A 72089-nucleotide genomic window follows, 5' to 3' on the forward strand; every position below is an offset into this window, starting at 1 on the left:
GACCCAGAAATGACAGAAGAATAAAACTAGGGTTTCTCATGCGAGGAGTACGGTAAGGGATCTTCGCTTGTCTTATTTGTTCCACCCTAAAATCCTGTCCGAATTTTTGTCTGAGGCCGCTGCGATGCAGAAGACGCACAACATTTGTACTAGGCAGTACGACCGAGCAATCAATGCGCTGGTTTCGGAGACCACCGTGCCAGTGATTTAAACTTCGATACATCATATGAGGCAAACCGCGCAGTCGTCAGGAAAGAGTTGCAGAAACTTTACAAAGCGCCGCAACCCCAGGTCGCCTCCCTCAGCGAAGCGTTCCGAGAAAAAGTTCACCACGCTTTGGAGACTTCTATGTCGTCGGAACCACCCCACGAGAAACAAAAAAGGACCTATTCCGCAACTTTCTGTCGACCCCCGAAGCACTAACTCGCCGTCAAAAGGCCCCGCTGCACTGTGCCCTCTGTCGCTGCCCCGACCTCCTGTTGTCCGAAACCAGACGCCGAAGAAGATGGAAGCATGGCGAACCCTTGATCATCGGCCGCTCTGTTACCACTGCGTAGAGTCAAGCTACATCTCCCGTTGCTGCCTGTAAGGTCCACTTATGAGATTAGCGGCCAGGCGCCTGGGCTGCGCGTGAGAACCCGCCACCCTGTCTGGTGGCCCAGCACTGTAAACTCTACGCTTCAGCCGTCGCCACTTCGTCACGGCGCGCACGGAAGACGGATTGTCTGGCCACCGCATGCCATAGGGATAATCCCCCATTGAGAAAGCAGACAGCGCCGCGGGATTCCGGGAACCGTCTGCGTGACGCGCGGAGGTGGTGGGATTACCGGCGTCGAAGCGCGCGCCGCGCAAGACACCATTGTAAGCGCGCCCCGGCCGACGCAGTGCACTGTCGCCGCCTTTCGCTCTCACCGCGCGGGATCACACAACCTGCTCGTCTGCGAACGTGCCGTTGACCCACAGATGGCGGCGCCTCATTCAATATTCCGTGGCGTGCTGAGTGACAGCTGTCTACGTGAATTTGGGCACTCCCTTACGCGTGTACGAATGCTACAGGGGCGTTCCCGAGAGAGGGTGATCTCGAGGTTTTATAAGGCTGAACTTGGCCGTTGGCAATCGTTCTCGTCTGAGCACCGAGCTGGGCAGTTCCCGGAGGGACAAGGAGTCTCGACCGATTAAGCTAGGTTGGGATTTGTGAGCACCCTAGGCAAGAGGTTTAGATCGCATCGGAGGTTTAGGGCACAGCACCGTACCGCGCAATTAGGGATCTTGCGGCGAGACAGAGTCTCGGCCGTCGTTTCTCGAGCGGTTTATGTACGCTCCGAGGATATGAGAGTTAGACGAAGTTGAGGAGCTCAAGTGATTTGTGCGCAGTTGGAGCTAGCGTCTAGCTGAAGTTTGAAGTTTTCCTTTTATTACTCATGTACCCAGTTTTCTACTGTAAATAGCTGTATATAAACTCTTCGCTGCACTTAATCAACCTCAATGCCTCGAGTTCGTCAATTCGACCGCCATCTCCAAGAACTTCAACACCATCGCCCTGCCAGCCTCCTGCCAGATCAACCGGAGGCCGGGCGATTGGGTTCCTGATCGACTCCGGACTTCGGGGAATAGAACTACAGGACCATCTTAACTCTGCCCCTACAAACATATCAGCCCTCCAGATTTTCTTCTCGAAGCACCGCATTCTCGCCCGGCCACCACGTGAGATCGGCGAGTTTCTATCTGAAACCAGTCTCGGCCCAGCCCGTTTCAACCCTTCGCCGTCACCCTACCTATACCTATCGCCAGGCCGCCGTAGCAACGAAGACTTCGAACGTCAAGGTCTCCCAGCCAACAAAGGGGAAACTAAAGCAGCAACGTCTGTAAGTGAGGTTATACAACGGTTCGAAAAAGGAAAACCCTCTATCAACGCAGTGACGAACCGGGGAACAAGATTCACAATGAACCCATAGCCAGACGCTCCGCTGTATTACTAACTTCGCCCCCCCCCCGCACAACGACAGACTCAAGACGCGATTCCTACCCGACAACCGTACTTACAATTTTAAGGCGACGAACATGACGACGCCTTGCCTAAACACGAACCGACTATGATACAGCGCTCCACCGTAACGTTCGTGTTACACAAAAGCATAAAGGCATCCACGTACCTAAATATCGAGCTCACACTCTCTTCAGCGAGTGTAGACTCGGCATGCCTTCGGCGAGCACCCGAAAATTGTCTAAAACTGCGCAAATTGGCTAAAATTCTCAAGCTTACGCGCACGTCATTTTCGTAGAGCACCTCAACCTGCAGCCTACACGACGGAGCTTATGTGCACCCAGTGGTTCCTCCCAACACCGAAGCTACTTCTCGGCCGAGGCGAACATCCAGCTATGAAGAAAGTTCAGTGCCATGTCGTCGAAGATGTAGAAATCTTCTCCCAAAACGTGGAAAGTTTTATATCTGGGACCAAAGTTTGCAGTACAGGAAAATCTTGGTCGTGTTGACAAAATATCGGCCGTTCGCATAATAGCAGCAATAGCGGATTCCGAACAAGCCCAATTGATTTTATTGGATGGGATTCAGCAGGTATCCCGCGAAATTTAACAGCCACACACGCACGCACCCTTCGGCCCCGTGGTGCAAGAGTTGCGGGAAACGCAGTTGAAACTGAGCATCCCTGCAAAGCCTCGGTCCTCGGGCTACTCGATTTGGCCACTTTTGACGAGAAAGTGCTGAGAGACATTGATACCAATTTCCGGCGCCAAAATTCTTCCTAGATAAAAGAGGCATAACGAAAGCTGTTGCCAAGCTTGACGCGGCCAAGGTGAAGTCCTCTCCAAGAACTCTTCTCCAAGGTGAAAGGCCCAAACAAAGGAATTCAGCGCGTTTTCTATACGCCAAAGACCAACGAACAAAATATGCCATTTAGGGCCATTGTCTTAGAAGCACCTATTTTGCAAGCTTGTCTATCGGCCTACCAGGCCACGCACCTAGCCCAGGAGCGTGTCTACAACCCAAAAAAAGGTACCAAATTTCGAGTCTGTAACAGCGTTTTCGGTGAGAAATGGAGCACCGACTGTCTCTGCCGCCTCTTCGAAGCTGAGAACTTGTATTTTTCTATTCCTCACGACCAAATAATACTTGAACTACTTCCAGCAATAGATAAACAGGGAGAAAGTTCCAAAATTTCACTGGAATAACGTTGTATAGCTTTCTATTACTAGTTAAAACATATTTACGTCCGGCGTAGTAGAGAACGACGATGCGCACAATGTCCAAAAACACAGCATTTTTATAAGTTTCCGAGTGGCACCAAACCTGCCTACACTTTTTCGCGGGTTCTGGAAGCCAGATTGAGTCTACACTCGCTAAAGAGAGTGTGATCTTGGTCTTCAGGTACGTGGATGACTTTCTGGTTCTGTTCAGCACGAACGCTTACCTCCCACATGGCGGATGGCTTGAGGCCGTACTCAAGGTCTTCGCGGATTCCTGCTAAGGTCTGTCCTTCCCTCACGAGCTGCCTAAACACTCGTTCATCAGGTTTTTCTACATCGCAGATGATTTTCTTGAAGCCTATGCATCGTAGAGATATGAACCCTGTTCTTCCAAGGCATCTCTCCCGCCCTAGCCCGGGAACTGCATGATGGTCAAGAGAACGGGGGCGGCATCGGACCTCCTATCAGCTCTCACGATATCTTGCCCATTTGTGATTATCACCGGCTTCTAAAAGCAGGCGGAGTGCCTAAGCAATTCCGTGTTCCCAAAGAGCCTTCTGAGGCCTGTGTGCGTAACACTGTTGCAGAAAATCAAAGAAAAGAGGCAAAGAATGCCTCGCGAACACGCCGCACGAGGCCGCAAACGCTTACCATTGTTACCGTACGTACATGGGATATCCCAACCTTTGAAAAAAAGTAGTGGAAAAGGAAGGCGTCACGGTTTTGTTTTCAGTGTCCAACAAGGCCTACGCCCTGTGCCGACGAGTTATAAATCGTGCTCAACTTCGCGCTTGCAACGAAAAACCTCGCACCAGGTAGGCAATTGTTGCAAGCATGTCGTTTATCAAATTACTTTGAAGTGCGAGCGTATTTAAACTCGGCCAAGCCACCCAATGCCTAAATGACAGAGCTCGTGAGCACGCGGCGTCTCTGCAAATCACCACTCCTCCCTCTTTACGCCTGCCTACACACTACCATAATGTCGGGCGTGAATGCCATGAATGGCCGGATTGCACTGGCGAATCTAGCTTGCATGACGTTGCTGTCATCGACAAGAACAACAAACTCAGGAGTGCGATTGCCGAAGCCTTCGCGACCTACCTTGCGCGGGGATCTTGCGTCCGGGTACCATCCGTGGCCTTATACGATCATGAAAAACAGTACCGGCGCATAAACATCTTATAATCCGTATCAGTGACATTACACCACAAGACAATTGTTTCAGTATATATCTGTGTTCTCGTTTTGTAAGAATTCAGTTGTTCATCAGCGGTGTGCCCTGTGTTTTGTTGTCGTTCCTTTTGTTTCAAGTCCAAGCTGCTTTTCACCAAGGAACGTTTGACTGCGACGATAGAGCGTTGACTACGACGGCTCAACAAAATCACGCAAAATGATGTGTACCCCCTGCCAAGATTCGCCGTCACCAAAGACCACCTCCGTAATGCGCTATACATTTCCTCGATGCACTTGAAAACCGGGACTGGCAAATTGAAGTTTATGAAACATACCGCGAGGTGAGTGCCTTTGTAACGCTTGATGGACTGTAGGAGTGTACGGTGATGCCGTTTGAGCTGTGTACGGCACCAGCAACATTCCAAAGAGTTACGTACACTGTGCTAGCCGGCCTAAAATGGCGCACCTGACTTGTATATCTCGACGGCGTTGTCGTTTTGCCCGGAGCATCGACAAGCACATCAACAGGTTAGAGTGGGAACTTCAGGCAATCCGAACATCATGTTCCAAACTGAAACATGGAAAGTACCGGTTCGGATACGAGGAACTTAAGTTTTTGGGCCACCTCGTCTGCGCCGAGGGAGTCCAGCCCGATCTGCGTAAACGTCATCCATAGCAACTTTCTAGTCCAGAAGGTCAAGAAAGGCATGCGAAGATTCACCCGCCTTTCTGCGTACTATCGGCGCTTCGTCAAGAACTCTGCGAGAATCCCCTAACCCCTCACACGCCTGACCAATGACATCGCTCAGTTCTGCTGGGGGGAAGAGTAACGGAACGCTTTTTGAGAGCTTTAAAATCACCTCCAAACCCGCCGCGGTGGCTCAGTGGCTAAGGCGTTGCGCTGCTGAGCATGAGGTCGCGGGTTCGATTCCCGGCCGTGGCGGCCGCTTTTCTGATGGAGGCGAAAAGCAAAAACGCCCGTGTGTACGAGATTTCGGCGCACGATCAAGATCCCCAGGTGGTCAAAATTAATCCGGAGCCCTCCACTACGGTGCGCCTCATCGCCTGCGTTGCGTCGGCGCGTTAAACCCCACAATCAATCAATCAATCAAAATCACCTCCAACATCCGCCTGTACTTGCCCATTCGAGCGCGTATGCCGAGCCACAAATGTACGCCGACAGTGACGTAGGCGTGGGAGCTATCCTCGTCGAAAAGCAGAATGACTGCGAAAAAGTTATCGATTACACCAGGCGCGACCCATGAAAGGAAGATAGAAACTATTCAGCCCCTGAAGAGTGCCGGGCCATAATATGGGCCATGCCTACGTTTCGCTATAGGTTAACCTCAGGGCATTTAAGTAGGAATCGACCACAATGCGCTGTGTTAGCTCGCCAACTCTGAAGGACCGTTCTGCCTGCCTTGGAAGATGGAGCCTGTGCCTGCATGAGTTTAATGTGACCATTGTGTACGAATCCAGCAGGAAACATTCAGAGGCTGACTGCCTATCACGCGCCTCAGTCGACCCGCTACCGCAGGACGCCAAAAAAGACGCAGCGCTTTTCGGCATCCTCACGGAACGCTATCTAGCCACCAAAGAGCGTGCCTTCCTCGAGCTGTGCGTCATGATCGAACCCCTCCGAGGACGCAACGTCGCTATGCCAAGGGCTTTCAAGCGCAACTCTCTTGCATTCTGCTTGAAGGATTCAGTGCTACTGAAGAAATACTTTAATCCTACAACGATAGTTAAGTACCATCTCGTAATACCCACTGCCCCCCCCCCCCCCAACGAACCTTTGGAAGCGCGCAGCGACGAACCATCATCTGGCAATCTGGGCATGGCCCGTACGGTCGGAAAGATCAAGAGGAAATATTAATGGCAACGACTTACGTCCGATGTAACCCACTACGTCCGGATCTGCCATTAGTGCTAGCGACGCAAAACGACATCGACAAGACCCGCTCGACTTCAGCAGCCGATCGCTCTCCCATCAAGGCCGTTTGAATTGGTCGGAATGGACCTTCTGTGCCCGTTCCTAAGTCACAAGCTGAGAACAATTGATTGTGGTAGTGACCGACTACATGACACCCTTTGCAGGGACCCCAGCTCTTCCGGTGGGTCTGCACAAGTACTAGTCTAGAGGTTTTTCATATACCAAGTTGTTTTGCGACATGAAGCCTCCCAAGCCCTAATCACAGAGCCGTGGAGCGGCCTTTACTGTGAAGCACGTGCGTAGAATCTTATGCTTCAGCAACGCGGATCACGGAAGAACGACGCCGCACCTCTCAACGAATGGACAAACGGAACGCCTGAACAAGACGATCGCGGATATTCTCTTTACACGCGTATACGTTGAACATAAGACGTGGATTGAAGACCTCCCCTGTGCCACGTTTGAGTTCAACGCGGCTATCCAGGAAACTACGAAGATGACACCTCCCTACCGAATTCTACGACGTCTTCGCCGACATACCTAGGAGGTGACCCCCGACGTTGATTTTGGGACATCCTGATGACGCTCGCGTCCCGAAGTCATACACATCGTTCGCCTCAAGCCCTACTACCCAACATGACGGACTTCGTTGTTTTGTTTGTCATGGACAATCGTTTTATTTTAGCATAAGGTCGATGCACTCTTGGAAGGGGGTAATGCACCGAGCTACGAGTTGGGTTTGTTTTAGGAGTGAAGCCCCTTCGGGTCTGTGGCTGTTGACATCTCCTGTCGTCGTTATCGTTGTAATCGTCGTCTAAATCGTCGTGTCATGCAGTCACGATACTAAAACATGCGGGAAACGCGTTTACGCCTAGCGCTAGAACGTAACGCGTACTATAGAACATCGGGACACTCGCTAGCCCCTCCCGCTAGAGAGCTTCGTGCTTCCAAGACAAGAGACTTTTCCAGCAAAGCTGTATACCTGCACCCTACAAGGGTTTTATCTCCGTTGGCAAAAACGCCAAGGCGACAAGAATACACTTATGTTCCCCAGGTTTCCCCTCCTGTTCCCCTCCCCAGGTTTCCCCTCCCCAGGTTTCACGTTAGTGGAGATGGCCCGGGAATTTATTTTTTTGCTTTTACCGCCAGGCCGCGCACGACTTGGCTGTGTGCACCAAGCGAAGAGGGTGTTCCTTTTTTTTTATACCGCGCGGGTTATCTTAGTTGATAGGGGTAGTGTCTTGCCTTGGCATCACTAGACTAGAATAATCATTCTTTATTTTCAATGTTCTCGATGTAATTACACGTTTCGAAGACCAATCACTCCGAAAAAAATTTTCTTGCAGTGCAGACGCAGGAACATTCGATTCGCCGACATTCGCCTTTTCACGTCAATTTTTTAACTGCTGCTACGGTGTTTGTGTATTCATTTAGTTGTTAGGGGAGCAGATAGTCGCTCCCATAAACATGGTTTTCCTTCAATAGAGCTCCGTCGTCTTTGGCTATGTGACAATATTACGGACCATGTTTGCCTGCCGCTGAAAGGTCATCCAAAATAAAATATGTGCTTAACCTCTTTTAGACCATAGAAGTTGGAAACAAAATATGGACACAGCAAACTTCGCGCTCACATATTCCTGCCATATTCACGGCAGCCAAAAGAAAAGTATTGTGAGGTTGCGCTATGGGAAATAAAACATCACTTAAACAACCGTTGCCCAATACATTGTGCACGTAGAAACTTCGGTACACTGTCGTTAAGACGAACTGGGTTAGAATCAATTTTATGCTTAAGAGGAACATTTTCGTTGCGGTATAAGCTGAGCAAAAAACGAGTAATCAAAACGACTTTCTTATGGCACAAGTAAATTTTCACGGTACCTTCGCGTTCATCTTAGCAAGAGTATACTAAATAAAAACCCTTAGAATGTAAACGTAATTCCTGTAAACAACGAAATTCTCTTGGTTAGGTGTATCTTATAAATTGTGTCTGTGTTGCTTACCTTGTTTTTCAAAGATTCCTCTGTTTCGAAGGTCATGATCTTGTCGGCAGTCTTAAAGTACGGGGACATGTGGGTGGTACTATAATTGTATGTCCCGTTGATGTTCTTTGTGCAGACCTTGATCATAGAGCAAAAAAGTTGTTCTTGAACCGCGATTAAAACGAAAAATATTGCTTATGGTTAGAAGGTTGCATCGAAGCTTCCTAGATCAGTGATTTTATATCATTTCTGACATTAACCAGTAAGGCATATTAGGAACCGTAGGTGTACTTGTTTCAATGAATACAAACGTTAGTAGCAAGAAACCTTTACACCCACAAACTTTCCAATATTCTTACATATTTATGCAGGGGCAGCATCAAAATATACGTAAGAAAAGTAAAGCCAGCAAATGTAATTTTAAAGCCAAATAAAATAAAAAGAAAGAATAAGAAATTATACAACTACGTTCATATGTTGCGTCAACCTTAGGTGACACACACTAAAAGAAGTTTATGTACAAAGTAGGCTGTCAAAAGGGACGAGCCGCTGGGACTCGATTGGATGAGTGTATTAATAAACCATGCTCATGCTGATGATGATGATGTGCACGATGGAGGCGAGGAGTCATTTTCTTCAACATAATGCCCCGCGCGAAAATGGCTACAAGTTTAAGTGCGTGTTTACAGTCAATGGCCGGAAAGCAGACCAGATCGCAGGCAACCTCCTTAATGTCCGTGGAAGCATACAGTGTCGGAATACTCGCTGCTTCTACTTCCACCGATGGAAACGGTGCCTGTTAGCCTGCGGAAGCATGGAACTGTCAACTCGTTGAGCATCCGCTGAACCTTTTGCTTAGATAAAAGTTCTTGATCCGACGAATTCATCAATGCTTGTAGATCCAAGGCACTATTCTTAGCAGACCTTTTCGTTTTTCTTAGAGTGTGCGTTGCTTTTAGCCCCTTCAAAAGCCTCAGGGACTTTTAAATGAAATAAATTGTTTAGTTTTGACTTCTTTTCGCTGCACTCCCCTGTCTTCCTGGGACATTGGCGACTTGGTGTATTCTCTGTATCTTGACACACCGGTGCCGCTTGCGTCTTACATGTGCCACGTTGCAAAGCAAGCCACACCTAAATTTCTTCTCTGTCGGCGTAGTTGTTCGTTTTCTGCCTTTTAGTTGACAAAAATGTTCCCAATTTCTTCGTAATTTACAGTTCTCCCATCTAACGCAACTCGTACATGCCCCGATACGCGGCAACCCTACTTTGGATTCCATTTTCACCAATCAACATAACAGTTCGATACCCTGTGCTCTAGGGGAAGTCAGTGACCACTTTTTCGTGCACTTCTTGCTCTTGATGCCTCTTCCGTCTAAAGAAAAAACCGCAAAATACATCTGAAACTATCATAAGGCCCATACTCAAAATTGACACGCATGCTGTCCACATTTTCATTAGATTTTGAAGTGAATTTTCCAACCGTACTGCCGACCAAATCGGGTAATCTTCCGAGATAATCCTACAGCGATGGAAGCGGCATGCATTCCAAAAATAAAGTTAGAACATGAACCGATTCCCCGTGGTTCACCGTAAGCACAACGAGATTGTTAACTCTAAAGAAAAGTGCATATAGGAAGGAAAGGAAAAGTAGCAATACTGAGGACTGGCAGCCTTACAGAAACATCGCCACTTCGATGCAACCTTAAAAGCAGATAAAAGCAAACATTTCAATGACACTCCCTTTAGTTTAATAAAGACCACCGCAAAAATATTCTGGCAAACTTTATACCCGGAAGACACGGAAACGACACATGGGGTTCAGCACAGTAGCGGAACTGCTCTCCCTTCGTTTGAATGCACCAATGTATTTAATGACCAATCCTGCAATGTGATGAATCCTTTAAGCTGACCCACCCAGCGATCATCCACCTGGCGCAGCCTATCACGATTACTGTAAACGGTATTGCTCGCGCAATCGACAGATACCGCTAAGCTCATGTCCAGGCCCCAATGATGCCAGCACAAAGCTACTAAAGATTACTTCCTCCTGCTCAGCCTTTCTACTATCCCTAATTTTTCAGCGATTTCTGGACACTGGATGCTTTCCCGCTGATGGGAAGCTCGCCTATGTGAAGCCACCAATTAAATCTGGGGATAGCAATTCTCCCTCCAACTATAGGCCAATTTCTTTAACCATGATATCTTGAAAATTGCTATAACACGTCGTTTACACGCACATAAGGTCACATTTAAAAGCAAATAACCTGCTTTTGAATGTTTGAATATTTGAATGTTTGAAGTGTTTGGAATTAGTAACAGATCTTCACGAAGCCCTACGTACCAAGTATTCCATAGATGCAGTTTTTATTGACCTGTCAAAGCCTTTTCATCGTGTGCCTCATAAGTGTCACTTCTGAAATTAAAAGTTCATTAGGGCTTGATCGGAGTATAACGTGCTGGTTAGAGAATTTTTTATCTGGACGGTCGCAATCAGTCATTATAAACAACTATGTGTCCAAACGAAAGAGTGTTAATAGGGTGTTTCACAAGGCTCGGTCTTGGGCCCTTTGCTTTTCTTCGTTTATATGATTGATATAGTGTCTTATATTATTTCAACCACACGGCCTTTTTCTGATGACTGTGTTTTGTACGCGCAGATTAATTCGCAGATGATGTCACTAATCTTCAGGACAACATAACCAAGCTCACTGAGTGGTGCGATGTATGTCAAATACAGGTAAACACCGAAATGACCAGACACTTGATGTTTTCAATGATTTCCGCGACACATAAAAACGCGTATGTAGTAAACAGGACTGTTATCGAAAAGTATCAACATTCGAATATTTGGGTGTATTTTTGTCGTCACACCTGTGATGGACAGCTTATATAGAATACATCACAAGCAAGGCTTTAAAAAAATTAGGTTTTCTAAAACGCAGTTTATTTCTAGCTAACTCTGACACCACATATCGTGCTTACACCTCTTTAAAAAGGCCTTCACAAGAGTATGCGTCAATCTGGGTTGCGTCAAATTTGATTAACTTATTCCAGGCAGTCCAGAACAAGGCTGAACGGTTTATGTTCCGTTCATAGTCCCGAAACCATATCCTTCCTCAAAATATCTCAATCTACACAGTCTCAATCTCCGTTGCAAATTGCTTCGCCTTGTTTATATCCACTCACTATATTAAAACAACTCGCTGTTTTTCTTGGACAATATTTTTCCAGCACATTACATCTCCTTCCCTAGCGACGATGCGCACAAGTTATCTCCAATTTTCGCCCGTACACAAGAAATCATATCATCTCCCCTTGTCTTGTCAATGAATGATTGGAACCAGTTACGAGGCGCTATTCTATTTGCAAGAGATCAATCTTTATTTGAGGCCGCTTTACTCAGATACATTCACGCAGAAAGTGCTGCATAATTTCTCCTTTTTTTGAGATGGTTCTTTCCGAAAAGTTTCGTGGTACTGTGTTGTTCGCCTCGTTCCCTGCTTTTGTACTCTGACTTGCACATATTTATATCTACATTTTTTCTACTTTTTTATACCTCGCAATTGGTTTGTATGACCGCGTCACCCCTTAGTTATTCCCTTAAGGCCGTTGGGGGTACTGAAATAAAAAAAATAAATAAATAAATAGATAAATAAATAAATAAATAAATAAATAAATAAATAAATAAATGAATAAAAAGTAAATAAAATAAATAAATAAATAAAAAGTAAATTTAAATGAATAAATATTTGAGGGTTTTAGGCGATCTCTTACTTTAGGGAACATAAATGTGCGGACGCTCCAGAAACGTGGCAGGTTTTTTCTTTCACCCTTTTAATGACCCTCTCCTGTCTATTTCATGCAATATATTGTGGTCGGATAATTGAACGGCCGTATTTTTCATTCTTGGTGTCTGATAACCAATGGTAAATTCGTCAACGCTGATTTCTGCTTGCTGTGGCCTCTATATTTAGAGAAATTGCAGTTTGCTCTGAGCCGTTAATGACCATTAGATGGCACGGGTGTTTTCTGCACAGAAATCAAGACAGCAGTTGTCTTTTGGCGGTATCACTTGCAAGTGCATTTTTGGTTTGCATTGGTCGACTTTATGTTGTTCGGTTTCGATAATCGGAACGGGTCTCCGCGGCTCGTACATTTTTCCGCAGAGGCAGTTGTCCCAGATTCAGACTTCCCTCTAGCAATGTTCAATTAACTGCCCGTAGTTTGGGAGAGCAGAGTAGGAAAATAAACAAAGAAAACAATTTACGCGGTATGGAAAGCCACTCAATTAAGTAACAAAAAATGGTACAAACACGTCTTGGCACCCGGGATTGCGAAACCTGCAATCTGATTTGATGAACACAATTTCAACATTGGGCGACAAACCGCACGTCTGTGTCGAGAGCATGCAACACAACCTAGTGGGAGAAATGTCTAACCAACTTTTTCCGCGCGCAAACGGTCAAGGTCATACTGATTCTTCTAATAAAAGAGAAAAGAGACGCTTCGGCACCTAACTCCAAACCGCAATGGATAAAGCAGATGCTCTAAGTCTTGTCGGTATACCAAAAGAGAAATTACCCTGAACGCCGTCTACTCCGCTGCATGGAAAAGAAGTTTTTCGCGCCTTCGTGTAACAGTTCCTCTACGTCAGCTCCTAGCACACTTTTATGGACACCAGCGTCAATACGTGGACGCTTCTCCAGAACTTACGGTATACGGTGGGACGTCTTCGTAATCGCTGCTGTTGTCGCATTTTTTAAATAAGTCCAAATTATCCGCCACAGGTTTAGATGGGTTGTACCAGCGGCCCTTTAGAGAAACGGATATAGCCTTTGGAAAATTACCCCTGGTGTTTTGAATTATTTCCATGTATTTGAAAGCTTCTAGCTGTATTCAAGAAAAAAGCTCTCATTAGGGTCAAGGGCAACCGATATCCAACGTCCGGAAGTTACTACAACGCCGTTATTTCAATTACGAGTACCAAATAAAGATTAGATATATTGCACAATTTATGCATTACCCGCTTCGCTACAAATACTTCACTGACGCACTTTTATATAAACACTGGGACGCAATCGTGACCGTTCGGCGCCTAAGCGAGCAATGACAACCTATTTGCGGGAACGTGTGCACGAATACTTCTAAGGTTCATATCGGAGTTTCGTTTGCGTTGTGAAAGGAACATTGAGTAAAATGATACAAAAAAATGCACACAAATGTCCTGCTGTATTTTGTTTAAACACGATTATTTCGATTAAAATAACCAAGCGTGTATCAGCAAACACAACAGTAGGTAAATTCAAACCCCATTGACGACAATGTATATCTCGCTGATGTAAGGACTACAACTCAACCTTATATAGCAATTTCACCCAAGAATAAACAGTTCCTTGGGCTTCATATTCTATACACAAACATTTTTTGTCGAGACATGCGTGGATTTGTAAAATAAAAGGCAACTCATTCTCCATTCATCAACGAGGTCGCAATTTCTCACCATTTCGACACAACTGTGTGTACGCAGCAGCAGCAATTTTTGGCAACCTCAGGTGAGCACTCGTGACCCTCCTGAAGCTGCTTATAGGAGAAACGCTACACAGGCAAAATGAAACTTAAGAGCAGAACACTGAACGTTTGTGCTATCGTCAGATGTCTTTCTTGAGCATGTTCTTGTGAAGCGTGCAGCGAACACGAAAAGGAGAAGCTCGTGCAACACAGAACACCGGCGACCTGCAACTCATTTTTGTTAGAACCTACTGGCATAGCTAAAACTCCATTGTCCGGCAACTGCATGACCACGCCTCAAAAGGCCGGCAAAAGTATCCGTTGTTAAAGACGAAAAACTTCCACCTCACCTCGCGGGAACCCCTGTGTAGGTGCGACGCATAGGGGGTTCACGTTGCAGCGTTGGACAGCGGAGGAACCGCGCTAGAACGATTAAGCGGAGCGGCGCAGGCACCGCATTTTATAGCGCGCATAACGGTGAGGGGACGCGCCGGCGCCAGTGGGTCTGCCGCGGCTATGACGCAACACAATCCAACACAATCCACTTTAGTCCAATCCAAATCCAATCCAATCTAAGCCAAGCCAAGCCAAGCCAAGCCAAGCCAATCCAATCGAATCCAATCCAATGCCCCTCGCGAGAGAGTGTTCGCTACGGAGATGAGAGGGGGTGAGCGGCGGAGAGCGCAGCTGATGCGGCGAGGAGAATGGGGGAGGGGCGGACGCCGACGACGACAACGCCGGATGCAGGGACAAGGCGGTTGAATGAGATGCGTTGCATCTAAAACAATTTATTCAGACTCTTACCACTACGTACGTGTAGGGCTGAGGAAGCCATATAAATATTTCAGGGGTTGTAATTTAGTTTGTGTAATGGTAAATAAGTCGTACCTATGGCCTTAAGTGTTGCGACAATGTCGTGGTTGCATACTTCCAACATCGCTAAAACGAAGGCGACAAAAAAAATCTCCTACCTCCCCTCGCGGGAACCCCTGTGTAGATGCGACGCATAGGGGGTCCACGTTGCAGCATTTGACAGTGGAGGAACGGCGCTGGCACGATGGAGCGGAGCGGCGCACGCACCGCGTTTTATAACGCGCAAAACTGTGAGGGGACGCGCCGGCGCCAGTGCGTCTGCCGCGGCTATGACGCAACACAATACACTTTAATCCAATCCAATCCAAATCAAATCGAATCCAATCCAAGCCAACCCAAGCCAAGCCAAGCCAAGCCAAGCCAATCCATTCGAATCCAATCCAATGCCCCTCGCGAGAGAGGGTTCGCTATCAGAAAGGAGAGGGGGTGAGCGGCGGAGAGCGCAGCTCGCGCGGCAAGGTGAATGGGGGAGGCGCGGACGCCGACGACGACGACGCCGGATGCAGGGACAAGGCGAGTGAATGAGATGCAGTCACGTCTAAAAAAGGAACACAGCGCTGTTTGAAGCATGCCACCATACAAACTAGGCCGCCTTTTATAACGACAATGTCTTCATCACGAAAGGGATAAAGTGGAACATGGTTTTTAGATGCAACGCATCTCATTCACCCGCCTTGTCCCTGCATCCGGCGTTGTCGTCGTCGGCGTCCGCCCCTCCCCCATTCTCCTCGCAGCGCGAGCTGCGCTCTCCGCCGCTCACCCCCTCTCCTCTCCGATAGCAAACACTCTCTCGCGAGGGGTATTGGATTGGATTCGATTGGATTGGCTTGGCTTGGCTTGGCTTGGATTGGATTTGGATTGGATTGGATTAAAGTGGATTGTGTTGGATTGTGTTGCGTCATAGCCACGGCAGACAGACGCACTGGCGCCGGCGCGTCCCCTCACCGTTATGCGCGCTATACAACGCGGTCGGTGCCTGCGCCGCTCCGCCCCATCGTTCCAGCGCCGTTCCACCGCTGTCCAACTCTGCAATGTGAACCCCCTATGCGTCGCATCTACACAGGGGTTCCCTCGAGGTGAGGTGGGAGTTTTTTTTAGATGCGACTGCATCTCATTCACTCGCCTTGTCCATGCAGCGTCGTCGGCGTTGTTGTCGGCGTCCGCCCCTCCCCCATTCTCCTCGCCGCGCGATCTGCGCTCTCCGCTGCTCACCCCCTCTCCTCTCCGATGCCCCTCTCTTGCGAGGAGCATTGATGGATTCGAATGTATTGGCTTGGCTTGGCTTGGCTTGGCTTAGATTGGATTGGATTTGATTGGGTTGGATTGGATTAAAGTGGATTGTGTTGCGTCATAGCCGCGGCAGACGCACTGGCGCCGGCGCATGTGCAGTACTCTCTCTTCCGCGGTCTCCCCTCCTTCGGGCGCGCTGCGCATATAACCGGTGTGCCGCTCTTCAGCGGCCTTTCGGTCGACCGTTGCTCTCCGCTTGCGCTTGAACCCCCCTCAGCGTCGCATCCCACCAGGGTTCCTGCGAGGGGAGGTGGGCGTAATTTTTTTGCAAAAACTGGACAATACGATCGCAAAAGTGGGTCTTCAAGGACATTTCTCGATATCTTACCTTTATTCTTCGCTGTACCAGCTCCAACCTTATTCCAACAAGCCACTATATGCACGTAGCAGAACCGCTGAGGCCGCGGTGAAAACAATGCTGACAGGCGTGACCGGTTCATCCAATGATAATCATACGATAACGATGATGTTTAGTTAACCTTCCTTTGAATCAGGATGTCGGTTCTCAGCAACCTACTTGCCTTTTTTATTCTCTTGATTGTTGTTTCCCCCCATGTTGCAATGTAACGACATGTCTTCTTACCACAGGAATGAATATATCCATGTTTTAAACTCTTTTATTTGTCGCGCTGATTACTTTTTTCTGTTGTAGCTGGTACCAGTCCAAGGCCATTATTCTCTGTCCGTTTTTCGTCCACCAAAATTCTAATCTTCTTTTAGTCATCTCGACAGATTTGAAGTTAACTCCCTTTGCGCTTCTCTTAAATCATGGAGCTTCTGGAAGCCGAATGTTTCCCTCATGTAGAATCGGATTGATACACTCATATTGCAACACTACACGCAGCATAGTTTTTGTTTCTTTTATGAACACTACGCATACTCCATCATTCTGTGTATAGTTGCTCTCATAGCTCTTAGTTTTTAAGCATCCTGTTCCAGTCTTATTAAGCAATACTCTGCCCTTCGAAACATCTTAGAAATTATCTTTTCTGATGTCCACACCTCAGCCCTCTTCATCTCAACCGACATTTTATCTTCCATTTTTTCCTGTCAATTTATCCGTTTTTGTCAGCCTGGCTTCTTTTTTGGTTACTTTGGCTGCGTTCGATTCCCCACTGTTCATGTATAGGTACCTACACACTTCAGCTGTTCACCTACGTTGATCCATTGCTCTGAAACTTCCCTCGAAAGATATTTTACTGTGAGCTTCTCTCACTTCAAGCGACCACCAGCCCATATCTCCATACCTCCCTGCACTGCTTCATTAGTTGTTTCACTATGCGCTGATAAGACCAAACGGCCTACGGTTCTCTGGTTCCCTTCAAGGCATGATAGCGCGTCTCATTTTTAGCAGAATATTGCATTCGCCAAGGTAAGTCCAGGAGCAATTGCTCCTTTCCAGATTCCCCTCACTACGTCATACCCCCCCCCCTAGAGCTCTATGCTTCATTATACCTGCGTTTCGCTTTCCTTTGTTCCTAATTTGCTCCTCTTGACTTCTTGAGTAGTAGTCCCCTTTTTTTATCTACACTGCCAAATATTTATATTCCTTGACTGTGGGTAATTCGCAATGCTGCATTGACACTGCGTCAGTGCTAGTGTCAATGGAAACCATTCTTCCCAATTTTTCAGTGCTAAAATTTAACCCCAGGTGTGTGGCTTCTTGGCCACTATATTTATGCGCTGTTGCATGTCGCTCTCATAATACGTGAAAAGAAGAACATCGTCTGGGTAGAGCATTCCCGGAATACGCTGTTGTACCACTCCGCCTTGCAACATAAGTGCTAAGTTGAACCCTATATGACTTGCTTAGAGTTTCTTTTGTAACCCTAACATATAACGCATAAACAATATTGCGCACAAAGAGAATCCCTGTTTCAGTCCTCGATGGTAAGTGTCGACGTGTTGTACGCATTTCTGCCTTCCCGTGTAAAGTACACTGTTATCTTTGTAGAATGCTATAAGGAACTGTATTAAGTCGTCATCTAGGCCATGGAGTTTTAGCATTAATCACTGCAGTTTTTTGTTCACCTTGTCATATGCCCGTTTAATTTCGAAGAACGTAATCAATGCTGTTCTATTGTGAGCTTTCGTAATCTCAATGCACCCTCTTATCACAAACAAATTATCATTCAAGCACCTGCCTTTTCTTAATTCATTATGCAGTTTCCCAAGCATTTCATTTCCTTGCGTCCATGCTGTAATTTCTGATTTTATCACCTGCAATACGAATCCATACACCCCTTGCGTTAGTATGAATGGTCTGTATGAGTCAATGCGGCTTTTGTTGCCTCAGCCTTCATATATTATATTCATCCTACTATCGAGCCAATTCGCCGGTATTTGCTTGGTTTTTATCCCCTTATCTACTGCCCTCATAAAATATGACTTACTTTTTGGCCCAAGCCGGTATATCAGCTGCATTTGTATTTCGTCCGGGCCCACCGCTGTTTGGGGGAAACATTTTTCTCTGCGTTTTCCAATCAAGGTTGCTCAAATTTATTTCCTTTTTCGCAGTCTTCTGGGGCGCTATTGTTATCGGTGTAGTCTTCACTTCCTCTATTTCCCTAAACCTTTCACTAATCACTCGATGAATAGGCGCCAACGCCTGCGGGCCTTCAAAATGTTTCTCCTCATCATCAATGAAGAATTCCTTATACACATCGTTTCTCGAGCTTAGTCAATTTACATGGTTCCAAAACTTCTTCGACGTGCTTCTGTCCTTCTTCCGATATTGCTGCCATTCATTGTTCCCTTTTTGCTTGATCTTTACTTTCGCCATTTTCTGCACTTCTAGTTTCTCCCACTAGCTATCACATTTTACCTCACTAGCTCCGGTTCCATACCACTTCTTTTTGCCTGTCTATGTTCTCTCGACGCCTTCTTCAGCCGGGCAATTGTCTTTTTATTTATTTATTTATTTATTTATTTATTTATTTATTTATTGATTTATTTATTATTTATTTATTTATTTATTTATTTATTTATTTATTTATTTATTTATTTATTTATTTATTTGTTTGGTAATACTGTTGACCCTCTAGTGAGGGTCGTTACAGGGTGGGAAAACTGAAATAACACACACTCATGAACAAAACACTTATTACCTGATTTCACCAGCTTCTTGGCTTTATCTTCCCTTTCCGTCAGTTTCCTTGCTTGACTTCATTCATCGTATGCTTTATGAACGCGGTCACTTCGTAGTAATCCCAATTTCTGTTTGGGTATACTTATAGATGTTATCTTCCATCATATCATCGATGATCTTTAACTGTTCATTGTTCGGATTAGTTTCGCCGGCTTTACTGATTTCTAAAGTTGTCCGGCTTGTGCATCCAAAGTGCAAGGTAAGCCGCTTTTGGTCGCTGCCTAAGTTGTCTGTACTATTTTCATCTATCTTCATTTCTAGCAACCTTTCCTACACCGTCTGAGAGACTAGACTGTAGTCTATGCTGGACCGTCTGTTTCCGCTTTCTCACGACATTTGTTTGTCACACTTAATTTCTGTGTTCCCTAGCCTTTTTTTTTGGCAGAGCTGTCACTAGAGCAGCCTTCTGATCGGTGTATCTATCCAAATCTTCTTGGCGGAAATTTTATTGTAATCTTTGAGCTCCTTTATATCTTTTAACAGATAGTTCTCCTCCTCCATTTTCATGTCACCTTTGCTGCCTGTGCAAACTGTTCACAGTTCGAATTAGGTCCTGCGGCTTTAAAAATTTATAAACTTCTCCGCGTTTTTCCTCCAAAGTGCAAGGGAAGCTGTTTGTGGTGTCATCCTAAGCAGTCTATATCATTTTCATCTATCCTTGTTTCTCGCAACCTTTCGTACACTGTCTTGGAGAATAGGCTATAGTCTATTCAAGACTGTCTTTTGCCGCTTTACCGCGTTATTTGTCCGTTACATTTGCTTTCTATATTTATATAACTAGCAGGTATTCCTGGCATAGAGCCATTCCTTGATAACCATTGGGACCCGTGTATAGATAGAAATCTGTGTGGGCATTCATATCTCCAAGTAAGCCTATTTCGCCCGAATATTTGAACTCGTTTTTATTTATTCTCAACACAGTTTACCATTTCCTCATTCTCCACCCCAGCTTTGCTGCCAGTCTACAGATACAGAACTCCTGACCGTCTGTTTTTCTCTGATATCCCGCCTTCAACTCATAGAGGCTTTTCATAGCTTTCATGTACTCTCTCCCAGTTTGGTTTCCGTGTTGTTGCGACCGGGCGGGGGCACCCTATCCGTGCTCCGTGGCCTCCGATATACGAGTGGTAGCGTGTATGATGCGAGCGGCCAGCCGCTGTTGCAGCCGTGAAGAAGTCCAGAAGCCGCAGGCTAACGTAACTGTTTACTTCATAGCGAGAGGTGAGCCGAAGCCAAAGTACAATGCCTCGACGGGCGAGGTTACAATACAGGACTCGAGCAGAGCGACAGCATCGATTCGCTGCTCTAATAGGAATGGTTTACAACGCTTGGGCAGCTCTATTTATACCCAAAAGCGGTAACGGTCAAAACGCCAACAAGTGGGAACACGCACAAACGTCACAGACACACGCAACGCTCTTTCCAGTGTTCGTTAGTCGTCGGTAGCCTCCGCGCACGTTGAGTCCGAGAGAGGGGAGAGAGGAGGACTCCGTTGCGATCGACGGGGTCTCTGTGTCCTTGAAGAGCATGGAGACGAGCCTCGCAGGGAGCCGCCGAAGTTTTGGAAATGCGCTCAAAGCGAAGCGTCTGACGCGGCTTGTCGCCACTTGTCACCGACATGGTTGCGCCTGTTTTCGAAAGAGCACGCAGGGGCTTCGCCGCACAGCCGAGGAGTGATGCGGGAAAGTACGGCGGCGCTGGCCGATTCGTAACAGTGTTTAAAAAGATGCCAACGACTCCCCCTCGCTTCGTTTCTGCGGTCCTGTTGCACCCTTCCCAGACAATGTTCTATGACAGGTTCGGCTTCTAGGTCTCGGATGTCACTCTCGGCTAAGGCGTACACGTTTACTTATTCCCGTTTACGTTGGTTTTGAATTTCAACCAACTTATCCGGCTTTTTACCGGGGTGCATATTTATGTAGCTGTATAAATATTCCTTACATTTTCTTTTTCTGTTCTCGTTCCACTTGTGGGTTTTATCTTTGTCTCTTATTTATCTGCTGGCTGTATTGTTTCCACTTAAATCACCATTGTCTACACTTTCAGCCATGTCTGTACGTTCTTCGGTTAGCTCTAGTCCTGGCTGCCTCCCAGCGTTAAGTCTTCATACGTTCCTTGCTTTCCATTTTCGCCTATTTGTGCTTCCTTAGCTTCGCCGGGTCCCCTGAAGAAGCTACTGCTCTCCCACCTAAGCGCCAACCCACCTTGTTCTCGAGCCTGGGGCGGAAGGTAATCCCGTCCCACTTGAAAGCTTGCCTATGTCCGATGCTGTCCATTACCCGGTTTACGTCTACAACTTCTACCCAAGTTCCCTGCCGCGCCTCTCAATCTCCCTGTTAACAGCGAGTACTGCCCGCTCACTGTACACGCTTTGCTTTGTCACCTCCGGCAGGGTGCAGATTGCAATAAGTACAATTGTGGCCGTCGCACACAGGTCGTTTACCCCTTTCGCTCTTTCCTGGCCACGTTGCTCCTCATCCCACTTGAATATCGTTAGGCCCCGTGGCAATTACCACTTGGTTTCCAGCTTTACTGGACAAGGCTAGCTACCCCTTCGCTTTTGTCGTCACTCCCTGCATCGCCTTACCGGGGCAAAACATCCGACTTTCAAGCGCCTACCCCTCTACACCTGTTATTGCGGCAGCGCTGTTTCACGTCATGTTCAAATCTCCCACTATTGTTACAATGCAATCTGCAAGATTCTGCTCTTTACTGGTACCCTTCTTTCCGACTGGATTGGCTGGCCTATCTTTCAGCACCTGGCAGCAGCTGTTACATTTCGTACCTCCCACCACGTGTGTCACGTCGGTGCATGCCTCTGCTCCGCTGCAAGGGGTGAGGCGTTCGTCATTTTTGGGGGGAAATGGCGATCTTTTCTAGATCTTTCTCAGTTGCTTCTACCTTTCCCTCAATGGCCCTGAGTTCGTCGCGTTCGTTACTTAGCGTTGCCTCTAGTTCTGCAACCCGCTTAGCTAACGCCGAGTGCTCCACTTCTACGCGTTCTAGCCGTGACACCACTAAGCTTGAACGAGACGTACCTGCCTCTTCGTCTACCTCGCCGTCGTCCCGCTGAAACACCTCTGCATCTACTTGCCGCGGACAGCTACCACACTGGTGATAGCTTTCTACGCCTGTTCCTTATCTCCGCTGTAAATCTGCCACAGCTAGAATCTTGGAAGTAAATGCTTAGCTTACGCTGTCCTCCGCCGTCTCTGTCGTTTCGTTGTCTTTTAAATCAGTACATGCCGCAAACGAGACGCCATGAAGTACGCGGGGTATCGCGCCGTGCATCGCGGTACGCCAGGAAATGCACCGCGCCATCACCAGGCATGCATCACTGGCATGCAACGAAGGCGCTGAAAAGAAACGCCCACGTATCACATAGGCGCTGGGATCGAGGAGCCAACTGCCGGCGCTCATTAGCTTCATGATGCCCTACTTCACTTTGCCTCTCCTAGATGGTTGCACCATTTGAAAGGAATTAGCAGAATTAGGGAACCCCATTCCAACTTCGCCGTACAAGGTGGAGACACCCTTCGAACCGACCCGTGCCGCCGCTATTGGGCCAAAGTGCTCAACACCCGGTTATTTTCTTTTCCCACAAGAACCAGCAACGTGAAACAGATAAGTTGATTCAAACCTCGCCAATAAACGGCGCTGCGATGATAATTATAGCGCGGTTTTTATACAATGACTTGCTGCGGCGGTGAGCCAGTACCCCAAAATGGCGGCGTCAACGCATACGTGTCTCTACCTCGCACGGCGGACGCATGAATCGTGGCACCCTAAAACGAAGGATATAAGGCCCGTTCGTCGACCTCTTCACGTGTCTAGCATATTTTAGAATATCAACATGTCGAGGTGCGTACTGGAATGTTGCGATGCAATGCGCTCGGGCGTGGCGATTCTCCAGCTCGACCTTTTGAAATCTTCTGACTGCACCTACCACAAGATCTTGTTTTATGTTCTAGAGCATAACACGGGACATTGATTCTGTCATTGGAAGGGAAGTGGAGCTGGCGTACCGGAACTGCACTACACGGCTAATAGTGAATAAGAAATGGGAAGTGGTTATAGAGGTTAAGCGCTCGGTGCGCCAGGGCTGCCCCCTCAGCCCTTTTTTGTTTTGGTTATAAATTGAAGCGGTGTGACTGAGCATCATTCATTATGATAAAATAAGCGTTTTTAAACCACTGGAGACAGAGGTCAAACTTCTCGACTATGCTGACGACATTGCCGTTGTTAGTACGAGCAAAGAAAGCGTGATGTTCGCCGTGGAAACAGTGAAGCCTTTTCGTGAGGTCACGGGGAGTCTGGTAAATTGGGTAAAATGCCTGGAGTTTTCGCACGGTAAATTCATGTCAACGCCAACGATCTTTCCTAATGTAACTTGGGTATCCACCCCAGTAAAGGACTTGGGAACCCCTGTGGAATACTATCGCAGATAGTGAACCCTACTGGCGGGGGCTGGTGCAAACACTGAAAGAGAAAGCGGAAAAGCTGAAAGCAAGTGGGTTGCCCGTGTTCGCGAGAGCCGCGACCTATATTTTCTTCATGGCAAAGCTTTGGTTTGTTATGCAAGTACTGCATTGTTCACGTTTGAATGTACAGAAGCTACATCGCGTATTTGCTGTTTTTGTGCGGGGGTTCACGTGGGAGAGGAGCAGTAGGACGAATTTGTTTCGGCGAATCCGTGGCGGTGGCTTAGGACTGACTCACCTGTTTCTACGACAACTTGTAAACCGATTTTTGCTTCTACGCGATGTACAGGACCCGTTTCCACGCACTGTAATGCAGGTTCGGTTAATTCGTGCTTTGCCAGAATTTGTGGTTTCTTCAAGTGGCATGCCAGGTGGTGTTCCTGAATATTCAAGAAAAACTGTTTTGGCATTCCGATTTTTATCAACACGTTTTTAATGAAATATCTGGGCAGTGTAATGAGAAAAAAAATTATATAAGGATGTATGTGGCATCTTCCCAGTGCCACAGTATCAACCTCCATGCAGCAATTGTCCAGAACAAGATGTGTTAACAAAACTGAAGCGAATTGAAGGGTCGCCTGGGGCAAAGACTTTCTTTTTTAAATTGCACACTGGGGCTCTTTCAATCGTAACTTTGATGAAAGAAAGGAAGCTATCACTGCTATGAGGAACTGACTGTTTTTTTTGTAAAGAACCCGAAAATGTGGAGCATGTTTTTCTTCCTTGTTGGGCCGTAGTGTTCCTTTGGGATGTCCTCCAACGGTCACTCCAGAAAGATTTTCCACTTAGCCCACAGGGCATACATATTTTGTGCATTGATAGAGAGGACGGTGTGCCAGTTGACAGTGTCATGTTGCTGGACCTGCACAGCATTTGGCGTTCGCGCATTGCTTGGCTGAATTGTGAAGTAGACGCGCGACCAACAAGACAGCATTTTAGGGAAAGTGTGCCACAGTTTGTTGAAGTTCAGAGAGCGAAAAGCTCTCCACCGGAGTGGTTATCAAAAATTGAATCTCTAACTACGCTTAGCAAATTTTAAACGAAAACGCCGGCCCTGGGGGGCATGGTGGCATTACCGTGTTTTTCACTTTGTCATTGTACCTGGTACCTGGTGTTGCTGTCCGAGATTGGCAATATAAAACGTTCATACAGCAGTCGGGAGCACGATTCGTACCTCCCATTGCCGCGAAAGAGTTCGTGGCTCGAATCCCGGCGCATCCACGTCAATCGAAGTTTTTCTGATGATGTCATTCCCGTAACGGATATGACGTCGGGAGATCTTGGTGGACCCCGGCATAAAACACTTTCCTGTTACAATGCAGTTCCCCCAAATGTTCCCCGCTATATGCCGTCGCCGCAAAGCTTGCCTGATAAGTCCACGAACGCGTTGCAGTCGCGCGAGTTTCTCACGGTTGGGAAGCAGAGTGGATTCGCAAGCCGAGGAGCAGCCGCAGCCTGAGGCGAATAATGCGGCGGTCGCAATCTTATGCGACCCAGCTCCTAGCTCGAGGCTTTCTTAGGAACGAAAGCGCCCATTACGGCAGCTTAAACGCTTCCGCTGCTTGCGTAGGCGCTCTGTCCCTCCGCCTCTTCTACTCTTGGGTTTCCGTGCTGCTTTTGCGGCTGCTCCAACCGACGGATGAGTGGACTGGCCCACAGTTCTGAGATTGGGGGAACGGTGTATCAACTTGCAGCATCCGAACATGCTGCGCTGGGTGCTACGCTCACTTCTCGACCTACTGTGTGGTTCAGCAGGCCCGTCTTCTCTGTCTGTGGCGGCAGCGACAAGCAGCTGTCACGACTCCCGGTGTATTCCGTGTTCAGACGTCCCGCTCTCACCATCCGATGCGAGCGATTGCAATTCTTGAGGGAGGGAGCAGCGGATTTCCTCCAACTTCTGTGAGTCACGGGAAAGCGAACTTAAAAGCATCTCGCCTGACTTTATACGGGTGTTAGCCCGGAAATATCTTTTCGTGGTTTCTCTGCCTGGGTGCGCTGCTCCGCAAAGCAACGTTAGCGTCAAGCGAGCAGGGCTCCTACAAGTCCCTCGCAATAGTACCAGTTGCACCAGAGCCACAACGAACCGCACTACTACCATCTTACGGGCTCGCCTCCATCCCCACACGCAGTCTTTCAAACACCCACGTTGCACTACAACCAGCACCCGCCGAAATCTAAGCGGCTTATGGGAGCGCTTACACACGTGCGCGCCCACGCACACACAGTCACTCGTTTTGCACGAACATTACCGGTCGCGGCAATGCAGGCTGTCCAAAAGCCAGGAAACACCACGTTACTAGCGGCTTGATGATGAGGATGATGTCTGGATTTGAATGGCGCAAGACCAACAAAAGTCATTTCATGAGAGCGGCATGAAGGTAACAGCAGACCATTACGGAAAAATAAACAACGTAAAACACAACGTAGTGAAGATGACTGGTGTAGAGGTCCAGATTGTCCAGATGCATGATAAGGAATGACATCTAAAACTCCCACCTCCCCTCGCGGGAACGCCTGTGTAGATGCGACTTATAGGGGTTCACGTTGCAGCGTTGGACAGCGGAGGAACGGCGCTCGAACGATGGAGCGGTGCGGAGCAAGCACCGCGTTTTATAGCGCGCATAACGGTGAGGGGACGTGCCGGCGCCAGTGCGTCTGCCACGGCTATGACGCAACACAATCCAAAACAATCCACTGTAATCCAATCCAATCCCCTCGCGAGAGTGTTCGCTATCGGAGAGGAGAGGGGATGAGCGGCGGAGACCGCAGCTCGCGCGGCGAGGAGAATGGAGGAGGGGCGGATGCCGACGACAACGCCGACGACGCCGGATGCAGCGACAAGGCGAGTAAATGAGATGCAATCGCATCTAAAAATTTTACGTCCGTAAGAAACTCAAAAACACGTTTGACTGAAAACATACGCCTCCTGAAAACATAGGCCTCCATAGGACTGAAAACCCATCATATCCCTATAAAGTATGACGGGTGTTGTAGAATATGTCGTGTGTATAGTTGTGGGAAGTGTTTTCGTCGTGTGATGTCAAGTGCCTTGCAATAAATGAGGATGTGGATTACGGGCAGGCCTCTCCACACCCGCTGAAAATGCTATTGGTGATCCAATAGCCGGTGGGAGTGTATAACGTGTGTGGCCTATCCGTACCTTGCAAAGGTTACTTCGGTGTGTCTGTTGTGTGAATCGGTTGATTATCGTCCCAAGTGTGGTTTTACAATGTGCAGTTTGTTGTCTGTCTGTTCACTCTAATGTTTTCGCCATGTTTTACGCAGTCGTTGTTTTATGTGTGGTTCAAGTCGGTGTAGGGTACTGTTGTTATGTGCACTGTGTTTGTGAGTGCAGCAGCGGCAAATTTTTCTGCGGTCTCGTTTCCCGCGATCCCCGAGTAGCCGGGGACACAACAAACAGTCACCTCAAGGTGTGCATCATATGCCGACATAATTGTTCTAAGAACAAGAGTGATGATGTAATTTTTGGACTTCTTTTGGGATGATAACCCCCGTACAACGCTTAGTGAATCAGTGTAAATGACAGATTTTGGAATGTGACATTTGACAATACGATCACAGCAACAAAGATCCCAGAAGCCTCTGCTGTGAAGAGGCTACAGGTTGCTATCATGGTCTCATAAACTTCAAAATTGGGTCCGTGGGCAGCACATGACATGGCGTAGGCAGTTTTGGAGGCGTCCCTGTAAACTTTTCTACACTGGTACTTCTGCTGCAGTGACAGAAAGGGCTGCAGAATAGCATTTCTCGGTACCCTCTTTTTGTCGAGTTGGATGAAAGATAAGTAACACGACACACGGCGAACGTGCCATGGTGCTAAAAAATCAATACAAGATGATTTTAAGATATTGAAAGAGGAGACATTAAATAAAGGCGCCTCCTCTCTCACTCTTTGTGAGAAGGTAACAGAAACGGATGTGCGATTTAAAAAGAGCTGTGACGTGGATGTATCCATAAACACAGTTTTCAAAGGAGGGTCGTCGATTGATGATATTTTACAAGCATATAATAAATCAACAAAATTCGCTGGTATTCCAGGATCCATTTGTTACATTCCACATACAGGTTTTGGACAGGGCTTGTACGGAAAGCACCACACTAGAGGAGAAGCCCCAGGTGCTGCACTGGGTCGAGCATTTTGAGCGCTTTTTACCGCCCCGTAGATAACACTACCGTAATCCAAAGGAGATCCTACCAAAGCGGTATAAAGGCACAGCAGGAGTTGTTTATATGCACCGCATGATTGGTGAAATAGGACTTTAAAAATATTCATTCTTTTTAGACATTTTTGTTTGAGTTGTTTGATGTAAGAGATGAATGTGGGTTTTTCGTCCTTCACCCCACCCAAAAACTTAAGTTCCTTTTTAACAGGGATTGCGTCACGATTGAGGTTCATTTCAGGATAGGGCCTTATTCTGCGTCTCTTCGAGAATACGATACAGGTACTTTTCGTGGGGTGAAGTTTGAAACCATTTTCTTCTGCCCAGTGAGAAAGTTCCTTACCCCAAGCTGGTTTTGACGTTCACACAAGGATATGTTACAATATTTAAAAGATATTTCTACATCATCTACATACACCAAAAAGGAGATCGATGGAGGCAATGCTTTTCAAAGCGAATTCATCTCTATGATAAACAGCGTGCAGCTCAAAACTCTGCATTGGGGCACGCCACTTTCTTGAATTTAAAGTCTTGACAGTACCGACCCGACTCTGACACGAAATGTTCATTTGGACAAGTAACTATCAAGAGTGTTTAACATATTACATGTTACACCATAGGATTTCAATCCTGCAAGAATGCCCTAAGCCCACGCAGTATCATGCGCTTTTTCGATGTCAAAAAATACTGTCATGAAATACGGTTTTTGTATAAAAGCATCATCAATGTACGATTCTAATGCAACAAGCTGATAATTTGTGGATCGCCCTTCCTGGAAGCCTGCCTGGCAGCTCTCGAGGAGACCATTGTATTCGAGAAAGAACATGAGCCTCCGGTTAATCATCTTCTCGAAGAGCTTGCACAGGTAGCTTGTCAGTGCTATGGGTCTATAGCTTGCGGGAGAAAAGGGTCCTTCCCTTCTTTCAAAAAAGCCACAACTATGGCCTCCCTCCAAGGCCTTCGAAGGTGCCCCGATAGCCATATTGGTTGTCGAGGTAACGGAGTGTCTGAAGGGTGTCTGCGTGTAGGTGTTGAACCATAGTGTATGTAATGTCTTCACCAGGAGCTGAAGACTATAAGTGGCAAGAGCAACTACAGCTCATGGAGTGTAAATTCAGAGTTGTATGCACACTTTGGCTAGCTCTTGTCATGTATAGGCTTCTTTTCGGCACATGTTTTGTGTGGGATGAAAGTGTTTGTGTAATGTGCAGAACTAGACACGTGGTGGAAGTGTAGTGCAAGTGCGTTAGCCTGATCTTCAGTGTGTCCCCTGTCGTGCTAACCAGGGGCAGGCTATGTGTGCGTAGTCCTTTTAGTTTACATATTCGGGTCCATACCTTGTGGGTGTCCGTGTATGAATTCATGGTTCTGAGAAAAGCACGCCAGGTCTCCCTTCTTGCCTCACGGCGCACACGCTTACCTAATGCCTCTGCTCTTTTAAAAGAAATAAGGTTACAATTTGTGGGGTATCTAAGGAGGATGCCCCACGCCTTGTTCTGGGCCTCCCGTGCACGCCTGCAGTCCTCATTTCACCAGGGCCTGGGTTGCGCGGGGCCCCAGCGGCCTGGGCAATTGACTTTTTGGCGACGTCGAGAATGTGCGCCATGACGAGCTCGGTTGCCTTCTCTACAGGTGTGTTATGTATGTGTAGTGTAGTTGAGATGTCTGTGTGAATGTGTTACAGTTTGTTCTTGCTTCTATGAACTTGCAAAGGGATGGACTGTTAGGGCCTTTATCTATGTACGTTAGTAAGGTAGGGAAGTGGTCCCTGCCATATGGGTTAGTGCCAACATCCAACTCAAGCGATACAAGGAGTACTGCAGAGCCAACAGCCAAGTCAAGGTTTGAATAAGTGCTGTGTCCTATATTATGGTATGTAGGCTTGTTTTTGTTAAATAGGCATGCTCCTGGTGGTATTAAAAGTTTTTCGATTAGGTGACCTCGGGCATCCGTGCGGAGAGACCCCCAAAGAGTGTTGTGTGCATTGAGGTCGCCTATAAGAATGAAAGGTTCTGGTAGCTGATCTACAAGGCCCTCGAAATCGGAGCTTCAAAGATGGAAATCAGGAGTTATGTATATGAAGCACAGAGTTATTAGCCTATTGAAAATTATGGTTGTAACAGCAATAACCTCAAAGACAGCCTGTGATTGGATAGGGTGGCATGCCAATAATTTTCGGGCAATGATGGCCACACCACCTGAAGATGTACCACCAAAATCCGTGTCCTTCCTAAATACCATGTAACTATTGAAGACATTTGTGTGTTTGGGGTTTAATTGTGTTTCTTGTAGACACATCACACTTGGCTGATTGGAATGCAGTATTTCGTAAACATCATCAATATTTTTAAGGAGGCATCTACAGTCCCACTGGGTGATATTTTCTCTTCCCATTATGTACATGTAAGAGCTACTTGAATGCGTGTGTGGATTCATGTTTTGTATATCGGGGCTTGTATTCTTGGAGCGGGTTTCTTTGGCATTTCTGTTGGTTTGGACAGCGCAGCCCGTTCCTTGCGCAGCCATGCAGACAGGAACGGTCCGACGTCCGTTTCCTCATCAGATGTTCAGGGGGTGTCTGGCGAACCGGGCCCCCTAGACTTGGCACCCTTTCGGGTGCCTTTGGTTCCAGCTGCCAGTGCCGCGGTCGGGGCAGGCGGCGGGGCTTGGATGAGCGCTGCTGTGGACCCTCCCGTGTCCATCTCCGTGCCCTCAAGTGTCCCTAGGGCCGGTGGCGAGGAAACACTGAGAGAGGTAGAGCTCCTAGCGGCGATCACAATCGCCACATTCGCTGGAGTCGCCACACTTGGTGATTCCTGACCAATCTGGACTACCTAAGGCAGTCCGGGAAGAGACGGGGCCCCCGCAGCCTCTACAGGTGTTGTAGAGGCAGCAGGTAGCTGTCAACAGGGTGTTGTGCCAGAAACACGTGAGCAAAAAGGCTGCACTGTGTTGCCGTGCTGACCAAACGCCGCCCCTAACCCCCGGCGGGCAGCGTCTGCGTAGGATGTGACTCAAAGCAGCTTGTGCTTTTAGCGCGCCTCTGGATAGGTGATGTTTTCATTTACTTTTATATGTATTATTTCTTTTTCGGCCTTGAATTGTGTACATACACGCGAATAAGCAGCGTGCAGTCCGCTGCAATTCGGGCACTTCAGAATGGTGCTTTCACAATCTTCTGATAAGTGACCCGTTTCAGCACATTTAGCACATGTCAACTTTCCTCTGCATGATAGGGGTCCATGGCTGTATCGTGGGCACTTAAAACAGCGCCTCGGATTTGGGACATATGGTCGTACGTTGCAGCTAAGAAAACCCACTTCGACCTTGTCTGGTGGCGTTGTGCGATCAAACGTTAGGATTAGAAGCTTTGTGGTAGTTTCTTGATTCGCTCTCCGGATTACGATTCGTTTCACGGCAGTTACTCCTTGAGGTTAGATCGCCTCAAGAAGACCTGCATCCGTCTCAGATTCTAGTTCTTTCTCTGATATGACTCCTTGCGAGGAGTTGAGGGTTCGGTGTGGTGTCACAGTGACAGTCAAGTCGGCCAACATTGTCTGTTTCAGTAGGATCTCACTCTGACTTTTCCTGTTTACTTCCAACAGTACATAGCCTGATGCGAGTTTCTTAGCATCGTAGTCTGAACCAACAACAGACTCAATGCATTTTGCCAACAGAATGACAGACTTCTTTGCCACAGGCATGGTTTTTGCTGAGTGAATGACAAGAAATTTGTGAAAATGTTATAATTTACCTTTAGCTAGTACTTTGGTGCGGCCCCTTTTAGGGGCCAATCATTGGACTGGGGGGATAAAGAAAACCCTATGCGATACAGAAAAGAGCAGGGGACGGGGGTGCTTCCTTCGCTCGGTTTGCCCTGATGCCCAGAGAGGTCCCGGAGCTCCCTGTCTGGCAAACAGACAGGGAGCCCATCCGCCGCAGCTTGACCTGGGCTCCGACGGCCACCGTTTGTGGTGTCTGCCCTTCACCTTTCAACTCCTAGCCACGGTAGATTACAACATCAGTATGGGGGCTCGGGGTCCGTGGTGTCGCCAACACCATCACCAAGATTACTCCAGGTGCCCCATGCGGTGGTTACTAGCGGCTTACTGGAGCTGCTGTCCCGTAATAGATGCATGCGTGCCGTCTCTTACAAAGGCTGGCAGTCACCTAGCGACGAAATGAGCCCCCTGCTGATCCTCGCAAAAATATTTTTGCATGCAGTCTTGCCCGAAGCCTTCCCCACCTTTCTGACGACAAGAGGTGATTTAGTCGCCCAACGCACCACCCGCTGTGAAAACAACAGGCTGGCCTTCTACGTCCTCCTCGCTCTTTGTCGGGCGTCGTATCGGCTACCGCTGGGCCTCTAATTCAAGTCGCTGTGGTGAATGGAAAATGGTGCGCGTTTCCGTGCTCCAACCCATGCGTCCGTAGGCACAGTCCATAAGCAGATGACTGTGTTGTGTAGGCAGCGGTAATACAAAGATGTAAGAAAAGCAGGCTGAATGACTCAAACACAATATTCAAGCATAAACCTATAAATGGGGTATTTCCCGTGGAGGCCCTACGTTAAGGGCGCCGAAGTGTGGTGTGCGTCTAACTTGGACGATACTAAACACACGGCTGCCGCGTCTACGGCGCTGGCGTGGGAGGCAGACTGGGCACAAATGCAAACGTCGCGGGCCTTTACGGTGGTTGATTCGCAAAACCACCCTAGCACTCCCGTATTTTACATCCTTGATAGTTCGCGCCTTGCTTCAGTGGCCGGAGTCGTTCAACTCCTGCTAGTCGGTGTGTGCTAATCGGTCCAGGCTGAAGGGAAAGCGTTTGGTCGCTCCCGGGGTCGGTTCCGCCGTCGTCGAACAACAGCGCGGTAGATCAACGCGCCGTCCTTGCATAGCGGCATAGGTGCATCGTCTGCTAACAGCGTACGTAGTCGAAATTTAGGGTATCCACAATTCTAACAATTTTTGGTATGCCCGCTTCGGTCTCATCAAAATGAGCTGGCAGGCAGTGCAGTTGCGTGCAGTACATGCTTCTTGAGGCTGAATTGCTTTTTGCTGGGGCCACGGTGTTCAAAAATAAATGCGGATTTGATCGCTCCATGTTGACCCTGAAATTTTACAACCTACAAGCAATTATTCCTTTTTTTAGTTTTCGTTATGTTAGGAGTGCTCAATAAATCCGCCTATTTTAATTCAGGGCGAATAAGGAACTAGTAAGCATTTAATCTCCTAGGTAGTACCCAACCAAATGCAACCGTCTCCGAGCGAAAGATATCTTTGCTGTAGTTTTTTTGCAAACGGAACTGGTATTTCGCTACCAACACGCGTTGGCCTAGAGCGAAACATTAAGGAACATTACATGAGAGCTTTTAGACAGTTCAATTTTCTCAGAAAGGTTGAAAACACTCCATAGATGTTTCTTAACAACAGTAAGGCATTTAGATAGCGGTTAGAGGTTTACGCTAAGCATTTTGTTGAGATATTGAGAACATTTGGTCCTCTCATTGTGTTACCGCTGCGGACACAACAGCAAAACAGTCATTTGCGAGAAGGCGTATCAGGACTGGTGACTGACCGCAATATTGGGTGGCCTAAAAAAGCCATTCAATAAAAATTTCAATTCGCAAATATATAAATATCAATTCTCAAAACATATAAATATTCTGATTAGAAATGTACTGATACATACTAAAGTTACGACATAACCTTGTTGCTCTCCCGAAGGCACATCCATGCTATTGAATATATGTGTTACATTCCCACACGTGGTGTTTTGTAAAAAAACCGGCGAATCCCCGAGATTAGGGTGAATTCATACCAAAAGGTAATGAAAATATATCATGCGTGATCAAGGCAAACTACGTGGAAAATATGTAGCATATAGTGCCTACGTGACAGTGATATATTTGTATTTCCTCAGCATTGTTATAGTGGACATTCTATATCGAACTCCTTGCTGGTGATCATGAATAATCTCATATCTCTCCAAATAAGTGCTATTGGCTTGTTATGTGCTCAATTACCTTCCGGCATGCGCTTGTCGGCAAAACGGATATTTGCTTGCCAGGATGAAGTCTGTAGTCATAATTAAGTGCTGTAATGATTCTTGCCCTGCGCCAGTCATCAGGAATCGCCCAGATATACAAACATGTCTCACAACATAACGAAGATATTTTGAAATTCATTCAGAACATTGCTTCCAAGAGGCGTTAAAGAAATAGTGGGACCAGTTGACTTGTAGGTCACCATTTCCAAACAAATTGAAAATTCGCTGTTTATTGAACCACAGCTCTTTCTATTTAGTGCACAACGCCATCACCACACAAGGGGTCCTTAGAGAGTTTTGTGGAATTTGATTCCAAATTTCTTCAATGCACTCGCAATGTCCTTGAACTATTTCAGTGACGTCTCCGTGTTTTTTATTTGCCGGACGGTTCGCCTAGAATACGAGAAATAGCTTGACAATTTGGGGGGGTTGTCTGTACTGAAACATGATAATATTGACAACATTAAACCGAGTCTGTGCTTCACGTAATTTGTCATTTAAAGTACCAGCAAGACCATAGTAGAGGTCACTATCTATATTTCTGCGCTGTACTCGATTATGTTTTGTGTCAACGAAGTATTTTGTGAGTTAGGCATTGTGAATATTTGTAGTCGGGTTTCTTTCTTTGGAAGCTGAACTTATTTCGCAGTGTCTGGTATTTCTTAAAAATGTGATGACAGTTACAGAACACTGTTAAGTGCGCTGAATGCGTTAAAGTTACGTTCTTATATACGTAATCATCGTCCGCGCGAGTGAAATATTTCGTTGAAAGGCGTGGACGCTTAGTGGGCGAGTCTAACCCAGTGTGAGGACATGTAAGACGAAGCAACCAATGACATAGAACACCTTTTATGTAACTGTGCTGTTTTGAAGTGTATTGCCAAGAAAAATAAGGTCAAGGAGAGATCACGTCTAAGCGGATGTGGTAATATTAGAAACATAATAGATTAGCAAAAACTCAACCTAGTGAAGAGCACTCTTTTGGACTCTTATTATGGCACAAAACTTCTTTTCTCTGAGCAGTGACAACGCGCGCATTTACAAAATTAAGGCATTCTTGCGCAAGTATAATAACTACGCTTGCGAAATTTCGTTATTTCGTTATTTCGAAATTTTGTTGCGAAAGCGTCCACGCCTTTTGCATTAGATATGGAACATTGTGCCCCGTGACGTTTGTGGTAAACTAGGATTTTGACCTTTTTTTTACTCTAAAACTCCCCACTTGTGGTCGTTCTACAAGCCTTTATTTTTCGGTTGAAGTTGGTGACGGCATTTTGCACATTAAAATATTGTGCTCAAATTTGCAAGTAGTTAATAGGGGCATCGAGGCTACATGACGCGCCGGGCAAATGGAGGCCGTAGGTCGGTGTATACTAGCTTGAGCTGCCAAAGGGATCACTGAAGGTTGTTTTTTGTGCGTCTAAATGCTGCTCATATTCTTTGGATTATCTTACGCTGACGGTGACTACAAACAGAACGGGCTATGTAAGGACTGTTGCGCTGCTGACGCCTGCCTAAAAGAGAAGACAATGCGAGGCAAATCATACAGTCGTTTGCACAATACAAAGTGAGGCCTGTGGTTGCACTATTGTCCTTATGAATGTAAGCTGATGCGCTGAATATTGCACCGTTTTGGATTATTTTGCACGCGGTATCGGGAAGCAAGCTTGTAAGATTTCTCAGCAATTCATCTATTTTGCCGCTATTTTTTTTCAACAAAATTCAATTATTCCACGAAAGCCTTCCTGTTCCAAAAGCCAGACTCTGATTCTGTCACAACCAGGTGCCTTTGCAACGTTATTGATATACAAAATTAAAGCAGCTCCATGTCCTGATAATACAACACTTTCTTGCGCCGTTGTGCTGAGATACGTTCACACGTTTCGTTGTCGTTGCTCGTTCGTGAGTAAATTTAAGCGTTCTATCATTTGAACGTAAAATAGGGCAGTAGTACCGGTCTTGACGAAAGGTGGCAGTCTGTTGTTCCGTAATTGCCCTCCCGTATCACTAATCTAATTGTGCTGAAAGATGCCAGAGCACGTTATAGCTACTTAACAACGTTCCTGAATTTTACTGCTGTACTTTCTTCCTTCCAACATAGCTTTCGCCAAGGCTCTTCTGCTGTCACTCAGTGAACATCAGTCATTCATAGAACGTTCCAGGTGCATGATAAGTCGGGTCAAATTGAAGTTATTTTATTGATCTTGGTAAAGCCATTGATTCTGTTCCACACTGCAAACTACTGTATAAGCTGTATAAGCTAGAATATATTGGCTTTCCGTTTTTTTATTATTGACTGGGCTTTTGCGTATTTATCTAACCCTGTTCAATTTGTATGCCAGGATGGTTATCAATCTTGTGAACTTCCTGTCACCTCTGCTATTTCCCAAGGAAGTGTTTTAGGTCCTTTATTTCTTTAATGTATATAAATGACCTCCCTAACGTTATTCCGGACTCTGTACAAAAAGGGCTATTTGCTGATGATGGTGTTCTGTTTAATGAAATTACTACCCATGATGACCAACGACCAGCTAACTCCTCCTTGCATAAAATTATTGCACGTTGTAATGAATAGGGGATGCAGTTTGATCAAGATAAAACTGTTTATATAAAAATTGCCAAGAAAAATGGTCTTTCCTTGCCATACCATCTTCATCTTCATGCCCATCTGCTTTCAGATCTCAATACATACAAATACTTACGTCTAACTCTGACCAATATCCCTGGTTAGAATACGCACTTTACAGATATTTGCCCGGCCGCGTTTGGTACACTGATTTTTTTAGGAATAACATGCACCATCCTCCTTCTAACGTTCTGTGCGTAATGTATACTTCCAAATTACGCCCAAAATTAGAGTATGCGTGTTCGGTATGAAACCCTTTAATTACGTGCACACTATCGTCGCCGTTCCGTTCTGTTTACCACTTGCCGCCGTCCGCAGCCGCTGGACACAACTTTTCGCCCAGGTCGGTACGTATTTTTTTTTTCAGCAGGGCAAATGGATCCTAGACGCCTTTGAGAGATGGCGGTTATCATGATGTGCATTGACGTGTCGCGCCTGGTGACTTGGGCTAATGGTGACTTGGACTAAGCTTCGAAGCACGCTAGACACCAGGCTGGTACCACCAGAAATGTTTAGGATTACCAAGGCTGTAGATATTTGATGGGGCCTTTCACAAATGGCGCGACTGACATTTTACAGTGCACGTTTTGCCCACATAAGAAGCTATTTTCCACATGAGTACATAAGCAACTTCGTTTCAGGCTTGTGCTACATTTGAACGTGCGGTTAGAAGCGGTCGCTGGAGCTACCTGCACCACTTCACGGCCAGCGCCGGCGCCACGTTGCCGCCGCCTGCCGAGTTCGTGTGGCCGTCTTCACCAGCGGGGCGCGGCGACGCTAGTATGGGCGTACCTTTTCACAAAATTAATATCGATGCCATTGAGGTAATCCAACGTAATGCTGTCCGGTTAGTCTATTCCAAGTATCGTCCAACTGACCCTCTTGCCCACGTGGTCATTACACACATTTACATAATTACACAGTATGGTAATTACACAAATTACATAATTACACAGTATGGTAATTACACACATTTCGTCGTCAATACTACTTTTCGTCTTCAACACTCGCAAAATTTTAAATCGTAGAGGGCGCTGCGCACTCAAGTTTTAAAGTTATGCGGAAATTTTATATGTTAAACTGCACCTTATAACAACCAGCTGTACGGAATCGGTCTAACGGCGGCCAACATCTGTAGAACAGTAACAAACGTTAGATGCGTTTTCGGGTGGAGAGGTGTGTTCAAGTTCCTTCCGCTCCACGTGCAGCAAATAAATGGAATAATTTTTTCAATTGTTACACTCGGTACTTCATCCCTGCTCTTAAATGCGTGCAATATATTTCGTATTTCGGCTTTTCAACTAGTGCGGTTATTTATAAAAAGTGATGTGTTAGTTGTTTCAGGACATTTTTCTCCTGGTTTTCGTTGTACGTATTGATACCTATATTGTTTACCTCTAATGTTGTTTCAACCTATAGCGTATATGTATTGTTCTACCAGCCTGCAGATGCTGTGTGGTTCTGTACTCCAGTGCGCCAGCGTGGTCGTTCAGGAAAGCTGCTCTGCAGGTATTTCGGACCTCACTCCATGAGTGAAAATTAAGCGCACACTTACACAGGTACGAGAAAGGGAAACAACACCAGCGCTTACTATCAACTCAAAGATTTATTAAAATCGAAATCACATAAATACCATGCCAAGACCCAACAATCAGGAATGTGCGACCATCGCACATTCGTACAACCGTACATGAGGACAACCGCCCCCTCTCGTCTTCTGCTCCTTCCTTTCTCCTTCTGCCTCGCTCGTTAAGAAGTAGCACTTTATCTAGAATGTTCAGTGACTGGTGACTTATACAATCCGAACCCTTAATCCAGATATGCAAGGTAAGCGCTGGTGTCATTCCCCCTTCTCGTACATGTGTCAGTTGGCGCTTATGTTTCCCTCATGGATGTTCACAAACTGGCTCGTCTCTCCATTTTGATTCCTCACAAAGTCGTTCGCCGGCGTAGCGACGTTAATTACGAAGTCACACGACATGGTAGAGCACACTCCTCGCGACGCAGGCCTACCCCCGAGGTTGTACACGTGGTGAGAATGAAGATATACGACGACCAAGGCTAACCCAAGCATCCCAAATGTACTGAGTGGAGGAACATTGTTTTCCCATCAGTGACTGCGAATGTTGCACTTGCCAGTGACATGTGTCGTCATCTCGTTCTGGGCGCTGCCTTCGGTACCTCCGCGTGCAATCTAGCATCAAGGCGATGTTCCATCGGAAGAGGGGGACAATGCCGCAGCTGTAGTTCATTCAGAGAGCCAGTGTTCAATCCCGCCACAGAACAGCAGCGGGTATATCTGTGTGCTGGCTCGAAGAAGAGGAGGCTCGTTCGTGCTCTGCCTATTGGCTGCGTCGCCATTGTAGTTATTGAGTTCTCTTGTTTCGTCATTAAAATAGCTACTCTCCCGCAGTGGCTCTTCGCTAAACGCCTTACTCAGTCTATAAAATTGTATTTTTTTGTGGTTTCGTTGAATGTTTATGTAAAATTCTACGTATGCTGAAACGCTACTGATTTATGTCAGACGCTCAGGCTGGCGGAGTCTATAAACATGTAGCCATCGACAGTGAAAGAAAAACAATAAAATCACGAGGTGAGTGTAAAACCAGATACAATGAATTCATTAATAGGATTCTCGACGTACTTACAAGGCTGATGCTGTGGGTAATCCCGGAGGCAGTGGTGCTCTCATATACTAAGGAAGGCAGTATAAGGCATTTCGAGGAATCCAAGTGCGCCTTGAATTTCGCGATGTCCAGGTTACGCCGGAAGTTTGGAAACGAAGAGTGGCTCAAACTAACAACAAGAAAATAGTTATCCAGGACTTTTTCCACCCTGAAAAAGGCCCAATTACCTTATAGTGCGGTATCGATGCAATCTCCGGCTTACGTTCACAAAAAACTATCCAGAACCAAAACCACTTTAGTAATCGGTATTCAAGTACCATTCACTTAATCTCCTAATGATGCAAACTTATCATCGAAGCAAAGGAACGTTGAAACCCCATAACCTATTGTTTGTTCACAAGGCCGTGTCAAAGCTGCATTTGTAACGTTCAAATACTTTCAATACTCTATATAGAATGAGTTGCAACCAAACTGTGGAAAATCCTCACTTAAATCAACTTTGCTGTGACAGCGTTTTGGGCAATATTATAGTACGCAGTAGACAACGTGATTCAATGGGTCTTTTTTCTTGCTAGTAATTAGGGTATTTTCTCGCTGTAGCTGCTGCAGAAGACACTTTCGCTCTTTCGTTCTTCCTGGTAAAAAGATTTGTATATGTCTTGGCAACAAGATTTCTAACAAACCGCCTCTCAGGAAAACGGCTCTTTGAAATCAGATTTGTGAACTACGAACGGAACAAAAAGATTAATTACAGCATGACTTTTTAAACCAGCGTATGATTACACGGACAATTCAGCCACTGTAGGAGAAAACAGATGGCACAAAAATAGAAAATACCAATTTGGCTCCAAAAAGAAGACGAAAGAAAGCACTTGATACGAGAGCCGTACCCCGGGGTGGTGCAATGCGCACAGCATTTGCGCAGCTCCAAGAATTGTACAAAAGTGCTCGTGAACACACCAGCCGTAAACGCAGCTGCCTTGGTGCGCACTCGGTGACGCAATAGGTAACCTTATTCGAAGCAATGTCATAGAAGCGTGCCACAGTGTGCCTATTCGAGAAGCTTGTGGCAGCACGTGTTGTACAGTTCAAGTAACGACGAAAAATTGGGCGTTTTTCTTGAGAAGCTACATGAATAAAATTCAAATCTTTTAATTAAAAAATAAAACTAAATATATACGAACGGTCACTTGTAGCTTCCACTGTAACGACCCCTCCCCAAGTCCTGGCAAAGAAACGCCAGATTTTATTGCGGTGTGTGGGCACAAAAAGCAAAAATATTGCACGAAAAGTAAAATGAGCCAGCTTGATTTGCATTGAATTTCAGAGTAACCATCAGAAAATAGTTAAGTCGGCGAATATGGCATTGCAGATTTTAGACCTCCCTAAACTGTAGTATGCAGTATCAGGATTAGAGTTTGCCTTAAAATATTATCGTATTCATATACACAAAAAACACTCTGACTGCAATTCATTGAAATGTCTATTCTTTCTTTTCTACGCAAGACCAAATCATAATTTTTTAGATGACCTCACCTTAGGCTTTATAATATTATTGTTTTTCGAATGTTCGTACCAAATTTGTGGCAATGTTATACCCCGCTAATAAACGCTATGGATACCGTACGAATTGTGCTGAAGTACGCGAAACCGGTGTTTTAATGGGTGTACCCGATGTTCCTTGTGCACTCCAAGCCGATTCCACACAGATTACGGCAGATTACGACTTATTGGTCTTCGTAGGGCAACAAATATTTTATAGGTTACCTATGGTCGACCATCTGACACATTTCTCAATGCCTCAACTCCTAAGAAAAAAACACTTGTCTCATAATTTGCTTCATGGTTCGTCTATTTTATTTGCGATTTACCTGAATCATCTTATCTACCAACAACCTTGTGGTTCTTTCTAACTAGAAAGCGTCTCCAGCAAGGTAAGCGACACACCCACCCGTGTAACGCCTAACAGCGACTCCATGTTAGATATCTGCGGTATAACACATCGACTAGAGTGAAAACAGCTGCCACGGTGCCACGCGACAATAGAGATCATTGCCCAGTCTTTATCCCCTAGTTACCACCTACAGCATACGAATAAGGTAGACAAGATAGCTTACTTCGCAGGCTGACCACATCGCCACGCATTAATTCCTGTCCTTCACACACCTCTAAAAAAGCCTGGAGTTACCTGTATGCCGCACTAATTCATTTCCGTGTGACACGCGTTAAACAGGAGCACAATAAAAAGCCTTGAGTGACACTGGACAATGTTAAATTATTTTCCTAAGAAGGCGCTTCTTAAAATCAATCATTTCTTTCGTTGCATTGGCATCGTTAGATATTCAAAAAAAGGCTGGGCACTAAAGGAGAACAAACAAATGCAGCGCCTGTCGAGCGCAGTTTTTCTTCAATGAATACAAATACAGCCTTGCTGACGCGCCGAAATTGTTTACCAGATGAAAAATACCACACTCTGGGATGTGAGAGCCTCGTATAAGGAACAAGAATATTCTTTTATTAAGTGAGCTGAACGTTTAGCACTGAAACAGTGAACAACGTTAAACATTTGTACGAAGCTTGTGCGTTTCGTCTCGGCTAAGTGTTCGATGAATCTATCTTTTTGCGACCTACAAAAAGCGCGGAAATAAAGGATAACTTGAAAAGCTCGAAAATACGTTGTTCCACAGCTGTTGACGACCTCCAAATGAGGTCATTCAATCATGTTACTGACTCCGTTGCTCCTCTCTTTACACAAAATAAGTGTTTTTTTTTATTGGGTTTCGATTCATCGGCTGTAAAAGTCGGGAAGGTGTTCATAATTTTTGTGAGCGGAAGAAGTATTGTGAACATAGAGACCAATTTTATATCTTCCATAATTTTCAGAAAATTAGGCGATCGTTTTATTTGTATTGCTAATCAGAGTGAAGCCGAACAAAGATTTCGCTAGAGAAAGCCTGTTGAGGCAGCTGTATTATAGAGAAAGAACTGAGGAATCAAATATTTGGGGCAAAAACAACGCATACCACATTTACTAGTTGTAGCCAAACTCATAAATACGAAATTCATAATTTCAGCGTGTCGAACCGAAAAAAATACCGGTTCGGTTACGGTTCGGGTTCGGGTGAAATAATTTCGTTCCGGTTCAGTTCCGGTTCGACAAAATCACGTACCGAACCGGTTCGCGAACCGGTTCGGGAGCTTGAACCGGTTCGCGAACCGGTTCGATTAGTTGAATTATCACTAAAATTATAAAAAAAAACATTTACTAGTTTAAAACGACCGTCAAATCAAAACACAAACTGACATTCAAAATGGTGCTGCTCCCCAAGGGCAGTGGCGCAATTGCAAAGGAAACTTTAAACAATTAGGAGATATTAGAAAAACACATGAAGTGGCGACGATTTACCACCTTCTTTATCGCTCAGACTTTCTGTTGTCCTAGCAACTATTCATAAAGCCAACGCCAAGAGATATGATGGTGGGATATATTTTCTGTCCTTTCCTTTTTTGTTGAAATCGCAATTGTCGCTATGTAATCGCCCATCACGCTAACCTTGAGGCCTTAAATTAAATCCTGCGTACGGGCGTGTTCAAATACCAGCGCTTAATAACAATGGCGCACATTTTTTATATTTGTAACAAAACAGAAAAATTCTACAACAGGCACATAAATACTACCAATGAATTAGATTATTTGGTAACCCTGAATAATTTGTTAGCTGTCACCTTATCGAATGTGTTAGCCACACTTTTGTTAAAAGTAAGCTTTAGTTACGCTCAGTCACTGCATTATTGCTCTGACCACTGCAATTCCTTTTGCGATACCGAAAGTGTGCATTACAATCAGTATGTCATCGTACCGCCTGAACCCCTACCATCGTTCCGTGTGCTACATTGCGGAATCTTATAACAAATAATGCGGTTACAAAATGAAAGGGAAATTTGACACGTGGAGCATGAGATGGGACTTTTTGGGTAGACGCTCTTTAATTCGTCCACAGCAGTACTACCCTCCGGAACGAGTAGCAGTAGAAGCAATGTAGCGAGTTGGGCAAACGGCTTAGCAAACAGCTTAGCCACTGAGCAGCTCCTGCGGTCACACTTGTCAAGTATTAATAATTTGCAGGTGTCGGACCTTTTCAACAAATTATGAAATGCAAAAAGTTTGCACACATCGGGTGTGAGCTTTCGCTGTTGCGCAGTGGAGCACTCCTGCAGCCTGATTTCTCCAATGAAGTCGCAGCTAGGGAAGGGCAAAGTCGTTTTATATCACCTGCAAGCTGCCGAGAATGACATTTCGTTTGGTCAGCTTGCACTACGCTCGCGCCTCCAGCAGCAACAGACCAATGCTACATTGGTGCTCATTCATTTCCCCTGTTGTTACATAAAGCGTGATAATGTTCAATTGTCTGGAGGGGAAAGTGTGCGAGCAAGTACGAAGTTGATTGTACGGGAAAGAAAAAAAGGCCTGAATTGCATTGACTGTGCAATATCAACAACAGAGGGTCGAACCGTTTCGGCATGAACCGGTAACCGTTATTTCTTTTTCCGGTTCAGTTCCGGTTCGGGTTCAGCGTGCTCAAAAAATAACGGTTCGGGTTCGGGTTCAGTTCCGGAAAAAATACCGGTTCGGTTCCGGTTTTCGGTTCGGTTCGGTTCCGGTTCGACACCCTGCATAATTTACTCTGTAAAACGTCATCTGTCTACACTCTTGGGCAAAAAGACTAACAGTTGGTTTTCTTCAACACTTATTCACTCAGCCACAATCACTCAACCCTTTAGGAATTAGGAAACGTTAGCTGACCAACGGGAAGTCCAGAACCTGCAAACGGTAGCCCCAGCTAGAATTGAACAACCGACTTCCACAATACAAAACCAATACGCTGAAAAGAATCCCCGTATCCAGCAAAATATGCTAGGAAATATGGTTTGCAAAGGTTCCCTTGCTAGAAAATATGGATTGCAATGTGCAACGTGACATACTTTGCACAACGCGACGTTTCGTTTTCGCTTCTGTCGGCGTTTCTAGCGCTGCAAGGGATCGCAACTTGTGCTTTGGGCATTGCGTACGACAAGAAGATTTGTTTAACTATATTCTGTGTTAAACAAGACAAGCAATCCAGATTGATCCTGCAGGCATATGCGCCGACAATTAGCTAAGATGAAGCCGTAGATAGCTTCTCGAGTACGTCGAATAGCATTGAAGAAGGTAGCAACACAGTTCACAATTGTGATGGTGGACTAACGCAAAGATCGGTAATAAGCAAATGGGAGAAAGGTCAGTAAAAAACATTGGAATAGACACTCGCAACCGTCGGGGAGATACACTGGTGGATTTGCAGAGATAACTTGACATTGACGAACACATTCTTCTACAAGGAAAGATGGGAAATGGACATGGAAACGTCCCGATGGTGCAATCAAAAACTATACTGACTTCATTTTAAGTGACAACCAGGGTATTGTGAAAAATGTAGAGATGCTAAGTAAAACTCGGAGGAGCGGTCAAAGGATGCTTAAATGCCGGCTGGCGCTGAATCTCAGAAGTCAAAGAACGAGACTCGTGAAAAGGAAGAAATGCCGCAAGGAGTCAATCAAAGCCAGAATACTCTTCATAAGAAGAACTCTTCAAAAGAAATTCCTGCGTCTGAACAAACAGAACGACGTCACTGTAGACAGGCTAAATGATAGCCTAACAGTGACACTCAGTGCATCAGCAGCAGCTGTGGAAAAAGCAATCAGTGGAGCAGAAACTTGAAATCTAGGAAAACGAAGGAACTATTTGCCAAATGTAAGAACCTCAAAGTTGATCCGATTGAATTAGTGGAGCTTTCGGAACTGATTAACAGAAGTAAAACAAACGACATTCGTGCATATAGCATGACAGTAATTGAGGAAACGCTCCAACTCGGAGGAAGCTCGAAAGCGACTAAGAGAAAACTAGCCATTGGCAGAGACAGGATGTACGCACTCAGAGATGAGCAGGGTAGCATAACGCACAACCTGGAAGAGACAATAAATGTAGCAGAACAACTCTACACCAGGCTCTATAGCAGAGACCTTAGAACAGGAAAAGTACTCCGAGTACAGGCTCAACTTGCGATGCCCTACTACTAACTAAAAAGAAAGTTCGAAAGGCTCTCAAAGGCATAAAAATAGGACAATCGCGCGTAATGACGGCATAACGCTAAATCGTTTGGAGGAGGGAGGAGTTATTGTTCGGCAAAGGGGGGCTGCTAGGTTTTCGATGCTTAAAGACTCAAAGAGTGCTTATTGCCAGGAAGAATGCCAACATTGTACTTTTCCATAGGAAGCGGTATACCAAGGACATCAAGAGTTACACACCCATTTTGTTTACTAACGGTTTACAAAAGTTACAGTTGGTTCCATATGTGACAGCCTGGATTCCCTACAACTCAGAGAGCAGCCTGGGTTTAGGGAAGAATACTCAACCATGGATCATATCATTGTGTTCAATGATATGATTGTTGTCAATGAAAACCCACAGAGTACGCTAAACCAATTCACATAGCATTTATAGAATACGAGAAAGCGTCTTATTCCATACTCAGTGCAGCCATTTAAAAGCATTAAAAGACAAGTCAATACAGAAAACCTGTATCAGACTTCTAGAATACACATACCGGGTGTCCCAGCAATGATCCACCACATTTTTGAAAAAGAGCAATGGCGTTGCTCCAAGAAAACTTAGTGCATAATGTTTGCAGTATTGTGGAGACGCGAATAGTAGTTGTTCGTAAATGAGATGTAATTGTTATTTTTATTATATTTAATCATTATTGTGACCACTGATCCCAACCATGAGGCAGGGATAATTATAAGGGTAAGATAGGGGTGGAGTGCATCCGGCAGGCATTCTCAGATAATGATCAGCAGCCTACCATTGTCCCTGAAGAAGACAGTGTACGACAGCTGCATCTTGCCGGTACTCAGCTTCGGGACAAAACCTTGGAGGCTCACTGAGAGGGTTCAACTTAAACAGAGGACGACTCAGCGAGCAATGGAACGGAAGATGATCGGTGTAACATTAAAGGACAAGAAGAGAGTGTATTGGGTCAGGGAACAAACGCGTGGTCAGGACATATTAGTAGAAATTAAGAAAAATAAATGGACGGGGGCAGGGCATGTAATGCCAAGGCAAGATAACCGTTGGTCAATAACGGTAACAGAGTGGATCCCTAAAGAAGGCAAGCGTTGCAGGGGGTGGCCGTAAGTTAGATAGGCAGATGAGACCAGGAATATTGCAGGGATCAATCGGTCGCACTTAGCTCAGGACCGGGATAATTGCAGATTAATGGGAGATGTCTTTGCCCTGCAGTGGGCACATATAGGCTGGTGTTGATGATGACGAAATTACGTAACACGAGAGGTACTCTTCTATTCATTACAGTCAATGAGGCACTTATAGGTACCCGCCAGAGGCATCTAACCGGTATTTTCAGCGACCAAATAGTTGCGAACTCATTTGTTCTGACTGATAAAAAAACCCATGAAATATGAAAAATGCCACGTACCTGCGCTCCCGTCGGTCTTATAAAGCAGCGCCCTCAAATAAGCATGAAAGCAACTGCTTCACCTGCCACCCATCCGAAGATACAGCGCAAAACTGTCGTGATGGCATGCAAAAAAGGAACAGCAACAGCACATTTCCCGGGAACGTGTGGCATATAAGGCACAAACTCGGTCACTGTCGTTATTTCGTTATGGCTAACTCAGATGCAGCCAGTTTGAGGGCGTTGCTTTACGACGCGGGCAGGAGCGCTGTCACGTGGTATTTTCTATATTTTGCGGGGGTTCTTTGTCGTTCAGAACAAATCAGTTCGCAACAAGTTTGTTACTGAAAATACCATAGTTAGATGCCTCTCATGGGTACCTGAAAGTGCCTAATTGACACTTTAATGATCAGGATAGCACCTCTAGAGTTATAAAATATAAATAAGGTCACTACGAAACAATATATCCAAAACACAGAGGTGATTATCACATTTCACCCTCAAGATGCTCACGAGAATATTTCTGTCGCAATTGAAGCAGCCATCGACCACCTCGCAGAAATTTGTCACCTCAGAATTCCTATTCAATGACATCTAATCATCACTCTAACGAAAGACGAGACGGCGCAGCGCATGGCATCCGTGTCAAAACATTCCCCTAAGATCTTCCATGCCCCGCTTTGCCAACGTGCCCTCAACAAAAAGGTCGTTGAGCGCCGTACCCGAACAATTCGGCAATGCGTACTCCTAATTAAGCCACATAACTGCTTTTCCCTCCAGTGCAAAAGCATATACTGGGAGGCATTTATATTCTGCTACGCAAGGTGCGCTTTGGCGAAGCAGTCGCTAATGTGTGCGACCAATGGACCGGAACAGGGGTTGATACAGAAAAAACCTGACGTCACTGAGGCTGTTCCCCTCCTTCGCTTCCTGTACCCTGTGCAGTGTAGAAGATGGTCTCTTTGATTGCGGCATTTTTTGTGAGGGAGATCGTATCTGTTTACCCAGTCACGTTCCCGATTTGCAACAATAAATAACGCTTTCCAGCGACGTGAAACTAGCTACAATGAGTGTGCAAACCTTTTCCGGTCTACGGGTTTCGGAAAGTTACCTGCATGATGTGTTAGAGTATTGCTTCACGTTCCCCAGCATTTTCCTGGGAACCTAAAATCTACTGCCACCTTTGAAACCAGAATGAGTAGGTGCTTTCACTGCAAGTGGTGGCAATATGCATTTCAGAATTGGTTCTTTGTGTAATGTTTTTCTTTCTGGTACAATCCCTTAAAGGAGCCATGAAGAGAAAATACAAGTTGGGTTTATTAGAAAGACTGCTTAGTCCCGATAACAATGATACCAATATCATCGCAATCTTCGAAAAAATAACGGAGATATTAACGAAAACGTGTGAAGCCGTGGCGACCCCCTAGCCAATTTCCCGCAACTTTTCTATGACGTCACGGAACCTTGTTTGTGCAATTGGCGCCCCCCCAACTGACCTGTCGCGACGACACATGACTGGACGTCTGTAATGGGGCCTCTAGTTCCATTTTACCGCATCACTTGAATGCTAACGTGCAGTTAACGGACTGAAAATTACGTTTTATTGTTGGCCCGTATGACGTCATTCTCGCTCATAACACGTCACTGTGGCGCAAAATTTGAAAGTTATTAAATACTTTTTGCTTTTTTTTCATTAAAAAAACATCTTTTGGGGCTGCAATGGAGCTGAGTGAGATACTGTATCCTAGTTCTTTCAAATTAAACGAAGTTGTATTTTCTCTTCATGGCTCCTTTAAGTGAGGTTTCATCTAGGGAACGGGATAGATAGCACTGATTTCTAAATTCATCAGCTGAAATGCTTCCGGGAAAACTGATCTCGTTGGCACTATGAGTTTTGCCTCCGGCTTCCCGGGATGAGCATCGGACTGTTGGATGTCTGTTTATTTTTTTCGGGTAGGCGCAGCCGATTAAACATAGAATGAATCGACGCTCCGTTTTCACGTGTTAATAGCTTTTCTGGAATGCCGGGGAAAATATAGCGGAAAGAAGAAGGGAACAACGGCTTTGAGCTTTCAGAAAACAAGCCATGGGTTGCGTGGGAAATAGTCGTAGAAGTAGCAAAAAGTGTAAAATTAAAATAAAACAAACTTGTCCAGCCTCTTGCGTCTTTACAAAATTTGTATAGACAATAAAATTGTGATTTTTCTGTATATATTTGTTCATAGATTTTATCGTAATCTGTCACCAACAACGATGTGCCTTTCATATATTGCACTCGGTACACGAAGATTGAGAACAAAGAAATAGCATACAAGCAAAGGCAGCAAAAGGAACATGGAATAAAAATTGAAAAAATTTATAAAAGCGTCGTGTGCGAACACGGTGCGATCACCGGAACAGTAAATGCTGCCTTGCAGCATGGGGTCAAAGCAATACAGTTGAGTGTGCACTCGCTTACACAGACAAAGCATGAGCGCATGTGATCTGTTTGTAAGGCGCACAAAAAACGAAAGGAAAGTGCCGATACACACCCTATAAAAGAAGGGCACTCAGGTAACCATATTTTTGGAGAGTGCCTAATTGTTTCGTTACCTTATCGTGCTAAAATGTTCGGTGTTTAACTAAACGTGTTGTCCTAAAACGACAACAGTATCGCAATATAAGACCATACAGGTTAGGTATCGCTCGGTTACTTCATAGCCATTTGCGACAACGTCCCTACACCTACGTTGCTTGCAAAACTATGACAATAGCAAAAAACAGTATTTTTTTATTTACAGAGTTCAGAACCACAATTGTCAATAGCAACGTCTTGTGAACACGCTGAAGAGTTCAGTTTTTCACGGGGTAAAGCTACGATTTCCTAAACACCAACGCCTTTTTATCCAACCCGACGAAATCCAACTGTTGGCTCAAAAAGCCGTGTAATTGATTTTCCTCCAGAAACATTCATTTTAAAGAATCACCACCAAACATGCAGTAACTCTGACATGTTTTAGAGAAAAAAAAAGCAATCTTACCCCCAAAACCTCGAAATTTTATCATGCAGTGGCCGAGCTGAGTGTGGTGTTATTCCTAAAGCTACACCACAGTCATGAGGATTCAGCTCTGGACTCGGCTTGTAAAAACGCTGAAATAAATGTGAGGAAAATATAGTTATAAGTGTAATACCTGTAAATATGAATATTCAAAACAGTAACTTCAAGGCTTTAAAAGAGACAATTGGGCACGTCTGAAAGAGAGTCACCTTGGAAATGACTTTCTCCTTGCGTCGGAGAGTCTATACACTTCCAAGGATGTCGGTGGTAGCAACTGGTCACTAGGGCCAAACGTATCATCAGGGCAGAGTAGGCCGTAGCACTAGCCGTCACTTGGTGTCTCTTAAAAAACGGCACTGTCGTCCGCACCACTGCATATAATTTATTTTCCTTTCTATGTGCATATACCGAGCACATGTAGTGGCGTTATCGCAACAATATTGGTTTGGAATTGGTCGTTTAGCTATAACTACAGGTGCTTTCTTGCAAACAGAAAAAAAGTTTCTCTGAATGGCGTTCATGTTTTTATAGATTCACCAGAATCTGTTTACTTCTACACTTGTGGTTTTGTTTTATTGTGTGGACTCCTCTAAGTACTGTAATATTTTTAAAATGTGTTGTCTTGCTCCACGACAAGCGCGGCACATTTTTTTTTTTAGGCTTGATTATAATACCTCTACTTTTACTTACACTTCTACTTTTACTTCTATATAATAATACTTTTACGTGGTGGCATACGATTCTGCTCAGGCAGAACGTTTCTGATATAGCTTCCTTCAGTATTTCTCACTAAAATTGTATTTGCAATGAAATAGGAATGACAATTTTTAATACATTAGTTACAACTGAAGTAGGATCATTTCTTAGCGCATGTTCAAGATGCTTCCAGGACTTTTCCCCTGCACGACAGCACCCCCAGGTTGGGCAAAGTCAGTAAGCATGACGTGGTTGACCACATTATCCCCCCCAGCTAAACCACGCATGTCGCAGCACGACTGTCTCAAGGAAAGCATAATAGGGCTAAAAAGAAATTTCACCACATCCGGGTAATTTGGCATTGCCCGTCCGTCCTCAAGCAACTGGTGCTTGTAGCTACATGTGGTCCCCAAAAACTATTGGCCTTCCGGAGATTACCGCTTCTCGAGCCTAGCCTGTGTACCTGAAAGGTACCCGCTAGTTAATATACTGGACTTCACCAATACAATCAGTGGACGAACAATTTTTTCCAAGCTTGACCTCCAAAAAGCCTACAGCAATGTCCCAGTACCGACGGGTAATAATTAAGAACCCAATTACTACTCCAATTGGGCTTACACAGTTTTTACTTACCTGTGCTATATATTACTTTGCCCAGACTCAATCACGGTGACAGCCGGCCATTTTGGTCAAACTGGTCAATTAATTCAATAGTTCATTCCAAAATGTGGGCGATAGGTCAATTCATCGAAGCTTTCCTTCGTGCTTTCAAGTCTTCCATTTGAGAATCGCATAATCCGAGACGGCTTCTCTCGCCTTTATTACTACCCAGGAGCGTCTCGCTTCTTAAACTCTCAGTCCAGCCGCGGCAACACGCTACCAGGAGCCTTATGGAAGACGCCTACCACAGTGCAATTGGTGCTGTACTTCAGCAACCCATTCATGGCGGCTGCCACCCACTTGGTTTCTTCAAGAGGCAAATTCCTCCAACTGAGCAACGTTACGGCACTTTTGAACGAGAGCCTGTGACGGCATACCTCGTTGTCAAGCACTTGCGCTTTTCTCACCAGCCGTAAAATTCTGATCTCCAACAACTATAAACGTCTTAATAACGACTTGAAATGATCTAAGAAAACATATTCGCCCCGAGAAGTACAACGTTCAGCTTACTTAACAGAGTTCAAGACAGACCTTCAATACGCCAAGGGAGCTAACAACATCCCAGCCGACACCCTGAGCCGTATCTCCGCCATCACCCGGTCCAAATTCGGTCTTGCGAAATTGGCTCAATTATAACAATATTACGAAAAACTCAGAAACCGGTGATCTTCGAACAATTCATCGCGCTTGCTTGAGGACATTATCGACCCTGATTATATCGGCATCGCCCATCTCGTTGATCGTGTCTCGGGGCATAAATAACTGTACCTCCCAGAATCCCTCACAAGTTTCGTATTCGGCTCTATTTACCACCATCTCTTTCATACCGGACTTTGTGCTGCACAGTGTCTAGTTGCCCATACACTCGTCTGGCCTCACATGAATACCGACGTACGCACCTGGGCCCGTTCCTCCTCGACTGCCATCAATGCAAAGTGTAACAGCATACCACATCGCCCTTAGGCAATTGTCCCTTAGCGGACTCATGGTTTTCCACAATTGAAGTGGACCTGATTAGACTACCACTACCATCGAAGGGCTACCGGTGCACCTTGAATGTGATTGACCGGTTTACCCGTTCGCCCGAAGCTCCTACAACCGAAGTTATTAGAGCAAAGGCTGTTGCTTCCGCTCTCATTTTTACATTTATCCTCCGTTTTGTTGTGCCAATGTAATTTATCGTAGACTATGGCCGTCAATTCGAGTCTTCATTATCTCATTGCTTGACATGTCTACTTGGCGGTAGCCACCTAAACAAAACGCCCTATTATCGTCAAAAATCAGGCTCAAGATTGTCATTATAATGAAGCTGTCATCATGCGCAGACCTCTTCAAGCCATTTTATCCGTAGTGAATGCTTCATTGATGGCTCGCAAAATATGAGACCAGTAGCAGTTCATAAGAGGCAAATACACCAACCAAGGGCGTTTATTTAAAGCGGTCCTAACGTTTCGGAGCCAACTCGGCTCCTTCATCAGGGGTGACTATGTACGACAAGAAGCAGCGGTTATATAGGTGTCTTCTTCTTTTTCTTTTTTCCTTACTGGATTCTTTTCCTTGCGCGTCGGAGGCCGTGGGCGTAGATGGTGGGAAGGGCTCCGAGGGATCTGTTCAGGCCTTGCCGGTTCCCTTGTATGTGCCAAGACTCAAGCAGTAATCTTTGTGAATAATTCGTTTCGGTGCCAATCACCTGCGCGCCGTCAAAGTTAATCCGGTGGTCAGCTTTTTCGCAGTGCTCGGCCAATGCACTGCGCTGAGTGTCGGACTTGCGAACGTCGTTTTTGTGTTGGCGGAGGCGTTCCGGGAAGTTCATGGTCTCCCCAACATAACTAGCGGGGCATTGTGCGCAAGCAATTTTGTAGACGACCCCTTGTGATTTTTCTTTTGGCGGCCGCTCTTTAGGTCGAGGTATGAGCCGTCCAAGAGTTGACACTGGCTTGTGGGAGATGACAATGCCTTCCTTGCGAAGAATGCGGGATAATGTTTCACTCGTTCCTTTAACATAGGGGACGGAAATACGGGTGGGTCGGCGTGCGGAGGGGGTGGGGGGGCAGATGGCGGAGACAGGGGAGGGGTTGTTGACCGGCGGCGTCAGTGCAGAGGAATTTCCTTGGTTGCAGCCCGGCTGGGGGAGACGGCGTTTGACGCGTCGTATGAAGTTGCTCGTGTATCCATTTTTCTTCAGGTCGGCGATTACGGCTTTTTCTTCTTTCTTCCGGTCCTCTTCTGTTGAGCATATAGTTCTGGCTCTAAGTAAGAGAGCTGAGACCACAGAAGATTTGTGGGAATTTGGGTGGCAGGAATCGAATTGCAGGTAGCGGCCGGTGTGGGTGGGTTTCCTGTATACTGTGAAATTTAGTCCGTCTGGCTGTCTTTTTATCAAAACGTCGAGGAATGGTAAGGTGCTGTTCGTTTCTTTTTCCATGGTGAATTGGATGGCTGGTTCAATCGAATTTAGCTGCGACAGGAAGTTGTCTGCTGTTGTTTCTTTGATGACACAAAAGCAGTCGTCCACGTACCGGAGAAACACCTTGGGCTTTTCGGGGAAATTTTCCAGAGCGGTCCTTTCAATTTTTTCCATTACAAGGTTGGCTGTGGTCACGGAAATAGCTGGCCCCATCGCAGTTCCACTTACTTGCCTGAAATATTCCTGCTTGTAGCAGAAATATGTGCTTTGCAGGCAGAACTGTAGAAGCTGCGTTATCTCGCCGACGCTGAGGCAGGTCCTGGAGCTCAGGCTGTCGTCGCTCTCGAGAGCACTTGTGGCGGTCGCGACGGCCAGGGAAACAGGGACGCTGGTGAAAAGCGACACGACGTCAAAAGAGACGAGTCTGTCCCCAGGGTCGATCGGCACTTGGGAGACAAGTTCGACGAAGTGGCCGGCGTTCTTGACGTGGGTGGGCGTTTTGCCGACGAGAGGGGAGAGAACCTGATGAAGGAAGTTGGACAGGGCTCGAAGTGGTGAAGTTGTGAAGTCCACAATAGGCCGGAGGGGCACATCGGGTTTATGAATTTTCGGTAGCCCATAAAAACCAGGCGCTGAGCCATTCCTGCAGATCAGTCGCAGATATAGGCTTCGGAAATCGGGGTACTTCTTGAAAATGTTGGCCAGGAGTTTGTTAAGCTCCCTTTGAACTTGGGGGGTTGGGTCCTTTTTCAGTTTTTCGTAAGTTGAGCAATCGAAGAGGTCTTGAACTTTGCTTTCGTAGGCTTGGCGGTCAAGCACGACGGTACAATTTCCCTTGTCGGCAGGGAGGATGACTACATTATCATCATCTCTTAGGTTACGGATGGCTGCGGCTTCATCTGCGTTTAAGTTATGTTGGTGCTGTCGGGGAATGCTCCCGAGAACGCCAATCACCTTCAATCTGACTTCCTCTCGGACGCCTGCCTCAAGACGCATAACCCCACTTTCGATGGCAGTAACCATTTTTTCCAGAGGGGGCCGGGTAGTCGCAACGTTAAAGCCATGACCTTTGGCCAAAACTTCCGTCTCGGAAGGAGAGAGTTGTCTGGATGACAAATTAACAACAAAGCTGGCACGGTCAGCGGGTGTGGCCTCTTTTTTCTTCAGTGCCGAAAGCTTGCTTTCTTGGGATGCCTGATGTTTTTCTGATGCAGACGAAGCGATACTTTTTGCAAAAGAATCCAGTGAATCAAACTTGCCTGGTATGCGATGCTCCAGTTGCCGGCGGAGGAAGAAAAGGTCCAATTCCTTTCTCCTTAGGGTCGCTTGGCACTCGTGGACTCGAGCGCGCACTAAACGCCGTTCAGCTTGCGCTATGATGTTGTTTCCTTCAGGAGTGTGGACCAGGCGCTTGAGCTGGAGGCTGCGAGGCACGACGTCCAAGTCCCGGCAGGTCTTCGTAAACGCGAGGTGGTTCTTGAAGGATGAGATGCTTCTGGTGACGTTTACGTAACGTTTTGCCAGCGCTGCTGCCTCTTTGCCGAAGTCGAGGCGTAAAGACTTGAATGTGAACATCTTCGACAGAACTCTGTCTGGTTGGGTTAAACTTAAGAGGTCTCAGCTCTCTTACTTAGAGCCAGAACTATATGCTCAACAGAAGAGGACCGGAAGAAAGAAGAAAAAGCCGTAATCGCCGACCTGAAGAAAAATGGATACACGAGCAACTTCATACGACGCGTCAAACGCCGTCTCCCCCAGCCGGGCTGCAACCAAGGAAATTCCTCTGCACTGACGCCGCCGGTCAACAACCCCTCCCCTGTCTCCGCCATCTGCCCCCCCACCCCCTCCGCACGCCGACCCACCCGTATTTCCGTCCCCTATGTTAAAGGAACGAGTGAAACATTATCCCGCATTCTTCGCAAGGAAGGCATTGTCATCTCCCACAAGCCAGTGTCAACTCTTGGACGGCTCATACCTCGACCTAAAGAGCGGCCGCCAAAAGAAAAATCACAAGGGGTCGTCTACAAAATTGCTTGCGCACAATGCCCCGCTAGTTATGTTGGGGAGACCATGAACTTCCCGGAACGCCTCCGCCAACACAAAAACGACGTTCGCAAGTCCGACACTCAGCGCAGTGCATTGGCCGAGCACTGCGAAAAAGCTGACCACCGGATTAACTTTGACGGCGCGCAGGTGATTGGCACCGAAACGAATTATTCACAAAGATTACTGCTTGAGTCTTGGCACATACAAGGGAACCGGCAAGGCCTGAACAGATCCCTCGGAGCCCTTCCCACCATCTACGCCCACGGCCTCCGACGCGCAAGGGAAAGAATACAGTAAGAAAAAAGAAAAAGAAGAAGACACCTATATAACCGCTGCTTCTTGTCGTACATAGTCACCCCTGATGAAGGAGCCGAGTTGGCTCCGAAACGTTGGGACCGCTTTAAATAAACGCCCTTGGTTGGTGTATTTGCCTCTTAAGTTTAACCCAACCAGACAGAGTTCTGTCGAAGATGTTCACATTCAGTAGCAGTTCACGTTCATTTTCTACTTCTTTGGTTACGCACCCTTATCAAAGATGGTTGTTTTGCGGCATGCCACGAGGTCTACGGCACGTCATTGCGTTTACCTACAGACGTCCTTGCGCCCCGAAGCCTCAGGATAAACGTTTCCCGTGGTGTTGCCGTTCTGTAAATACCTTATTCCCGTTTTTCACCCATATCCGTGTACCAAACCACCACAGGCATGTTCCCGTACATCCTCCGTTATCCACCCAATCCTTCCTGACAGCCAATACGTTTTTATGTGCTTCGAAAATGCCAGCTGGCTGATCAAAAGAACCGAAATGGGCCCAGATGAAGTAATTTCACGCTCTGACAAGACGTGCTCCATTAGAGTTGACGGCCGTGACAGCATTGTTCTCACATATCACTTCAAGAGCGCTTTCAGCAAAACGTCACGGCCCACCTTCCATTCCCCCGTTAACTTCTCCAGCCTCAACACTACCACCCTCGCAACTCAAAGACAGTATGGTTCGCCCTTCCCTATCTTACGATGACTCCCTATCAAGCCTCCGTCTCAAAGGGAATGAATTATATGGCAGCACCCCAGCGCGTGCAGTCGTCTGCTGCGGCATGCGGCGAATTTCCAAGAGCAACAGTGCTGGGGGTGAGTCACCACTGTTCAGAGCCGGCCACGGGCTGCCAGCGTAGTGCCAGCCACAAACGAGAAATAAACTGGGACACCAGTTTGGGTTCTCGGCACGGAAGCGTTCTGACATGTGCCGCCTCATTTTTTCTTGGCTGTCGCTCTACAGCCACTGTGGCCATACATGTGGTTCACAGTGTGTTCACGCAAGAGGGCGAGCAGTAACCAAAGTATTCGTGTGAATCCTATTCGCTCCAAATTTAAGTAAGAGCTATGTGTATAGGGTATGAACAAGGAAGCAGTATCAGGATATATTACTATGAAAAAGGAAACGGCTAGGTAAATAGAGAATGAGCTAAACCTGCAGGACGTGCACGGCTAAGACATAAGAATCAAACTCGGAAAACATATGCGAAGTACCCCTATTAGAACGTATCATACACAAAGGACGGGTATAAATTGGTACAACCCACAAAATTCAAAACGAAAAACATATAGTGCTGTCCATATTCATATATAGTGCGATTCATATAGTGACATTCATTGGGTTATTCATATCTAGTGCCATTCAAAGAAACCAAGAAATATTGATCTTATAAGCAACAAAAAGCAACTTCGTCCTGAAGTGGTAAGATTGCACTGAAAGAATGTTTAATAGAGGATGAGCAGATCGCGAAGAATTTGTGCCCATGCATACTATTGAGCCCAGACACACGGTTAACCAAATTTAGCTTACTACGTTTAGCACCTGAATGGCGAGTTAACATTTCTAACTATTCTGAATACACGGATACTCACTTTTGCAGCCATAAAAAAATTTGTCACTTGAGAGGTACGATCGAATTTAAATGCCTCCAGGTCGATGTCAGGCGCGACCCAGAAAGTGACTTTATATTCCTTTGTAATATCTTTTGCCCTCTTCTCGGCGCCAGTTGTGTCCTTATCCGCTTTATCATAGTATGAATTAGACCTACGAGAAAAAAAAGCAATACGTTTCACAGGTTTTACTTCACAAGTATTCTTTCACGCATCGTTCACATTGGGAATTCGTTGCTTTACTCGAACGCAGTAATATTTTTTCAGCAATGGTGCAATGCTGTAAGCCCAAATTGAGTTTTTCATTACAGTTTGCGTTCCCAAAGTATTGCAATATGCACACGCATCGCTTACAATATTTATTTTGCGGTTACTAAAAACTGTTACAGTACGATAAGGTGACGAAGTATTTGGTATTCGTTCTATAACAAAGGCTGCTTCAAGCAACTCAAACGCAGACACAATATCGTCGCGACTAATAACTTTGAAACGCTGTGCGGAGGCAGCAAAATATGAGCAACATATAGCGAAAGCTTCACTCAATTTATCAAAGATAAAGACGTGAAGTCTGGTAAATAACACTTTTATTTTCCAGACTGTAGGCGACTTTCACGAGCCTGTTACAAGTCTGCCCAGCTATGGGTCGTATCAGGTGGGGCGGTCCATCGGCAAAGAAGATCCAGGCCTCACTTTAAATATCAACGTTAGACACCCACCAGAGACATCTTTTTTATAGATCCGCTAGGCCTGACACGAGCCATAGCTGGTCCAACCTACGAACAGCCCCGTCCATGCAGCCTGCAGTATGCAAAACACCTGTGATTTGGAGCATTTTTGCTTTTTATCATTGTGTTAATTTAGTGGTGCTTCTGCACTTAATTTATCTTCCCTCCGGAATGAAGCCACAGTTCTGGCAGCCAATCTTCGTAAGTTGTTCACCCACAGCCATAACATAGCGCTAGCTCCGGCAGCGCGCATCGCAAACATGAGGCATTTAGGCATAAAAAGACGCGGTAGTTTCTTTTTTTCGGTTAAACCTTGAAATAAAAATATGAACAAGCGCAAGACTACCCACAGACCTTGTTTTCACTTTCTTGGAGCCACAACACATATTGGCGCCGCTTTTCCGTAGAGTGCTATATTTTCTAGCGAAGTGAGCGTTGAAAAGTTACCATAATGTTGGGCCACAAAGAGCAGTACCGTCTCCGTTCACTGTTGTTTGGAAAAAAGAAATTTGACACTTCCAGAAAGGGCAATTTGAAGGAAAAGAGGAGCGGAAGGCATTTTTTTGTTTTCGCTATGTTTGCTCAGACAAAAAATGCAGTTAGTTCACTCCGACCTTGTTAGCCAACAGCTGGCTTGTGCATTTAATGCGTCCTTGTGGTCTTGGATTGCGAACAAGATTGTATTTGAGTGTATGCTCGAAAATATCTGATTTTATCATTTTTGATGAATGGCTCTTGTGATGCAGTACCACACTTGCTCAACACTTGTTTTTAATTTTCACGGGAGGGGGAACCAAGAAAAATAAACGTGTGCGGAGCGAAAAATAACAAAAAACGCAAGAAACAGGTTTACCATTGCGTCACCTCTCAGGGGAAGATGAAATATACACCAAATACTCATTTCGTGTTTCTAGATTTGAACTGGTCGATAAAGGCAAGTTTCAATTGATTTGCGTTTGGTACCGTATCCATAAGTTCATATACCATGGATTGGTGCTCCGTTGTTAAAGTGTACCGAATGCGTTTATTGCTGTTAAAGCTACGCGACAAATTTTTTTTAAAAGCCACTAAAGACGAACACGAAATGATCTTTAAAAAAGCATTTTAGGTTTCCCCGTAGCCTTCCTAAAATCTTTACGCTAACACTATAGATTTCGAAGAAGCGTCTTCGTTATATATTATTCCTCTGAGCTCGAGTCAGTCGTAGCAAACAGCACGGTATTAACATAACACGTACATATCTTGAGGAGGTATATAATTAAGATCTAGCTGAAGATAAAACCTTCTTTTTGTACTTTCCTCGCTGTCACGTGAAAAGTATTGCAGAAGGAAGATAGAGAAATAATTGGCGAAAACAATGAGAAGAAAAAAAAATCAGCCAATAAAAAGAACACACAGCAATTTTCCAAACTACACCAATACAGCGGTTGGGAAGAAAGGACAAGGAAAGTGAAAATAAAGGGCGGAAAACCAACTGGTGCCACAGGGGACAATGAGTCGAAGAGGATGACGAGGATGGAGCGAGTGGATGTGGGAACGCGCCCCCACGTGACCAGTTTTTCCGCTTAGCCGTGCTCTACAGCGCTTCTGTAGCTTCGATCCTTTGACATTGTGGTGTTTTGTGAGCTGCTTCACGCCAGTGGCCGCACAAGCAGTAGCTCCCGAAACGTCGAAACGGTAAAGAAGGTGAACTAGCAGCGACATACCTCGGGCGTGCCGAGTTGGGCGCGGGCCAACCCCGCAGGCGCCATCGAACGTGTCGAGCACCAGGCATCGATCGTCACGTACATGTACCGGCTGCATCGCGCAACTGAACACTGCCATACGTGTCAGAAAGGTGCTCCTTACTATCACGGCAGGATTTGCAATTTGAGGGCCGAGAGGGGGTGAGAGGTGTACGTACATACCCAGCCTAACTTAGGACAGGCGACTTTTTAGAACTATTAGCCATTTCGTGATAGGTTTTATGCGTGCCCTATTCTTGAGTTAATACCTTTGTGACAGTGTAGCGTTGTGCTCTTCATTTCAAATTTAAGTGTCTTAAATATAATGTGGTTGTATGAGAGCCATGAACTCAAGCCTCGTCCCTATGCCTGGTGAGACACGTACCATCCTTTGGGGAGCATGCCAGGCTTGACTTATTCATGGAAATTTGTTCTTTTAGGGTTGCGCGATAGATGTCGAGGAGATTTTAGCGTTGGCTTGCACGTGAAGCATAAGAAGAAGCGTCTGAGCTGATACGATACGGAATACAAGATGAGGAAAAAATCCACTTAGGAGAAGGACGTTTTGGGAAAAAATCCACACAGCAGCGTCTGACCAAAACCCGTTTGTAGAACCCCACTGGCCGTCATCTAGCATTACTGAACAGTAAAGGTGAGCAAAAATCTGTCATCTCACAATTCGATGAAAAAACAATCATATAGACACATAATTACAACGCTGTCGGAGGATATCTATTGGTCAAGGTTACGAAAGGAGTGAGTGGGCTACTCATCTAAGTCTTAGTTTTGAATGGTAAGTGTTGAGCGTTTTCCCGTGTAAATCATTTTCCCACTCACTGAACAGTGATAAAGTGCAGAACAGGTTCCAGTAGCGATTTTATTTGGCTGCAGAAGGGTGTTTCGAATACTTGAACCTGCAAACCAGAAGGTTCGGGAAGAGGAAAGCAGTTCGCTGGAAGGCCGGCTGCTTACATTGAATGGAAGGTCGAGATGCGTGACATCGAAAAGACCTATAAAAATGTGAAAGACAGAATGCTTGCCGAGCAGTTCTGTTGAGCTTCAGTCAGAAGCTTCGAGTATTCTTGAAACCGAAAACGCTAAATTCCACAATGAACTGGAGAAACATGCCGACCAGTTTTAGAAGCACAACGTCTTAAGAACCAGAACAAAGCAAAATAAAACACATTGGGAGTTATGAAAGATGAAACCGCCACGTAGTAGTGTCGGAGTTATTTCTTACCCTTACAAAAACTGCATCGCATCCTACAACCACACAGGCCGTTCTACTAGATTACCGGGTTTGGTCCCATCGAGACCAGTTTACGCCTATGGTGAGCGAGATACTACGTAACAGCAGGTTCACCTCACGCAGCAGTGTACGTTATTGTGCCGAGGCAGGGCAGCATCAAAAATCCAGTCAAGACCACCATATCCAAAGGCACGGGTGATATTAGATACTAGGCCGACAACCAGCAAAAATCAGCTGTAGAGAGCATCCCATTCCAAAGAGAGGAGATCGCATATGCCAGTTGTCTGTGGAAAAGTCCAGTGCCAGCATACCAACGTGCTGCAAGATAACAGCACGAATACCAATCATCATTAGAAGTTTGGTAAGAGCCGAAGACTCCCCGGGCGCTTCTACTTCTCCTCTCCTACTTGACAGTAGCGTGACAGATCTACATAAGCAAGTGTTCCGGTCTGCAGTTTATATTTCTCGGGGATGCTTCTAGTGTTGTACCTGAATTAGCAATTTGATATCCCCATTTTAGAAACGTTTCAGGAGGGGGAAAGGTAGATGACCCAAACCCCAAGTAGCAGTTTATATCAGCCTCCTCAGGAATGCTAGAAAAACCGAAAGACAGCTATTCACGGAAAGGTGAGGAGGCTCCACTCTTTCTAAAAAAACATGTAGTTTGGAACAACAACATATGCTCAGCTGTGATTAGAAAAGCACCGACACCAGTCAAGAGATAGCCGACCCCACTCCAAGCGCATTCAATGCAGAAGCTGAACATCGAGGCTGCTGACCTTTCCGAACTTAAGAGAAAAACCCTACGAATACAAAATGCTGCGTCAAGTCAGGAGCAGCATCCAAGGAGATGCAAAAGCGAGCTTTGTTTGTATTTAGGCTGCAAGATGGTTTAGTGTATGGATGATTTGGGCTCAGCTTGGATCCAGATGCCCTGCAATTAGTGGTTCTTATAGGTCTGAGAGACGTGGTTTTAGGCTGAGCCACTATTCCATCATGATTGGGCCCAGAGGAATATAAGGAGCACTTTGGCCCAGATTACGGATACGTTTCCATCCCTGGTATAGCCAGTAAACTTCGACGCTATGTTAAATCATGCGATCTTTGACAAAAGCATGCCTAAAGGATGAGTTGGCAAGGCTACGCGAGGAAATAGGCCTACTATTGACGTGCCACTTGAAAGAGTGGCCATTAATGTCATTGTACCAATAACTGTAATCTCTAACTACGTTCGTCTGGTAGGGCTTAACAGAAGAATTACATGCTAAAGGTACTTTTATTTCGCAAGCCATAGCAGCGAAGTGGAATGCTTAAATATCGTTGCGTAAAAATGTGGAGCGAAATAAGGGGATTAACGTTTTGAAGAACACACGCACAAGCTGCGCTTGTGCTTTCCTTTTCTTTTTCGACTTTAATGACCAGCTGATCAGTAGGGGGACGTATTTCTTAAAGTATGCAGAGTAAGAAGTTCCAAAGAGATGAAAGGCGTCGTTGTAAGAGTGGGCTATACGAGGCCTCTGATTTAAGTTTCATTGAGATTCAGCAGGCTTTGTGTGCAGTAAGATAATGTTTCGAAGCGGCATTTAGGCGTCGACGCGGATTTCTTAACAAGCTCATCACCACGCTAATCACGGTTGACGTATTAATGTTTGCGAGTGCTCACCTCCCAGTGATTCCCAGCATCAAATTTTTCGTCGCCGCAGGTAATTTTGCATAATCCATCCTACTTCGTTCGTAGAATGTTCGTGACATTGATGCCACATTGGCTTTCCCAGGGTAGTTAGCAATATCAGAATTATGACAGTGACAAGCATAACTGGAGTGTGGTTAAGTATGAGTGCTCTGCATGATTATTTAAGCTCACAAAACCCATTTATACATCGTAGTGTGTAGCAGGAGCATGACCATCTGAGAAACGCCGCTGACGGGACGCTGCTGGTAAACTTTAGAGCAGCGGAATCACAATAGGCTACATGCATACGGCGGATTCGCCACGACGGCCTGTGACACACATCTGGCGCTTATAAACACCGTAAGTTCGCGTAAGAAAAATTTGCACTCTCGTAAAACACCGCATTCGCGGACAGAGTGACTGCTCCACATTAATATCTATTTCCGACCCATACAAACGGTAAATCTTAGTATTGAATGTGCAGCAAAAGCAGCAGGGGATAGTGGTGAGCGGGCCAAAGCCTCCCCCAGATGCTTTCAAAACGGACCGCTAGGTGAACTTCAGTGGCGCCCCTAGAGGCAGCGCTCGGGGCACATAGAGGCACGGAGCTCCGAGGTAACGCGTCCTACCAGTTCGGCTGCTGGAAAGAGCTGCAAGTGGCTCTGTTACCTTTTCCGTTCGTCACGTTCACGGCCATGTTTCCACACTTGATCCCTTATTTTGCGCAAAACCCTATCTTGGCGTGTTTCGTGTTTTGGGAGAACAAGCGTTCCTGCGAGGCCTAACTGCTCCAGTTAGTCATGTCTTTCCCACTTTGCGCGTCAGACTGAAAGCAAGGGTGGCCCGGAACAACTTTGCCCTGATCAACAGTGGGAACTCGGTTGGAAATCAAAGCTGTAAACGACACACACAAGTTGTCCATGCGACGTGCCTCCAATTCACACACGTGGCTCTGCAGAGAATGAAACTACAGATTCCACCAGCCGTTACCTGGGATTCGTGGAAGCGGCGTCTCGAACGCCGCAGCGTCGGCCACGGCGTAGGTAGAGGGGCGGATGACACCCCTCTAGCACGGCAGTGCGATGGAAGTCAGTGAAAACGGAGAGGGGCATCTTTCAAAGGTTGAGACAGCGGAACATAGCCATCCCGATGTGCTAGCTCGAGGCTTTTTACCACGGCGAGACGCAAGCGCAGACACCGAAATAACCCGGCATGGGAGCTTAGTGATTCGCATTTATAAACGTTTAAACGAGTTAGTATGTTTTAGCATTGCGAGAAAGCTGAGGAAACTTTTATAATCGCTATTAATCCAAACCAGTTACCCCTCCCGCCCGTAGAATTACCTATGAAAACAGAACTGAATTGATATTCACTAGGTAGCGTTTATCTAGCGGCCAGATGTCGGTATGTGGTCCTTAGATATTGTTATCCCATCCTGAGAACCAATCCATAAAATATCTTTGCCGTGCGACTTCTAAATTTGGTCTGGTCAAAGTTACCCAGGATGTGCGGTAGGATAGGACATGTTGATGAAGCCGAGTGAACGAAGCGCGCAATGAACGCAAAAATGCGTCCAAATTGGCACAATACAACCGTGCCCAAAGCAGACGACAAAGCCGACGCACGGCTCCCGCCACCCCGCCCACCAGAGTGAGTACCGGCAAACGCTGGGTAATAAAGCGCATTCGCCGCGCCATCTACCCTGTGCTCTGGGAGTGAAACGCGCTCTCCCCCTCCCAAGCCGCGTTGCGAGTATCTTGGCGCGCACGCCACGACGAAACCGTTGGCTGGTAGAGGTAGAAAGCTCTGCTTTAAAGAAACCGCGAAGCGTGTTCGAGAGCTCAGAGGATACGTGCTATTAACAAAGCTTGCTTTCAGGCAGATATGCTTATTTCAATCCGTATATGTTCTGCGAAAGGCCTTAATGTATGTTAAAGTTACCCTTTTTTTAGCTACTGAGTGCAATCATGTTTAATGGGGCATTGTTTTAAAGCAGATGATAAACAAGTGCAATTAGTCAAATGCAGTTCGCTTTCCAACCGAAACGTAAATCAAACGCTTAATTATACTGCACACAGCGTTGCAAACTCCTATTCTGTCTTTACCTTAGTAATATTAGCCCTAATCATTGCGTTATTCCAGCTTCGCACGAAGGTTCAACATTCTCGTAACTTCAGGCCTATCCTAACATGCAATAACAGCCTTATGTATTTTGATTTATTTAAATATATGTCCCACTGTTATAACCTAATGCCGGAAATTGTTTGTCGAGGTAATACGCTCAATGTAATAGGCATGCGTTTGAGGCGCAGTCTTGTAGATTGCTTTTTGTTGTTTTGTATTTAAAATAACTCGTTATTGCCTTGTTAGACAGTTTCTACGGCTCCCGTTTGCCAGCCGCATTGTTAAATAAAGTAAAAAAGCAATGGAATGTAAATTAAATAATGGGCTGCAGGTCTAAAATACTGTACTATATCAGCCCCATATTGGCTATACCCCAAGCCAAATAACACTTTTTTGATTTATTGTTATCCCAGCTCCGCCATGCTGAACTTGCAATACTTTTTCGAGAGTATACGCACGTGACGTCCACCCCGAGACCGTGCCTCGTTGTCCTGAGAATAGGGTTGTAGTACTTCTTGTAGGTATCATTGGCGTATCGTGCGACCTTTGAATCCTTGCGTGTGAATGTTCTCTGGTCAAAATAGGCATTCTCGTTGTTTCTTTGTATTGAGTCCAAGAAGATATAGTGGCAAAAACCATTGTCCGGAAGCATCGTAGCGTCCGTATAGTGAAGTATGTTGATCATACAAATAAAGGGGAACTGGTTCTCTCTTGGCACTACGAAGAAAAAAATACAGCCAGCGTTAGTGTTTTTGTCCAAGCTTCAATATGCGTTCTAGCAGACGTTACTTTATATGTCGTAGAGGCTTCATAGGCGGAATATGAAGTTCATGGATGTCTGTACAGTTTTTAGTCATGACTAAAGGAAAGCGTAGAATATTTCATTTGCTGCTATTGGTAACAGAAATAAACTTTCATATGCTCGCATACTTAAGAAGCGTTTATTGCACCAGTCATGATCGTTGTCTAAGATGGAGGGGAAGTTATTGTTAAAAGTATTTGTGACGATGACACTGGACGCAGCTCCAGCTTCGGAGGTTAATGATTGATAATCTAAATATTCGCGCTTCCCTATAGATTAAAATACCGATTCGTCTTTACAAATTAGGATAAGATATTTTGATTACTTCTGGATTTTGATAGGTTGCGCATATACCGGCGCCTTTCACAACGAAGGAGGCCGTTTCTTTGTTTAAATGTGACATTATTTTCCGTGTCCTCAATTTTACTCTTTAGGAAGCGTTTTGTACAAATTATTTTATGCGGGTTTCTGTAAGGCTTTTTTGGACCACCCAGGGCTTGCCGTATTTTATTTTTCGTTTTGTACTTTTTTTGTAAATATGTACTGCAATTTTTAGTAAACGTTGCATCATAACAATGATACGACATTAACGTTAAGTTATACGCCATATTCTGACCGATTATTTTGAATTACTCCTTTTTATAAACACAGTGATAAGTACCTCAGGATCAGTTAATCATCGTACGCCTACAAATATCTTCGCATTAGGTCTCTACAGGAGGCGTCAACATTCCTTTGTTTGTCAACATTGTTATTGCGAGGGCCTTGTGTTACTGGAGTCCTATATGTTTTTACCAGTGGTCACTTTTAGCAGCAATGACTGCGCCTTACCCCAGACTCTAATCAAAAAGTTCATTAGGGCAACAAACATTTTAAACGCCATACACGGGAGGCACACTAAGTACATTTTTAAATCTATTGCAAGTCACGTCTCTTTCAAATTATGATATCGTAAGAAAGGTCCATTTTCACGTTTCTGCCCAGTCATTATAGTTGCAGCCGTTATTCCAATATACGTAGCCATGACTAGAAGATATATATCTCGGATCATTCGCGCGTTTGATTGTCTGTACAAGACAAAATAGGCAGTATTTATGCACTGCACCATGCCGATGTATAGTCGCACTTATTCGCTGCGAGAAGTTCAACGAGACAGCAATGTATACTGCTTTCACAATAACAACAACGCCTCCTCCTTTTGATACCTGGTGATTTCAAAACTTCCAAAACTTTATTAAACAACCCTTATGCAAATGTGTCCATTACCAGCAAGCCTTGGCTTTTATCTCGATGTCCGATCGTAATCAAAACATTTTATATGAATGTCTTTGAACTTTTGAAGTCATCAGATATCCTTTGGTATTTTTTAAGCAGAGTATTGTTTCCACCTCTTTGCTTCTCGCGGACTGAGCACAAAACACAAACTTGTGATTATTTTGCCAGAGAATGCACACTTCTTTTTTAGTAAGATAGCTGCCATTCTCAAATTTGTCGGGGCACTGTTACCCAGGTGCGTTGCTTTCTTCGTGCAGTTATTACCACTCCCACTTCCAAATACAGACACCCATTATTTTAGCGTGCTTTGTGAATCTTGCGCCTGGATGCCAGCAGTAACAGCTAGTCTCAGGTCGGAATATGATGTCATGGTGTTGGTTTAAAAGGGGCTGATACCATAGAGCAGCGAAGAGGAACGCTCGCCACATGAGTTAACAATTATCATGTTTACGTGCCACCAGAATCACAAGTGTATGATGAGTTCACCTCACTTTTTTCACACTCACAATATCATCACTGGTAATATTCACTGCAACATATGATTGTTTTGATTACTGAAAACTGGAGACACTCCTCTGGGTGTGGTCTTTGTCAGCTTTCTGTTGCAGGGGGCAAACACCCTATGATTTCGCCTTTTTAGATGCAAAGCATCTCTTCCTCTCGGCTCCGTCGTCCGTCGTCTGTCGTCCCTCCATCCACCGGCACAGGAAGACACCGGCAACACTGCCGCTCCAGGAGCCCTTTAAGGGAAAGCGTGCTCGTCTGGTGCCGGCCCAGGAAGACACCGGCAACACTGTCGCTCAAGCATCTCACGGTCGAGGCTATGTCCCTTCCTTGTTGTGGCGCCGTCCACACCCCCACTGCGAATGCTCGGCTCATCTCAGGCCGGCCCAGGAAGGCACCGGTAACTGTCGCTTCAGGAGCCATTAAAGGGTAAGACACCACCGGGCGTTCAGCACGCCGAGCGTGCGCAGTGGCGGTGTGGACGGCGCAACAACGACGAGGGAAATACATAGCCCGGTCGCATCTAATACAATTACACCATCTTCCCGTAGGGGAACCCTGAGTAGTAGGCGAAACAGCCATGGGCTCAACGCAATTTACCATTTCGTAGTTCCGGTAAGTGAAAAGTGTGGTAGTTACCATGGAAACCAAACTGTAAGTGTAACGGTAGCTACGTACCTCAACCTAACGGAAACGACGAACTGAAAACTAATGGGCACTTTAATTGACCCTATGGCTGCTTTGCATACTACTCAGGGTTCCCTACGGGAAGAAGATGTAATTTTTTTGTATAATTTGTAGAAGTTTCTTTTGTTAAGAAAGTTTCTTCGTGGCACATCCAGAAAAGGCCATCACGTCGGCCGCAACACATAAGTGGGGTCCCCGCAGCAGTGTGTGCAGGTCCCTTTACCTGAGCTGCAATAGTGTTCATTGTTACTGTTCGCAGCACACTTCTTGCATTGACGAACGTATGTATTTTAGCGCACTTCATACCTTTCCTTTGCTACATTAATTTCTCCCCTCCTTCGATGGCGGGGTACCTTTTCTTGGCCAGATCTGTATGGAAGTGTTTCCATCCTTCTCTATTAATGCTTTTTTCTGCAGAGCTGCTTTTGGAGTCCCAGTTCAGTTAGCCCTTTGATGCCCAGTGTTGCTCAGGAGCAACAACTCAAACAATATTTTTTTTATCTCGCACTTCGTGGTTTTTTTTTTCGACATTTGACACCGTCTAGCGAGAGACACTGTACCTTCAGAAATTAAAGAGAGGACAGTACGTTCTTGCTTATGCGAAAAAATATTTTTTACGCGCATCCACTCGCGTCGCCCCAGGTAGCTCAATGGGCTAAAGACAGGCCACCGAAATTTTGCAATTTTGTTGCTATTACAAATATTGTCTTCACTTGAACCTTACAATATGGTGATCAAGGTAGCTAGCTCTCTTTTAAAAGTAATATCTGTGCCGCCACTGCACAGTGTTTTCCAGTGCCCACTGTACGCTAGAGTGCGTCCTAATGAACAATTTTTTTTCTCATTTGATATTTGTGATGTCGGAAATACTTTTAAATCATAAAAACCTTCTTTGTGCACAAACAATATCATAAAAGTTTGGGCATCAAAGGATTAATATTGCTCAGCAAACAATACAACCCGCCCAGCAAACAAAATAACTTATTTACAAAAAAATCGTTAAAAAAACCACCACCCACAAACCTACTCTCCCTGTATTTGATGTTTTGCTTCCAACAGGCCCAGAGGCCACTGTTCAAACAACTTGTGCAACCTAGAATATCAACGCTTCCCAATTTACCACGCACCTACAGTTTGGAATCTAAGGTATACATTTGTTGGTATATTTAGGTACGTGAGTGTAATATATCGCTGTTAAGATACCACACGAAGTGCTAGCTATGCAGGTTCGTACATTGTATAACTTGTGAATGAAATATCTTCACAATTTGTTATTTCCGCCTTTTAAACACGCTCACAACCGAAATAAATAAATATACTCATCAGAGCAACTTACGAGGTCCAGGGTCTGTTGTAACTATGGTGACTTTTGCGTTAGGCGTCGTTTTATTGGTAGTGGTGATATGCGGGCTGGTACCGACAGCTCCTGAAGAAAAAATGTACATGATAAATTTTATTTTCACGATGCCACGTGCTAAAGCTTCAGTGAGCTGCCGCGCGGAAAATATCTTTTCAGGAGATGTGGACGCACAAACACGGCTGTAAGCTTAGCGGCTTTTAAAGCAAGGATTAAAAATGCGTATATATAGACTATATCCAGGAGCCTTAGCATTACTAGGCTGTCAAAACCAAAGCATAATTTATGGTTTTTAGACAAAAAGGGCTGCTGTCCACAAGGCTGGCATAGAGAATGCACCACAAAAGGTGACGTTTCAAGTGCAGCTAAGGGTCTACCATTTCTAGTGCTGCTTTTAATGGGCGCCCATACATCGCACTCCCTAGCGTTAACGGCTCCCTTACCAAAACAGTATAAAGAAGCAGGATGAGTTGTATGAACCATAGGATTGCTGCCCGCGCACTCTCAGATTGTTTACTTTTTTTAGACATTTCTACATACGATGTTCTTTGGCCTGAGAGATCGAATGGGCTTTTTATTCAAACCGGCACCAAAAACCTTGTGTTCCTGTTTTGCAAAAGCCTTGTCAACATTAAATGCAAGGTCATGGTTCCATCGGTTCCTGCGCCTCTTTCAAAATACAACACAAGTGCGTTATGTACGATTAAGCAAACCTAATGTCTTCTAGCACCGAGCGTGTTCATTCACTCAGCCGGACTTTGTTTTTACATAGTGTCAGGAGACATAATTTGAAAGATGTATGTCATCCACTTACATTGAACAGCAGATTGATGGTTGCAATGTCTTAGAAAGCGAATTCATTGGCATTACTTTTAACATGCAGATTAAAAGTACACCGTAAGTAACGCGATGTTTCACCAAGAGTACTGAGCCCACCCTGCCGCAAAATTCAATTACTAGCCCCGGGAGCCCTGTACGTCAGGAACTACCAGAACGTCCGACAATGTCATAGATGTCCCAGAGTCCCTCTGTGCATCGCAATGCAAGGAACTGGTTAAGGTTTACAAATACATAAATAAAACAATAACCGATCTGAAGATCCCCTCCTGGAATACCCAACCTAAACAGATATTCCCACTACTATTGGCTATGCTTATTGGGGAGATCAAACCTCCCACTATGAAACTGCACAAGCTTCGTTAAAATCTAGATGATCTATATGAGTTACCGCATTCCAACCCACAGTAGATTGCGTGCATTAGGGTGGTCTCATTGAAACGTTCCTAACATTACCTGGATCTTGGCGTTCTCCAACAAAGCAGGCATGATGCGGATGATGTTCAGAAAATTTTGATAAGCCAACCCCTAGATATCTGCTCGAACAACTCCACAGTAGAATTCGTGCATTAGGATGGCCTCATGAAATAAATAATTTAGATCAATCATCTACAGGAGCTGCGAAGTCTAAGCCTAAAATCAGTTGGGTTTTAAATAAAGCATATTTTCGTTAACCTAATAATGATCAACATTTTCAGAGCAACAGCTTCAGCGACTATGCTCACATTCAGGGATGACATGCTCACAATTATTGATGAACGATATCCACGCACCTCAGTGTCCTGTGCAAGAATATCTGTCACTTCTAAATACCCTAAATTTGCAGAGAGCTTCGTGTGTCGGTCACTTAGATGTGTTTCCGGTAAGCACACGACACTTCTGTAGTTGGTACGCGGTAACCGATATACATCACCTAGAATAAGCAACCCTTCCGCAGTTTCATTGTGCGGTGCTTTTTTGTTCCCGGTAGATACAGCTATGCGTGATGAATGTTCTTGAAGCTTCATTGAGAAAACTCAGGATTTGGATATACGGAGAATACTTGTACCATTTGAGGTATCCAGCCAACAGAGTCTTCCTAACCAAGTCTGGAGCAAACCTGAGTAAATGTAAATGGGTATAAGTATAAAGTTATCTTGACTAAACATTACGAATGCGCCCTGTACCAGATATGTCACGTAAAGCCAGAACTTGCAGAGGATTATACATACCTCGGTGAACTGGTATGTGATGATCTTAGCCGCAAGAAAGAAATACGGTGAAAATTAGGTATGTGCTTATTTGAACTCGGCAAAAATGCCGAAATAATGAATTTTAACATTCCTCTATAGTATAAACAAAGAATATACGAACCAATGCCTTCTGCAAGGGGTCACATAGGTATCAGAAACATAGCACTTTACTAAACAATGTGAGATTAACCCTATCTTGGCTAAGCCAGCCGTGGAAAGAAAAATTATAAAAGCTACATTTTGTACAGAAAACGAGCTTCCTGTATCAGAGAACAAACTATTCTAGACAGTATTTCAGTTCAAAGAAAGACAAAAATGGATTGAGCTGGCCTCTTTGGAAGGTGAAATAACACCGGTGCAGCACATGGGCAAGAGCGTGGATAATGAAAGGCCTGTCTAGGGGAAAGGAAATGAAATAACACGATGGACAGATGAAATAAGGAATTCTTGATGCAAAGAATGGACTGTAACAGTGCTCAACAGAACGGTATGAGGTCGATGGAAGATGCTCTAAAACTGCAGTGGAAATAGTGGGCTGTTTAT

The 72089-nt window shown here is 45.6% G+C and overlaps 1 protein-coding gene across 1 annotated transcript; it reads right to left on the reverse strand.

The window, feature by feature from the left end:
- Window positions 1-30340: 30340 nt before the first annotated feature.
- Window positions 30341-54967, reverse strand: LOC144139901 (uncharacterized). Its single transcript, XM_077672132.1, has 2 exons — window positions 53699-54967; window positions 30341-30607 (listed from the first exon to the last, which is right to left on the reverse strand). The coding sequence occupies exons 1-2, from the start codon at window positions 54965-54967 to the stop codon at window positions 30341-30343; spliced, it is 1536 nt and encodes a 511-aa protein (XP_077528258.1).
- Between the last annotated feature and the right edge of the window lie 17122 nt (window positions 54968-72089).

The sequence above is a fragment of the Haemaphysalis longicornis genome, unplaced genomic scaffold (genome assembly GCF_048455015.1).
Source record: "Haemaphysalis longicornis isolate Haplotype H1 unplaced genomic scaffold, Haemaphysalis longicornis Haplotype H1 scaffold_5, whole genome shotgun sequence".
NCBI lineage: Eukaryota > Metazoa > Arthropoda > Arachnida > Ixodida > Ixodidae > Haemaphysalis > Haemaphysalis longicornis.

What these genes read in the sequence shown, in the direction of transcription:
- LOC144139901 (XM_077672132.1), bottom strand. Translation starts at nt 54,967, where the DNA reads ATGTTCACATTCAAGTCTTTACGCCTCGACTTCGGCAAAGAGGCAGCA. An exon ending in GCTCCAGGACCTGCCTCAGC is followed by an intron (nt 30,608 to 53,698) that starts GTCGGCGAGATA and finishes GGACTGCCTTAG; the next exon opens with GTAGTCCAGATTGGTCAGGA.